The 67,585-nt window shown below is 42.2% G+C and overlaps 2 protein-coding genes and 1 non-coding gene across 4 annotated transcripts; 1 reads left to right on the top strand and 2 right to left on the bottom strand.

Moving 5' to 3' along the window:
• The first annotated feature begins 20,966 nt into the window (after window positions 1–20,966).
• Window positions 20,967–36,542, top strand: slc2a10 (solute carrier family 2 member 10). Of its 2 annotated transcripts, XM_034200138.1 has the most exons (6): window positions 20,967–21,159; window positions 24,777–24,843; window positions 33,243–34,457; window positions 34,674–34,796; window positions 35,876–36,011; window positions 36,092–36,541. In XM_034200138.1, the coding sequence occupies exons 2-6, from the start codon at window positions 24,840–24,842 to the stop codon at window positions 36,186–36,188; spliced, it is 1,575 nt and encodes a 524-aa protein (XP_034056029.1). In that variant the 5' UTR covers window positions 20,967–21,159; window positions 24,777–24,839; the 3' UTR covers window positions 36,189–36,541. The 2 variants fall into 2 exon arrangements, with proteins under 2 accessions (XP_034056029.1, XP_034056028.1); XM_034200137.1 differs by lacking the exon at window positions 20,967–21,159 and having other exon boundaries at window positions 24,618–24,843; window positions 36,092–36,542.
• A 648-nt stretch (window positions 36,543–37,190) lies between these two features.
• LOC117535610 (casein kinase II subunit alpha) lies at window positions 37,191–57,338 on the bottom strand. Its single transcript, XM_034200135.1, has 13 exons — window positions 57,161–57,338; window positions 53,867–54,165; window positions 53,662–53,773; window positions 53,474–53,575; window positions 48,937–48,987; window positions 47,209–47,268; window positions 46,869–46,952; window positions 45,563–45,680; window positions 43,134–43,228; window positions 42,557–42,657; window positions 42,258–42,406; window positions 42,086–42,175; window positions 37,191–38,634 (listed from the first exon to the last, which is right to left on the bottom strand). Exons 2-13 carry the CDS (start codon window positions 53,965–53,967, stop codon window positions 38,522–38,524), a joined length of 1,176 nt encoding a protein of 391 aa, XP_034056026.1. The 5' UTR covers window positions 53,968–54,165; window positions 57,161–57,338; the 3' UTR covers window positions 37,191–38,521.
• On the bottom strand, window positions 48,759–48,895 carry LOC117535613. The gene has a single exon (XR_004567440.1). It is a non-coding gene; the product is annotated as a small nucleolar RNA SNORA57 (small nucleolar RNA).
• Window positions 57,339–67,585: the final 10,247 nt, after the last annotated feature.

The following is a 67,585-nucleotide window of genomic DNA, read 5'->3' as shown; positions in this document are numbered from 1 at the left end:
GAGGGCTTCCCGGGGTACTGCAGCTGTAGCTGTTGTCTGGTGGCTGAGGGAACAGCAGACCCCGCCTCACCCCAGTGAAGAATCCTCAGTGTGGAAATTGTGCCCAATAAATAAAAATGTATTCTGCACTGAAATGCCTCTCGGTCAAATTGCATGTTTATCTTTTGCAGCCTGGTGCATAAACACACTAACAGTTGTTTTTGAGTAATCTAGCACCTCTTCAAAGACACATTTGATTCGATTTATTTCGAACGTGTAATACAATAAAAAATTATAATAATGAAATGAAACAAGAGAATTATGATGTTGTAGAAACATAAGCAGTATCAAATTGATAAACTAAATATTATTTACTTACAAATTATATATAAACAAATGATCTACCTAATTACACATCCGAAAAGGCGTGGGAATGAGTTTACACTCATTTAACCCCACCTCTTTTCCCAAAAACTAAATTAGCAGTTTTGTTTTAACAAAATATACATCTAAATGTATGTCTACATACAATATATATTTACAATTATAAATAGATTATATCATGATTACTACAATATATATATATTTACATTGTATGTCAAATTTGATAAGACAAATATAAAAGACTATCTTTTTACATCTGACATTCAAAATACATTTGTTATTAAAAAACTTAAAAAATATTAACAACAAATTGTAATAATTTAATTTCAGTAAAAAACATATTTTCATGCATTTTTAGATGGTTAATAACAAGCATTACAATGTTTAAAGAGACTCGCTGTGTATGAGACTCAATACTCGCTGGTTGTACTTTTGCGGTCATCCAATTCGCTGGGTGGCGATGTTGCAAAACAACTAGGGTCCCGGGAGTGCGGTCCTGAGACTGCAGCCTCCGACGCTGCAAAAAAATATGTATTGAAGTCAATGGAGAGAGAAGGATTATCTTTCGATCCCGTTTGAATTGTGCCACGAATTACACATATGATGTTTGTCAATTTAAAAGATAATTTTGCAAGTCAAAAAAATAAAAATGTGTCGTAAAACTGTGAAGTAACACATGTTTTTGTGTGAAACTCTCAATGAACTACATCTCTTGCACAACAACACACGTCACCAAGATGGCCGTCACTACTGTCTTGCTAAACAAGGGATTGACAACCCTCACTATCACCACGTCCAGAAGAATGTCATGCAAAGCTGCCTGCCTTCCTTTGATTCTCTCTGAACTGCCTGATCTTTTTAATGTTTAATGTCAACCATTTGTGCAGATAGCATGAAGTAGGATCGCCGATGCTAATGTAGCGTTAGCGTTAGCATTTCTCCCCCGGGCTTAAATTGTGTATTATATAATGATCACACCGGTGTGACAGTAGGCCTACTCTTCAAAGGGTTCACGAAATATGACTACTACTCTTACTGTTTAACATTTTGGGTTACTTAATGTTACTTCATGTTAAGGCTAATAAAAATGACAAGGCTAAGCCGACTGTAATGCTAACTAACGTGCTTGCTACTAGCTATAGCTAACTTGATCGCTCTGTGTTGCGCTGTCATTGGAGGCAGTCGCAATTTCTACAGGCTCGCACTTACCTGTTAGCATCTGTTAGCATCTAGTTCTCCTGCTTACAAACGTTTAGCCATCCCTGCTTATACAAGTAGTAGTTTTAGTTGTCTGCGATCTGCGGAGGCCTACTCGTCCCACCTGTCGAGTGCGGCTGTACTGAGGTGTTTTTCCTCCGGAGACGGAGCGGCTCAACCTGTTGCTGCATGCGATCTGCGATCTGCGATCTACGGAGGCCTGCTCCCACCTGTAGAATACGGCTGTACTGGAGAGGTTTTTACCCCGGAGTCGTCGCGGAGAGACGGAGTGGATCCACGCTTCGGGCTTGGCCTGCTTCCACCGGGCGTGTGCTGCTGTGCGGAGGAGGATTTTACCACCGCTGGGGCCTGCTTTCCACCTGTCCTGGTTCTGCTGTTGCAGAGGCCTGCTTTCACCCCGGGGATACCACGGAGGGACCGGAGCGCTTCCACGCTGCTGTTTTCGCCTGTCCTTTGCTGCTGTGCTGATTTTGCTCCAGGAACATCGCGGATACTGTGTGCTGGTCTGGGAAAATGGCCCATATCGGGATTCTGCTGTGCCTGTTAACTGTTTTGGACTATGAGAAGATCTCTAGTCATTCTGAGAAGACTACTGGATTCAGGTCTGTTCTGCCACCCGCAGTGGGCATCCCCTGCAAAGGTTCGGATGTGTTGCTCAAACTATTACCGGTTGCCTTGTCACAGACAATCTGCTCGACAAAATATGTTTGTCTTTTTTGTTTTCCTGCGATGATGGTTCTTCAGGACTGCTTCTTAAGCTCAAATCACACTCTCGCAGACTTTTCCGGTGTTTCTAAATTAGATGACAATGCAGGGTCGGCGTCATGGGGGGTCATTCGCGGGCCATGCCCCCCCAAATGAGTCACTGTGCCCCCCCAACGCAGGGTGGGCAAGCCTTGTCACTTTGCCGATTTTTTCTTTTTTTTATCATATAGGCTAAGTGAAAACGTTTCCACTAAAGGTTTTTTGTGTGAAATACATCAGAAATAAATTATACAAATATAAAACACAGCCTGAGGTGTGCTCACTGCTGCTCTCTGATTGGTGTGTTGCTTGACCAATGACCCCCGACCTTTTTTTTGTTATCATTACGTGGCTGAGTGTTTAGATGAAAGCCCAGTGGCGATCTGTTCATCTGTTATACTGATTATACAGTAAAGCCATCGAAAATAATATGATATACAGTACAGTACAAGTACATGGGTCTCTGTGTTTCATTCAAGCTCTGTGTGTGTGTGGCACGAGCGCATTTTGTGAGTGCGCGAGCGGTAACGTGGAATGTTGTGGTTAGCATCTGGTTAGCTAGCTATGCTAACGGATATAAAGGGCTGTTTCTACACCAAGGTGGAGGAGAGTCCTCTCCTGTCAGACTGAGAGGATCTTATAACGTCAGCTCAGTGAGGTAAGGACTCTCTCAGTGTTTAGATAGTTCACTTTAGTGTAAGTTATCTCAGTGGGTCTCAAACGGTTTGGTCACAATTTATGTAAGTATTTTCGAGGAATACCTTTATATGATCATTATAGTTATTAAAGAGAGAATAAATGAAAAACGGGTACGAAATACTATAGGACAGTAACACAAGAATACAGTTTAAAAGGGGAATGATTAGTGAAATATCCATAAAGAAAAAGTAAATCTGTGTACAGTTCTGTTTCATATGGATGCTGAGAGATGTAGGCTATCCATAGATCTCTTCACTTTGCTCTCAAAGTGCACCAGATTGATGCATTTAACTTCAATATTTTAAAAATAATCTTCCCGGGGGAGCATGCCCCCAGACCCTCCTAGAGGAGGTTAGGTCCACCCCCACCTAAAACATGTTCACATGGATAGGATACTAAATACATTTGCACACTTTTTATATGATGGCCTATGTCCATATCAAATCAAATCAAGTTTTATTTATATAGCACATTTTTCAACGATTTTTGGTCGAGCCAAAGTGCTGTACATATAATAAAAAATAACCTACAGTAAAGACACTTTACAGCAAATACAACAGCACAGTTTGTGCAGAATATCAGTATGAGAAAACGACACCCTCTGTCCTTATATGTTTCTGTTTTGGTGGTCGTGCCACAACCGTGCATGTATGCACAAGTCATAGGTGCACTATACAATAGCACTACACCCTGCAATGTGTGTGAAAGACAATAGACTTTACAGCATGTTTTTTTAAATTGAAGTTGCGTTGGTGTTTGTGTGTTGGTTGTTGACGGCAGTGTGTGCCCCCCCTTGGTAAATGATTGCCCCCCCATTCAAGTTGTTCTAGAGCCGACCCTGTGACAATGTATGTGTGTCGTTTAAAAGGAAAAGATGCCTGTTTTTAGTTGTTATTACTGTCAGGAAATGTACAACCTAACCGTGGTCCGCCCAGTAGTAGTAGTCAGATCGCTACTCCTGCTGATTTTAAAGCTAGGTCTGGGTTGGGTTTCATCCTCTTGAATGTGCGCAGTCTGTTAGGTAAACTAGATTTTGTCCGTATCTGGGCGAGCTCGACTGACGCTGACATCATTGTTTTATCAGAAACATGGCTAAACAAATCTATTTTGGCCTCTGACATTGTGTGGGGTATCTCTATATTACTTTGTAAGAGTAAACCCCAGCTCGGTTCAAATATACCAAAACCCAGTGAACAAAGATAACAGTACTCATGTTTCAAGTTTACTTGCTGCAAGGAGAGTCAGCGAGTGACATGCCATGTCAACTCCATAACCAACTCCCAGCTAGGAGAATCGGCGAGTGACATATGCCATGTCCACTCCTTAACCAACTCTCAGCTAGGAGAACCAACTCTCAGCTAGGAGAGCCAACTCTCAGCAACTCCCACCCGCCTTCTCTCAGTGCAGTCTTTTTATTTCAACAAACAGTAACATGAGACAATCATGTGGTCTTGACCAACGCCTTATTTGTTAGTGTGGATCTTGTGACTCTCAGTCATGTGAATCTGTGTGTGTGTGTGTGTGTGTGTGTGTGTGTGCCATTTTAAACAGACTCTTCTTTGTTCCTCCATTAACACTCCTTGTAACACAGCAATGAGAAATACATTATGAAAACACAGTTTATGAAAACACTTTTATCCTTCAATAAACTCTAACATTCCCTCCTGTTTTTCATAATTACTAGCTGGTTACAGTGTCTTTATAGTCATTAGCGTCAGACCCAGCAGGGTCACTACACACAACACCTTTCCCAACATAGTCTAGTTGTGATAGTGGTTCTGTTGTTTTCTTCACCGGGGTTGAGACCAGTATTTCCTAATGAAACACCGCCCTTTGTAGCCGGACTTCCACCACTTATCCGTCGTTAAGTTGGAGAGGTATTATCTTTTTGCAGTGGCTCTGATGTATCCACGTAGTTCTTTCGGCGATTTTTAGTGCAGTCGGTGTTGTCAGCAGTACCGTGTAGGGACCGTCCCACCGTGGACAGTGCCAATGCTTCCTCTTAATCACCTTCACGAGGACCTGGTCACCAGTCTGCACTCGAGTATCCTGTAAGGGAGTAGAAATGTCTGGCAGGTTATTTGTTCGAGCTATCTCATTACTTCTGAAGAGTCTGCTCATCCATTCAGCTAATGTAGTCTCTGCCTCAGCATCATCCTCCTCCCTCACCTCGTCTGTGATTGGTAGTCTGAATTGCCTTCCTGTTATGATCTCAAAGGGAGACAACCCTTTTGCCGTGGGTGTGATTCTCATGCATGTTTCTACTTTCCTCTCTGTGGTCGCTCATTGCCTTGAGCATTGTCTGCAACATACTACACAGGCTCTACAAAAGTTTTTAGAAAATGTAATATAGTTGTATGTATGGAAGTGTTCATTTATTATTGTCACCATCCCTTCCTGTTGAGACATGGCACAGCCCATGACTCAAATGAGCTGCTGTTTAATAGAGACTAACAGGGAGTACTATCTTGTTGTTTATTCTGAATACTTCAGAAAGGTCAATGTGATGTGTGTGGACGTCCTCTTCTTCCTTTTCTACGTCTAGTCAGTTGTCATAACTATGTAGGTTATGTGAAGGGGGGGGGCCATGTCTTTCGTCTTTGTACTGTCCCTTTTGTCCCCCTTCTTTGTTCTGTGGTCTCTGTTCCTCACAGTCTCTCGCCATGTGCCCCTCCTTTCCGCACCTGTAGCAGAGAAATTTGCCTTCTGCGTTTCTGCCTCCTCCTCTGCCTCTGCCTGCTCCTCTACCATTCCCTCGTCCTCTGTTAAACCCGCCTGTCCCCGGTCCTGGTCCCACAAAGAAAATCTGATTTTCTTCCCCATCTTCTCCTATGAAGAAAGCTGATGCTGACGCTTTCTTATGTCTTTTTTCTTTGATCTGGGTTGCTGCATGTTCTGCATAATTTAGGCACTCTTGTAAGTCGCATGTCCTATGGTTAACATTATGCTTGCGGATAAAGTCAGCAATACCTGGGTGGAACCCATTCATCAGGCTTTGTTTCAGCTGCTGCACATATGGGGAGTCAACAGCATTGCTGGGTGGAATTCCGCTATGGATACGGAAACAATCTTCCATTCTGATTCTGAAATCTTGTACTGACTCTTTTTCTCCCTGTCTACACCCTGAGACTTTAGTAAAGTCTCGTCTCAGTGCAAAAACCCTCTCGATTGAGATATTTACGGGAGCGAGTGCATTTATGAGGTCCTGCTGACCTGGTTCCAGGGGGTTTCCATTGGGTGAGGACCCGGTGAAATCTCCCTTTACCCTGGCCCATTCGTGGCCAAAAATTGTCATAAGGGTTCTTAAAACTTCATGTCCATTTAAACCATATGACGCTATTAATGCAGTATGGTCAAGGACAAACTGCGCCGGGTCCTGTTTGTATGGAGTCAGTCCCTCACAAGCCTTTTTACACTCATCCATTGTCCATGGGCGGAACACTTTTAACATTCTTTCTAGGTCACCGTCAACTCCATAGTGCGGGTTGGCCACTTGTACTAATGGATAAGCGTCACCCTGATATGCTGTTCCATCGAAGGATTGTTCTGCTTCTCTTAATTCTTCAACAGGATATAACTTGGTTTCCCCCTTATTTTTTCTGGTGTGCAGTGGGCTGCATCTGCCATTTCTATGTCGATGCGTTTTTGTGTCTCTCTTTCCCTGTCTTTTCTCTCTTTCTCTTGCTTTCTTTTTATTCTTTGTTCCTGCGCTTTGTGTTCTTCCACTATCGCTCTCTCTTTCTCGCGGCGTACAGCGTCAACTGACCCTGAACGCCCTGTCTCCTTGTCTGCTTTCACTGAAACAGCCGCTGCTATCATACCTTCTTCTGCTTCACCAGTCCTTTTATGGGCTTGTTCAGCCCATAAAGCTGCAACTCGCAGTTGAGCTTCTAACTTCTTTCTTGTCTTGCCTTGTGTTGTTCCAGCTGTTGCTGCTCTCAATTTGTCGCTTAATTCTCTTACTGCTGTTTTCTCCAACTTTCCTCGGAAGCCGTACAGTTTATACCATTTGCTACAATAACTGGTGCTGCCATGACTATATATTTCCATATATCTCATGTCCCCTGTAGCGGCAGGCTTACTCCCATTGGACCCCATGATTCTAGCTTGGTGTTCCTACTGGACAACGTGCCGGTCAGAACCTAATTCCTAATTCACCACTACGTGTACTTCAACAGACCACAGAGTTTTTGTTATCACCGTTAGGTTTCCACTCTGTGCGCTGATTCCACTTGGTGACACTTTTACACACTGCTTTCACTCAATCACTCATAAGTGTACCCAAAGGCACGTCAATCCTCCTCCTAGGCGGAGTAGCCTTTCTCTATCAACGTTTTATCAACCTCCTTAACGGCGGAGTAGCCTTTATCTATCAACGTTTTATCAACCTCCTTAACGGCGGAGAAACCTTTCTCAACCTCCTTAAATGGCGGAGAAACCATGTATATCAACTTTTTATCTTACCCGTTATCTGTGGTCACTGGTCCGGTTGGATTCCGTCAATCGTGCCGAGGATGAGGGAGGTTGGACATATAAGCACCGGCCCGGCCACAAATTCTGCGTCCCGGGTCTTTCTCGGGGTCGGCTGATGATCCCGGCTGTCGACAGACTTGCGGCGTGTCTTTTCCCTCCTCCTTCCCGTCACGATGTGTTGGAATCCGGCTCGAAGGACCCATTAATGTGGGGTATCTATATTACTTTGTAAGGGTAAACCCCAGCTCGGTTCAATAACCAGAACCCATTGAACAAAGATAACAGGACTCATGTTTCAAGTTTACTTGCTGCAAGGAGAGTCAGCGAGTGACATGCCATGTCAACTCCATAACCAACTCCCAGCTAGGAGAATCGGCGAGTGACATATGCCATGTCCACTCCTTAACCAACTCTCAGCTAGGAGAACCAACTCTCAGCTAGGAGAGCCAACTCTCAGCAACTCCCACCCGCCTTCTCTCAGTGCAGTCTTTTTATTTCAACAAACAGTAACATGAGACAATCATGTGGTCTTGACCAACGCCTTATTTGTTAGTGTGGATCTTGTGACTCTCAGTCATGTGAATCTGTGTGTGTGTGTATGTGTGCCATTTTAAACAGACTCTTCTTTGTTCCTCCATTAACACTCCTTGTAACACAGCAATGAGAAATACATTATGAAAACACAGTTTATGAAAACACTTTTATCCTTCAATAAACTCTAACACATTGCCTTAAATGGTTTTAATGTGTATCGTACCGACCGGCCTAATAAAGGCGGTGACGTTGCCATTTATGTTAAGAATAAGTTTAGTGTAACCACATTAGTTTCCAAATCGATCAGTAAGCAATTTGAATTTTTAGCCATAAATATAGAAGTGGCAAAGGGGCAACAGGTCATGGTAGTGAGTTGTTACAGACCCCCCTCAGCTGTCAAAGACTCCTTGTCTTCACTAGCAAATCTTTTATCACAACTAGACTACAAGGAAATAGTGCTACTTGGAGATTTTAACTGGGACTGGTTAACTGCAGTGGCAGAGGATTTTAAAAACCTTTGTATCTCTTTAAATGTTACTCAGATTGTTGACAGTCCTACTCGCCCTAACATTAAGTCCCCTAATAAATCCTCCCTAATTGATCTCATTTTAACTAATGTTCCCCATAAATATTCATCTGTGGGAGTATTTGCAAATGATCTGAGTGATCACTGTGTTGTAGCCACAATTAGGGACACTAAGGTCCAAAAGGTTAAACCTCACATTATCATTAAGAGAGACAAAAAACATTTTGTGGAGCAGGGTTTTGTGCATGATCTGTTTGATTTTGATTGGGGTAAAATCGATCTGTGTGCTGATGTAGAAACCGCATGGTCTTATTTTTATCTTGGTTTTATGGAGATCATTGATAGACATGCACCCCTGCGTAAATTTAGAGTAAAGGGACGAGACAATCCTTGGTTTTCTGCTAATCTGTCCAGTCTCCTTCATGAGAGAAACAAGGCCTGGGCAAAGGCTAGGAAATCAGGCTAAGAGGTAGAATGGCTGCGTTTTAGGCAGCTAAGAAATAGCTTCACTTCACATATCAAAAGTGCTAAATCAAAGTACTATCTGTTAGTAACCACAAAGAATCTGAATAATCCTGGAAAATGTTGGAAAGCCATTAAATCGTTATCCACCGGCGATATCCGTAATGAGCTACCTCCGTGCATTACCACAGCATCTGGCTCTATATCGGATAGGGCTACTATGCTAAATTGCTTTAATGAGCATTTTGTGTCCTGTGGTTCTCTATTTGATTCTGTCACTAACTCTGCTTCTGTGAACACTACAGTATGTGACTCTGAAAAACGTGTGTTGGAAAACCCTTTTAGTTTTACCCCTTTTACTGTTGATGTTGTTCGTGAAGCTTTAACCAAGTTAGATCCTAAGAAACCGGCTGGCCCGGACAACGTAGAACCTTTCTTTTTAAAGATAGCTGCAGATTGTATTGCTCCACCTCTCACTACTCTTTTTAACCCTCCCTCAGCTCAAACACAATTCCAAAATTGTGGAAGTCAGCTTATGTCCTGCCTTTGCTAAAAGGAGGGGAGGCCACCTTATTAAATAACTATAGGCCAATCTCTAAGTTGTCAGTTCTGGCTAAAGTTCTTGAACGCTTAGTGAGTGAACAGGTAAAGGTGTTTTTATGTACAAATGACATCCTGTCTAAACATCAGTCAGGCTTCAGAAAGCAACACAGCACCATCACTGCCACAATGAAAGTGGTGAATGATGTGGTGAATATTTTAGATAATAAGCAGAGTTGTGCAGCTCTATTTATTGACCTGTCCAAAGCGTTTGACACCGTCGATCATCACATTTTAAAGCAGAGGCTAGCCAGTATAGGCATGTCCAGCCATGCAGTAGGGTGGTTTGTAAACTACCTCTCTGAAAGGTCCCAATGTGTTCATTTTGATGGGCTGTCTTCTGAGTGGTTGAACATTGCAAATGGTGTTCCCAAAGGTTCTGTTTTAGGTCCACTTTTATTCTCCATCTACACTGAACAAAAATATAAATGCAACACTTTTGTTTTTGCTCCCATTTTTCATGAGATGAACTCAAAGATCTAAAACATTTTTTATATACACAAAATAACCATTTATCTCAAATATTGTTCACAAATCTGAAAAAATCTGTGATAGTGAGCACTTCTCCTTTGCCGAGATAATCCATCCCACCTCACAGGTGGGGCATATCAAGATGCTGATTAGACAGCATGATTATTGCACAGGTGTGCCTTAGGCTGGCCACAATAAAAGGCCACTCTGAAACGTGCAGTTTTGCTTTATTGGGGGGGTCTGGGGGGGGTCCGAAAACCAGGCAGTATCTGGTGTGAGGGGTAGGGTTAGGGTAATGTTGTGAATCGAGTGGCCCATGGTGGTGGTGGGGTTATGGTATGGGCAGGCGTATGTAATGGACGACGAACACAGGCCACTCGATTCACAACATTACCCTAACCCTAACCCTACCCCTACCCCTCACATCAGATACTGCCTGGTTTTCGGACCCCCCCAGACCCCCCCAATAAAGCAAAAATGGGATGGATTATCTCGGCAAAGGAGAAGTGCTCACTATCACAGATGTTTTCATATTTGTGAACAATATTTGAGAGAAATGGTTATTTTGTGTATATAGAAAATGTGTTAGATCTTTGAGTTCATCTCATAAAAAATGGGAGCAAAAACAAAAGTGTTGCGTTTATATTTTTGTTCAGTGTACATCAACAGTTTAGGTGAAAATGTGGATGAAGCTACTTTACATTTTTATGCGGATGATACCGTGATGTACTGTGCAAGTCCCTCCATTAAGGAGGCTGGCATTAAATTACAGGCTGTTTTTAACATTATTCAGACTCAGCTCTCTGAACTAAAGCTTCTTTTAAATGTTGAGAAAACCAAGGTAATGCTCTTTTCTAAAGCTAAAAAGACACCAGAGCCTGTTTTAGATATTGTAACTACGCAAGGAATACAACTTGAAGTGGTTACCTGTTACAAATACCTTGGTATCTGGCTTGATGATTGTCTCACTTCATGTCAATAGCCTGCTTAAAAAGCTTGAGGGTTAGGCTAGGTTTCTTCTACAGGAACAAGTCCTGTTTCTCGCTTGAGGCCAGGAAAAGGCTAGTCACTGTGACCTTTTTACCTGTGCTGGACTATGGTGATTTGATGAATGCAGCCAATTGCCTGGTCAAGTTAGATGCTGCGTATCACAGTGCACTGAGATTTGTGACAAACTGTAAAGCATTAACCCATCACTGTACCCTGTATGCAAGGGCTGGTTTGCTTTCACTAACTGTACGGAGGCTCAGTCACTGGTACATTTTTATATACAAAGCCATGTTAGGGAAACTTCCATCTTATATCTGCTCCCTGATCTCACGGAAAATTGTAAGTGGCTACTGCCTGAGATCGAATGCTGTGGTTTTATTAAATGTGCCAACTGCTAGGACTGTCTTAGGGAAGACAGCTTTTAGATGCGCAGCTCCGCTGTCTTGGAATAGTCTGCAATTTAAATGGAAACTGAACAATCTGGTGCCACTACATGTTTTTAAAGCTCGGTTGGATGCTACTCAATCGGAAGCTATTGGTACCTGTTTATGTGGATAATTATGTAAATGATGCTGTATGATGTCCTTTTGTTGTTCTGTTTATGTTTTTATGTTTCATGTGGAACTACTAGAGCAGGTCTCCCTTGAAAAAGAGATCAATGATCTCAATGGGATTTATCTGTATAAATAAAGGTTTGAAATTAAATGAAATGATCCAGCCACTCCTGGTCCTTTCATCAGACAGGAAGCGAAAGAGCGAGCAAGACCCATTGCTGGTATGATAACAACCTGGTACTAAGCACACAGGCATCTTGTTAAAGTTATCTTATCTTAGCTATCTCTTATATTTAGCGGAGGAAAACAATTGTGACATCAGTTATGACATCACTTACGCGACTCTGGGATTTGTAGTCTTTCTAGTTGCATATTTTTCATAGTCTTACAGTATATTTCAACAGTTTTACAACAAACTGTGACTTTTTTAACATGGAAATTATTTTTTAAGATTGACAAACATCATATGTGTAATTCGTGGCACAATTCAAACGGGATTGAAAGATAAGTTTTCTCTCTCCATTGACTTCAATACATAATTTTCCGAAATAAGGTCCCATGGACCGGAAGTAGATGGGCGTGACTTCGCCACTCTATAGAGAGTGGGACCTTATTTCGGCTATCATACTGAATAAATATTTACTGTGAATGTATGCAAAAATGTATGGCATATAGCTGTCTAAGAGAAGTTAAATCCATTTCTCACTTATTCTGACAATGTACTTAACACCAAATAAAAGAACCCAATAAAAAGAGTTGTTAAATAATAGTGAAGTCACGTTGTAATAACAATAACTCATCTCTCTCGAGTTTTCTTTTTGAGCTTTGCCAAAAGCCACTGTGTCAAGTGTCCTACTTGGGTTGCCGTACGGAGTTGTCCAATATGGCGGACCATCTCGCACATGCGCACTGCAGATCGGGCAGGGCTGCAGATCGGGTAGTGACACCCATAGATATATATAAACGTGTTTATATATATCTATGGTGACACCCACCATGGATGTATAATAAGAACTGGATACAGCGTGGGAGGCGGGGCCTCATTCATTCCTATGAGAGCTGCTCATTGGCTCATGAAGATAAAATGGCCCAACTTTTGAGAGAGAGAAACATCACAGATTACCGTCATGCCTAAGAAGTACCCGTTTGTGCGCTCATAGAGCATGCGCAACTTTAACCACGCCCCCCAAAATGCTCGTTCACATTAAGCACGTCAATTTGTACACGTAACAGCACCGCGCGTTCATGACAGCATGGTACTGGATTGCTATATGATGGAGTTTGATATTAACGAGGCGGCAGCTAGCGGCTAGCTAGTAATTATGCTAATTTACACATCGATCGTTATGTACTTACAGTATATATTACGCTGTAACAGGATCTAGTGATATCCAAGCAACAGAGCTTCATTTAGCATGATAGGCTACTTGTGTGGGTTGTACATGAAACCACTTGGTAATATATAAAAATATATGTATATATATATGTATATATATATATATACGTATGTATATGTATATATTAGGGCTGTCAAGTTAACGCGTTAATAACCCGTTAACGCATGTGTATTTTTTTTCCTCGGCCGCCCCGTAGTTTCAGAGCGCATCGAGTTTAAAATACCATCCCGCTTGTGGCAGACCACACTTCCACGCTCACCGGCAGGCACCGACTGGCTATTGGGAGGACCGGGAGGGTGTGTGTATGTGTGTCCCGAGCGAGCGAGAGAGAGACCTTGCGTGCATTGTTGTTGTTAGCATCTGGTGCTAGCTAGCTGCGCTAACGGATCTAAGGAGCTGTTTAAATGAAAACAGAGGAGCGACATTTCGCCACAACTGCGCCGAGCACTTGACTTTATGCAGGAAGCCAGACAGTGGGACATTGTACGAAAAGTCAACACACTCAGCACGGATAGTGCGCGCAACATGATTGCAGCATCCAGGCAGCTCCCGTTCGAGCATATGCCTTGAGTTGCACATTGCTCCAACGCACGCGCGCGCGCACACACACACACACACACACAGTATTGTATTATTGTATGAGAGAGGTTCCAGGTTGAATTGAGGCGAATATTTGTAATGTTCAGAGGTTGTTGTGTTTAATATTCATGAGAATATTTGTCATGGTTCAAATGATAATAAACATTAGCATAAAGCATATTTGTTGATAAGAGTATTAAAAACTTGAAAAATATTCCTCTAAGGTACATTTAGAACAGATCAAAAATGTGCGAATAATTTGCGATTAATCGCGATTAACTATTTTAATCGACTGACAGCCGTATATATATACAGTGCAATAAGCTTATTAGTGCAATAACAAGCTACAGGGACGTTAATCTACGTCGGTAATATTAACTTTATTTAATACAACATTTACGGTACAAGATTGAATCATACAGCCCATGAAGTATATTTGACAAATTATGAATTCCAACAAACGTGCAATATATCCATTATTACAGCTCCGTGGGCTGGCAAGGCGATATGAGTCCGTTCTTATTGTGCATCCATGGGTAAAGATAAACGCATGTAGTACTGAACACGTAACATGAACGTGCCGGGCAGCGCGGTCCCGTGGGTTAGATGCGCGTTCATAATGCAGAGGGAAATAACTCTCAGAATAACGTTATTAGCACATTTTACAACTTAAGGACCGAATGTTTTTAATAAGGGCTATACAAACGTTCATACTGGGTAGTTTATTTAGTTTAAAAAAAATTATCCAACGATTTACAGACCACTTTTTCACAATGTAAGTCAATGGGAAAAAGTTTTCCGGGCCCAGCAACCTAACGGAAGTGTAGTACCGCCGTTTGGCCACAACGAATATTTTCCTCAGATACCTCGTTAGGCGCATTCACACCGCAGTACTTTTCCCACAAAGGTTCATGAGAACTCTTTAGTTCTCATGAACTAAGTACAGATCGTGTTCACACCGGAATAAGTCCCTGGGGGAGGATTAGGCAAATGAAGCCGCTGACGTCACTTCTTCTTCTTCTGCTTTGGGTTTACTGGCAGGCCGCAAACCACTTCACGGCGTATACTGCCGCCCAAAGTCCCCGGCCGGAAGTCCCCGGAGTTGGGGACTGGCTTCAGTAGAAGCTGCTGGGACTCCCAGCAGCTTCTACTGAAGCCTTCCGAGTAAATCACCAGAACGCCGACACCTCCTCATCTCCACCGCTCCCATGTTTTATTTTGTGTTGCCATAAGTTAGTCTCTCTGCGTTTCTGCGCTGGGCTAATGCTAATGCTAATAATGCTAATGCGAGGATAATAAAATGGCGGCTTCACAAAACTTTTTGGGAGTTTTACGGGGCGTGGTTTGCAATCCGCCCAGCCAATCAGACATAGGAACCTTTTTCTCCCACGAAAGTCCCTGCTCTCTAGCAGGGACGGAAAAGGGGGTAAAAAGGTTCTCATGAACTCATTTTAGTTCCGGCTCTTTTTGGTATGAACGCAACATTTCGGAACTATATCGGAACTAAAGTGGGAAACATACTGCGGTGTGAACGCGCCTATTCACACCAACGCAACTCCGGTTCAAGTTCCGTGCTAGAGCTTTTCAGGTTCAGAACCGGTTCTGTTTTTTTTTTTTTTTTTTTGTTTTCACACCGCCCAGAGTCCGACTGGTGCTGCGTCATTGCGTCATCGTTTGCGTCATGACGTAACCGTTTGCGTGCCTGCTTCATAAAGCCAAACCGTGCGGATGAAATCAGTTGCATTAATTTCTTATGGCTCTATCTGCAGCTTTTCCGGAGTCATTTCTGTGGTTTAGACCAGTGGTTCTCAAACTTTTTTCAATAATGTACCCCCTTTGAAAAAAAAATTCAGCCAAGTACCCCCTGATCAGCGCAAACACAATTTGTTAAGGATAAAATGCCTATTTAAAGAGGTACAGTACAGCGCTGCACCTTCAGTGTCTGATTTATTAAAACAATAACATTGTAACTGAGAAACACTTAAAGCTACATTTCAAATGTTTACAATCCATCACTAAATTCATGGCAAACCAATTTCAACATCATGCAATAACACTAAGACGACATTAGTTGCATTGAACTGATCTTTTTAATAAGTTGTACTTACAATTTAGTGAGAAACGTGTGCTTCACTGAGGATCTTTGTTATTCTGACAGGAAGGCAAACTGCAGTTATTACACTTTGCGTTTTGAAATATGTGTAACTCTGTTAATATAAAACCCACACTGCTCAAACTTCGTTACTTTTCCTAAAATTGGTATATTTATTTATTTTGGGGCGTGGGGAATGAAGAGAAACAAATATATGAGCATTTTATGAGCATGGGATTTTGACCCCTCATATAAACAAATGCATAATGCTGCGCTATACTTTGCGGCCACACGCCGTTGCCAAGCAACGCTTATTGTGTAGGTGTCCTTTGATAAGCAGGCAGTCATATCATTAACTAGAACTAGCTAGATCTGATAGATTTGGACATAAACGTGAGTGAAGTCTAACCAGACGCGAGAGAGAGATCAAAGATCAGATCAGCTGCTGCTGACGGAGAACACGCAGCTCTGCATGATCACAGCTCCGCCACTGTGACGGACCGGCGAGTGGAGCAAAATTAAATACACTAAGAGTTAGACCTAACACACTTAGCTAGTTTATCTACTCTGGAACTAGCTAAACTAGTTATAAATATATGTATTCTTTACTGTCGGTTCACTTATTACAGGTTCAGCGAGCTGCACGAGCCTGACGGGCTGTCAGGAGAGGGAGAGGAAAAGAGAGCACTCCGTTTATTTTTCCCATTTTATTATCCAGAGTTACTGTAAAACTTTGAATAAAGTAGTTCATCTACTATTAGTAGTTTGTTTAAATGCATTACTTATGTTGTTTTTTTCATTAACATAAAATCAATCTCACGTACCCCCTGCAGTACTCCAACGTACCCATAGGGGTCCGCGTACCCCCATTTGAGAACCACTGGTTTAGACTATATTCTTATAAAAAAAGTGTACTCGTGTCAATAAAGGTTTTTTTAAAACACAACTGCTTCCGAGGTCGGTCTTATTTCTTAAGGTGGACTGAACCATGAGTGTGGAGTTACGTTGTATCTTTCATTTAAATGAACTGTAACCTTCACCCAGGTATGTAACAGCTGTTCTCAAATGAACAAGTGAAGTAAAGTTTAATATTTATAGTTTTATAGATTTATAATGAGTTATAATGAGAGGTGATCAATGTGAATGTTCAGGTTCCACCTTAACACGCAGACACGTTGCTTCACCATGAGCAGGAACCTGGCAGAAACCTTTATACAGTCTATGGCAGAAACACTGAAACTCTTGTTAAGTTTCTCCATCGTTCTCCAAACTGGATAAAACGCGGGCTTTTTGTTGTTGTTCAGGAGTTGATCCTGTCTCGGCCCCCACTTCGACGTAAGCGTGACGTATGCTTTTGCTCTGGCCGGACAATTTTTTGGTGCTTGAAACGAACCGGATTCTGGAGCTAATACCTCATTCACACCAACGGTGTTTCAGGGCCGATTCGGAGCTGGAGCTTGAAAAGCACCGGGTTTTCCTGTTCACACCGCAGCGGAGCAGCCTCTTAGCTCCGGAATCCGGTTAGTTTTAGGGTGCATTCACACCTAATAGTCCGCTTCTCTGGTGCACACCAGACCACAGTTTGTCACATTGTTTCATTTCTCAGAAGGTTCGGTTTCCGTTCACACGGGCAAAACTCAAACGGACTATAAACTTTAAACACAAGTCATGTGCACGGAAATGCTGTTCAACCATTGGTCAGACATTAAGGGGGTCAAAACACAAATCCCGGCAATTTCTACCGGAGCCTCCGCCATGGAGCATCGGCACTCTCGGCAGGTTATTCTCATGCTGCTGTTAATCTGGAGATCAACAGACGCTAGCGGCCCGCGCATATGATTATATAAATCAGACAACGTCCGTTAAAAAACATTATAGCAAATACACAATGAGAGACGTTCTGCAGTAAGGAGGGGCGTTTCACCGACGACAGGTGTTCTTACTGACACATGCATTTCCAAACATTTGGACTACCTATGTTGCAAATGTATTATCTTTTCAATTTACACAAGGCATCTATTGCACGTCTGTCCGTCCTGGGAGAGGGATCCCTCCTCTGTTGCTCTCCCTGAGGTTTCTCCCATTTCCCCTTTAAACTGTGGGTTTTCTTCGGAAGTTTTTCCTTGTACGACGTGAGGGTCTAAGGACAGAGGGTGTCGTATTGTCATACTGATATTCTGTACAAACTGTGAAGTCCACTGAGACAAGTGTAACATTTGTGATATTGGGCTATATAAATAAACATTCATTCATTACTTTTATGTAGGCCTAGTTGACGGAGAATTTTTACTTAACTAAACAACCGTGGATGTCTTGAAAGAGTCTTTCGCTAAAGATTTTGAAGATACTACGCTTCCTATGTTTTGGTACGGACTGCGTTCACACCAGCAATGAACCGCTCCAGAGTTCACTAGCAAGCGCTCCGAGACCACCTATTTTAGCGGACCAGAGTCCGGTTGTTTAGTTCACTTAAGAAGTCTCAGATTGTGTTCACACCGACCCAAATGAACCGCACCAAGCGGCTAAACGCACCAGGGTTCGATTCAACCGGACTATACAAGGCAGGTGTGAACGCACCCTCAAGCACCAAAAGATTGTCCAGCCAGAGCAAAAGCACCGCATACGTCACGCTTACGTCGAGGCGGGGGCAGAGACAGGATCAACTCCTGAACAACAACAAAAAGCCCGCGTTTTATCCAGTTTGGAGAACGATGGAGAAACTTAACAAGAGTTTCAGAGTTTCAGTGTTTCTGCCATAGACTGTATATATAAAGGTTTCTGCTCATGGTGAAGCAACGTGTCTGCGTGTTAAGGTGCCTGAACATTCACGTTGATCACCTCTCATTATAACTCATTATAAATCTATAAAACTATAAATATTACATTTTACTTCACTTGTTCATTTGAGAACAGCTGTTACATACCTGGGTGAAGGTTACAGTTCATTTAAATGAAAGATACAACGTAACTCCACACTCATGGTTCAGTCCACCTTAAGAAATAAGACCGACCTCGGAAGCAGTTGTGTTTTAAAAAAACCTTTATTGACACGGGTACACTTTTTTATAAGAATATAGTCTAAACCACAGAAATGACTCCGGAAAAGCTGCAGATAGAGCCATAAGGAATTAATGCAACTGATTTCATCCGCACGGAAGCAGGCACTCAAACGGTTACGTCATGACGCAAACGATGATGCAATGACGCAGAACAAGTTGGACTCTGGGCCGTGTGAAAAGAGCCAGAGCTAAACCGAAGAACCGGTTCTGAACCTGAAAAGCTCTAGCACGGAGCTTGAACCGGAGTTGCGTTGGTGTGAATGAGGTATAAGAGGCTGCTCCGCTGCGGTGTGAAGAGGAAAACCCGGTGCTTTTCAAGCTCCAGCTCCGAACCGGCCCTGAAACACCGTTGGTGTGAATGAGGTAAGAGTCCGGCTCTATGCCATACGTTTTTGCATTCTTTCACACACACATACGGGTTTTGGGCCGAGGGCGACACCGTACTTCCGGTATCCACCATTTCACGCGAGGTGCAAGCCGAATATCATAGTCTATTGCCTTAATCAATATCTAGTCAACTCTAAAATACCACATATATGCATTGGCATGATAATATTATTGTGACAAGTGGGGTATTCACCTGGTGTTTGCAGAAGATAGACGTAGATGCTGCCAAAATCGACCGAAGGCCACTTTCGAGAGTCGTTTTTCCATACATCTGCAGGCAGTCTGTCAAGGCAATCGGACAACCCACACAGCTCTAGTTTACGCTGGTAACGACCTAGAGCACACCCCTCAAGTCCAGAGATGTAATCCGAAGACATGCAGCGATTTCTTCGGTCGTTAATTCAGAAAAAAAACCTAGTGCGCTCTGCCTGGCTACGTTACCTAGCTGTTTATATTAGCACCTCCAGGATATTAGCACCTCCAGGAAAATGGCACTCCGCTCCTCTGCTCCCTTCACCGGGAGAATCCACTTTCACTGCTAGAATCCACTTCAAGACACTGGTACTTGCGTACCATGCTGCGAATGGATCTGGCCCTTCGTACATCCAGGACATGGTTAAACTGTACACCCGAGCGTGTGCACTACGCTCTGCATCAACCAAACGGCTCGCTGCTCCCGCACTGCGAGGGTGACCCAAGTTCCCATCAGCAAAAACACGTGGGTTTGCTATCCTGGCTCCAAGATGGTGGAATGAGCTCCCCTTTGACATCAGGACAGCAGATAGCTTGCACATCTTCCGGGGGAGACTGAAAACTCATCTCTTTCGACTCCACTTCGAGCAATAGAATTATTAACAAAGCACTTATATACTAATAAAGGACTGGCTTATCTAAAGCCAGTTGAGTAGCACTTGAAATGTTTGGCTCTATGAAACCTGATGTACTTATATGATTCTGTTTTCTTCAAGGTTGTGTCTTCCTGGTCGAATGCACTTATTGTAAGTCGCTTTGGATAAAAGCGTCAGCTAAATGCAATGTAATGTAATGTATTTATATATATATATATGGCGCGCGTTGCATTGTGGGTAGCTCGTGACGTCACTGTGTGTGAAAGAATACATTACATATTTATTCAGTATGATAGCTGTCTAACAGAAGTTAAATTAATTTCTCACTTATTCTGACAATGTACTTAACCCCAAATAAAAGAACCCAATAAAAATAATAAAAATATTTAGCGTATTTGCAGATCCGTTTTACATTTGCACATTTATTTGTGAGTTTGCAAATCTTTTAAATGCATTTGTGGATGGTGTTTTACATTTACAAATCACATACACAAATCACACACAAATTAATTGTATGTTCACAAAAATAATCACGCGACAAATCTATGCCCATAACTTTTCCTTCACTACATTTACCTTCAGTTACTTTCCAGATTTGGATGAATGATGTGAAATATAATCAATTCTCAAATCAGACTTTTAGAGTAAATTCACAAGCTATACCCTGCAGTAAGTCATTATACTAGCTGCACCATACCAGCTTTGATAACACTTTTATGATCAATAATTATAATCGAATTCTCAGGTAGCCTAGTTATTTTAACTTTTAAGAAGCCTGCTTGCATGCTGAAATGAATGAGAATGTAAATATCCGAGCTCGAAGCCGCGGACCGGTCCTTCAACCCGCTCTCTGGGCCCTCTCTCCCGGGAGAGTTGTCGACCTCTGGCGTCAGGACTGCGCCAGAAGTTCTCCTGTTGCAATCCGACACTGCTGCCACGTAGATCTCACATTTCCCCAGCCGCTCTCCTCACCGTGGTCCGCTTCTTTTCCGGATGTCTCAGAGCCGAAAGCATAGACCCCGCAGCGGACTCCCGAGCCCCAGAGTTCAGAGCAGCAGCCCGCAGTCAAGTGTTGTGAGTTAGGCCTGCAGGAACCACAGTGTTATCATGGGACAGCTGTATGGAGGACAGATGAGCTGCTGAGACAGAGCCGGGACAGCCGTGTAAGAAGTACTCACACTTTCACTTCAGTAAAAGTAACATTCTGCAAAAGTAGGCTACTTTTGGGGTTAACCTTAAATGTTTCCATCTTAAGCTTTGTTAGTTAGTTTCGTAACGAACGTAATGTATGTAACAGTTGTAACGGTTGTAACTTTTTCTTAGATGCGGAGGGATACTGACTTGTGAAAAGTAATTACAATTCTACACGTGATATACGCTCATTGTCCGTTTTATAATTTATAATGATTGATCATTAAAGTGTTCTCAAAGCTGGTAAAGGTTTAGCTAGTTTGAATGACTTTGTATACTGCAGGGTAGCAGCTTGTGGATTTACTCCAGGTGGAACTAAAGTCTGATTTAACACTTGATTATATTTCACATCATTCATCCACATCTGTAAAGTAACTAAAGGTATGAAATACATGTAGTGGAGGAAAAGTACAACATTAACCTCTGAATTGTAGTGGAGTAGAAGTACAAAGTAGCAAAAAATTGAAATACTCAAGTAAAGTAAAGGTCTCTCAAAATTGTACTTAAGTACAGTACTTGAGTAAATGTAGTTATTTTTACACCACTTGTTATTAGCTAGTGTAGAGTCATCTGTATTAAATGACTGCATGTAAAAGTGGAGCCAATTTCAATGCCTTTGTATACTAGTGCTGGATATTGTATTTTTTTGTTATATTTATTTTTGAGCCATAATCTGAATCAGGAAAGTATAGTAACTACATGTAAAGCTGTAAAATAAATGTAATGTAGTAAAAACAGCAATTGTGTCTTCTAAAACATACAAGTAGAAATATAAAGTATACAGCATAACATGGAATTACTCAAAAAGTACCACCAACCCAAAATTGTACTTAAGTACAGTACATGAGTAAATGTACTTTATGATATTACATGAATGCCCTGGGTGGAATGTAACTAAGTACATTCCGAGTGTTCAGTTTAAAAATATGTATTTTACTTCTAATCTGTAACTGTTTACAAGAATACCTTACCTTTTATCTGACAACTGTTACTACCTATACTTTGCAGATTATGTCCATACAAAACATGTCCATGCTCATGAAGTGTGGAGTATTGCTGTATCAATATATATATAATAATATAGCAGTAATAATATGTTTCCGTATGTAATACTGACTGGGTCAGATCTGCAGCATGAGAACTTTTACTTTGATACTTTAAGTATATTTTGCTGCTAAGACTTCAGGACATTTACTTAATAATACTAATATATGCTCTCCCTCCCCCCCTGATAATTCAGTTTGCACTGACTTACCTTAGCAGGGCAGCTTCTGTGTTAGCACTATGCTAATATTTTTCTGTCAGCTATTAAGTACTTCTAAATGTAATAGATGGATGATGGATAAAAACAATCATATCAAGCAGATGTCAAACAGATCTGAGTGAGTGCATTTTCTGAAATTCTGTTTTGTTACTATATTTCCATGCTGTTGGTTGCAGTACAGGTCATTAAAAAAAACATCCATTCAGGCTCTGGGAAATACAATGTGTGTCTTTCACTATTTTCTGAGAATGTGTAGATCAATCTGAAAAATGATATTGACAGAATATTCTATAATGAAAGTAATCACTTATTGCAGCCTAATGCAAACAGGCCATATGGTTGGGATTACTTTCATAAAGGATGCTTTATATCAATGTAAATAATCAGAAAACATTAAACACTCATATTTATTAGGACCTGTATTAACGATACAGCTTGTCAGAGAACATTCTGATGAAATAACTTTGTATTTAAAGAGTTGAATAAACTACATGGCTCATTTCAAAGCACTCCCAACTTATCATGAAATCATTGGGTGTTGACAGCTTGTCAATATTACCCGATCAATGGCTGGATCAATATCTAATACTGAAGCACAAGTCCTCTAAAGCAGGGGTTCCCAACCTTTATTGTGCCAAGGACCGGCAGATACATTAAAAAAAAAAATCGCGGACCGGTTGTCAATTTTAACTGATTTTAATATTTACTCACCACCAGCAGGTAGAAACAGAGGCTAATTGTATGTAACAGCCTGAACAAATACTAGAACAATATGCATCCAAAACATATTAACAACGTTTAAAAAAGAACCGGTGTCGTTTTTTGGTTTTTCTGAAAAACGGAAAACCAAAAAACCGACGTTATTCAGTTTTTAAACCAAAACGGGAAAACAGATAAATCAACGTTTTGGTTTTGTTTGTAGGATTTACGGATAATCCAGTGATGGGAAAACGAGGATAGTGACGTTCGTTCCGGTGCACGTCCGACAGCATTCAGCACTACATCGAGATTAAGATTAAACTAACTTCTTATGGGAACACCCGCATATACCTATGGAGTTAGCCAGATGTGTGTAAATTACTGTTCATGGTCATTTGAAAACAAATGCCGGTGTCGGACAGACACAAACACACTGAGCAGAGCACACACACATCATGCGCCTTGGTGACTGGACATCTCCTTCATAAAACAAATAAAAGGGGGAGTAATCGGGCAGTTCGATGTGTGTAGAGGTGTGTGTGGTTAACACGTAGCAGCCTGCAGTCACTCTTAAACTGTTCTGATGAAGGTAAACACAGCGAAGGCGGTGCGTAAAAAGGCACATCTTTACCCGCTGGGGCTTTACTTCTCAGAGGCGGAGTTACACGTCCCGCTGCCTCCTGATGCTGCCTGCAGCCATTTCATGAAGTGAAGGAGGTTTTCCTTCTATAAAACAGCTGTCTTAGCAGATACCGCGAGAGTCCCGGACATGAATTCATAGATCAAGGCAGACTGGTTTACTCTCCTGTTTTGCCAATCCGGTGCTTAAACAAATAGCTCTACACCCCTGGCCGACATGTCCTTAAAATGAAGTCCGAGTTTGAAATATATCTGAAATAATGTATGCACTGCATTTCCCCACATAAACATAACAGTCTGCAATTAAACGGTTGTCTCCTGCGCTCCTCTTCCTACTTGGCGCACCGGTAACTTTCTCGTGCACACGAGAGGCTGATCCGCCGAATCCCTCGCAACATCATAAAAGCCATGGCATTTTTAACAGTTTTCTAGTGAAAGATTAACTAGGCTACTGGATGAAATAATATGACTGGTATAGGTGCAACAATTAAACACTTTTTGAAAAAAATATTATGATAAAATATTTTTATATATTTATAATTCTGCAAATATTACGATAAACTCACAGATATTTTGCGGCCCGGCAGTAACACCTCCACGGCCCGGTACCGGTCCGCGGACCGGGGGTTGGGAACCCCTGCTCTAAAGCGTCCCTGCATGTGTCCAGTTCCTGTCCTCGTGGAGCTTTTCCCCACTGTTGTTGCTCTATCGTTATCAGCTGACAGATATTTGGTGTACACAGAAAACTAAAGAAGCTAACTGATGGCCACAGAGCCGTGTATTTTGTTGAGTCCATCTCAAGTGGACTCCCTAATGATATCACGGCAATCAACAGAAGGGTTGTCATGACGACAGGGCAGCAGCAGCAGGCTCTTGTGGGCTCCCTTGTCTTTTCAATGATTAGGACACAAGACTCCCACTGTGGGGCCAGAGCTGGAGATTGTCTGGGTTATAATTACTCTGTTATGCTTTGCTCATATTTCACAGAGGATGTCTCAGGAAAAATTAATCAAGACCTGACAGATATGTGACTGTGAGAGGACAGAAGCAATGGGTAAGTTCTTCGTAAATGACTTTCCGTTCAAAAGCAGATTTGTAAGGATTGTGGTTTTACTTTAGCAAAGCGAGGTTATTAACAGCTGTAGCATGTTCCTCTGACAGAGACTCATACTGTAGTGTCGCGGCTGATGGCTCCTGTTTGTGCTGAACCCTCAAAAGCTACCTTTAGACCATTGGACCAAAATCATACATCTTTTAAACTCCATCAATCTAATGAGCAATGGACTGTATCTGCAGTCAGTACAAGGAACTGTTCTCATCTGTATGTGTTATAAGACGATCTTCTTTACCCAGCTTTGAGATCCAGCAGCTTTCACTTAGATTTGGGTCTGCCTCATTTGCATTTCTGTCAATAGCTTCTGAACATGAAAGACTCACAGGTGAATGTGAGGAGCCGCTGAATGTATCATTTATTAAATAACTCAAATATGATACACACTGTAATCTGATGTAAAAACATTCTGACATTGGATGTACTTCGCATTAAAGTTTCATTTTGACAGAAAACATTAAAGCACAGTAAACATAAAGACTACATCAACTTTTTTTAAAAGGACTTCGATCAATATAAGTCACAAGGCTTGCACTTTGATGCATTGCGTAAAGCTCATTTATATCTGTGCAAATCATTACACTTGTGTTGCTTACTGTGTCATCGAAAGGGGCTCTGCTGTTCTTATCTCAGCAGCAAGATACGTTTAAAGGGGTTCAGTCTGTAGGGGATTGGACTTTGGACCGAAGGGTTGCCGGTTCTCGTCCCGATCAGACCAAACAATACGGAGTGTGGACTGGTACTGGAGAGGAGCCAGTTCACCTCCTGGGCCACTGCCAAAGTGCCCTTGAGCATGGCACCTAACCCCCAACTGCTCACTGGTGCCGGCTAGACTGGCTGCCCCCGCTCTGACCTCTCAATTGCATGTGCATGTGTGCATATACCTGTGTGTGTATATGTATGTGCATGATGTAAAAAGTGTTTACTGTGTGTAAAAACGCATGTGTGTGTGTACGACGGAGTGGAAACTAAATCTCCCCCTCGGGGAATTAATAAAGATTCTTCTTCTTCTTCTTCTTCTTCTTGTTTTCTCTACCTATTCCCCTGCCGTTGCAGCGCTCAAAACGCACCATCACTTTCAGGAACATCAAGTCAGTGAGTGCACTTGCCCTACACACCATGGTAGCATCCCCCTAATACCCCTGTTGATGACCTGGTAGCCTGTTACAACACTGCCCTTGCGCTCACACTCAATGCTCTGGCCCCTCTCAAAACCCGTACCGTCTCCTACACCTGCCCTGCCCCATGGTTCACTGCCGAACTCCGCTCCATGAAGGCTGCTTGTCGCCGGCTTGAAAGACTCATTAGAGCAGTGTTTCTCAAACTTTTTCATACCAAGGACCACTTAACCAATAAAAAAACAGTCGCGGACCACCTAACTCCACAAATATCCAAAAACACATCATTTTTTACAAATCGCCTGAAAATGGTACAAACAAGTGGCAACATGTGTGATGAAGGTGTTTATCTGGGCTATATCATGCAATCAAAAGTGAAACTTAAGCTCGCTCCATTGCAGAGATATTCCCGCGAGAGTGCGGAAAACTTACATTTATTTATTTCAAATGTGAAATTGTACCAATATACTCACGGACCACTAGGGGGCGCTGACCACACTTTGAGAAGCACTGCATTAGAGGAACTGGTCTCACTGTCCACCGTGAGGCATACAAGGACCATGTAAGGGCCTACAAGGAGGCGCTCACATGGACCAAAGCTCAATACTATTCAACCATAATCCACGACCAACAACATCAACCAAGAAAACTGTTTTCACCAATAAATAGTTTACTCCGCCCCATTGCTGCCCCACACCCTCCTGGTGCTCGTGACCTCTGCTCGGACTTCCTGGATTTCTTCCAGGCCAAAGTGAATTCCATGCACCTGCCCCCCCTGCTCCTCACACAGCTCGTACTCCAAGCGCAGCTGCTCCAACTGCACGCTCCTCATACTGCCACCTCTCTGCTTTCGCCCCTGTGGATGCTGTCCAGGTGGCTAAGCTGGTCTCTAAGGCCAAGCCCTCCACCTGCTCTCTGGACCCCATGCCCACTGTCCTAGTAAAGGCAACATTACACACTGTTCTGCCCACCATCGTGGACATCATTAACTCCTCCCTGCTAACTGGCATCTATCTGACATCCTTCAAAACCGCCTCAGTCACCCCCATTCTGAAGAAACCCGGACTTGACCCAACTGACCTCAACAACTACCGGCCAATCTCCAACCTTCCCTTCCTTAGTAAAATCTTGGAAAGAGAAGTCGCCGACCAACTCCACCATCACATGTCCAACCATGAGCTTTATGAACCCTTTCAATCTGCCTACCGGACCCACCACAGCACCGAGACTGCCCTGATCAAAATCACCAATGACCTCCTCATTGCAGCTGACTCAGGCTCCATCACTACACTAATTCTCCTTGACCTCTCTGCAGCCTTTGACACCATCTCCCATAATATCCTTCTCACCCGCCTGTCTGAACTCCTTGGCCTCACTGACTCCGCCCTCTCCTTCTTCTACTCATACCTCTCGGACCGGACACAGTTTGTCACACACGCTAGCTGCAGCTCCCCCTGTACCTCTGTCAACCATGGAGTCCCCCAAGGCTCGGTGCTCGGTCCCCTTCTATTCACAATATACATCCTTCCGATTGGGGATATCATCCGCAGGCTGCGGATGATATCACCAAGCAGCCATGGTCTCTGTTTCCACTCCTATGCCGACGACACCCAACTGTACATCAGCACAAAACCTTCTGCCCATCTCCCCCCTCAGTCACTAATCAACTGCCTACACGAAATTAAAACCTGGATGACCACCAACAGTGTTGGGTGTAACGCGTTACAAAGGTAACGGAGTTACAGTAATATATTATTTTTTGCTGTAACGAAGTAATATAACGCATTACTTATGAAATATGGGTAATATATTACCCGTTATAATGCTCAGTAACGCAGTTACAACACATTTTAACCCGAAATAAAATGGTGTTTTGTTTTTTAAGAATGTACTAACATCGCGAGACATTCGGACATCAGATAAATTGTGCGGGTAGATTAGTAAACCTGGTGTTTACCCTTCAGGCTTCGCGTCGGGATCTTCGGGGCACTTGAATGTTATGCACCCTCTATTCGAAAAAGAGAACGGAGCGAAAAATACAAACAACAAATTGTGTCAGGTGCGCGTGACCTGCTCCGCTGCACATGCATCATTTCCAAAGTGCTTCCACAGCAGTGACACACATAATAATAATAATAATAATAAATGATATTTATATAGCGCCTTTCAAGGGACCCAAGGTCGCTGTACATGGTGGACAAACAAAACAAACAGACAATCAACGGGCAAACCAAAGAAATAAATAAAGGAAGCCAGGGGACCAGAAAAGGGCTAGGGCCGAAGGCCAGGGTGAACAGGTGTGTTTTTAGTGAAAATTTGAAGATGTCCAGGGAGGCAGCATTACGGATCTCGGCAGGAAGTGCATTCCAGAGGGTGGGGGCTGCAACACTGAATGCCCTGTCACCAACAGTACGGAGGCGAGAGCGGGGGATGGAGAGCAGGCCCGTGTCTGAGGACCGCAGACTCCGAGAAGGGGTGTAGGGATGGAGGAGGTCCGATAAGTACTGGGGGGCGAGGGAATGGAGGGACTTGTACGTGAGGATGAGTGTTTTGTATTGAATCCGGGACTTGACCGGCAGCCAATGAGGGTGGATGAGGGTGGGGGTGATATGGTGCCATGGCTTGGTGTGGGTGAGAAGCCTGGCGGCAGAGTTCTGGACATATTGGAGCCTATCCAGGGTTTTGCTGGGAACCCCGGACAAGACTCCATTGCAATAGTCCAGACGGGATGTAATGAAGGCGTGTACCAGGGTTTCTGCCAGAGAGTCAGAGAGAGAAGGCCGGATTCTGGCAATGTTTTTTAGGTGGTAGAAGGCGGATTTGGTGACAGCTTTGACATGCGCCTGGAAAGAGAGGGTGGTGTCCAGGATGACTCCCAGGTTGCGGACTTCAGTGGACGGGGAGATAGAGCAGCCGTCAATGGAGAGAAGCAGGTCTCCAACCTTCTGGAGCTGCGTCTTGGGAGCCACAATCATGAGCTCTGTTTTATTGCTGTTGATTTTGAGCAGGTTTGATGACATCCAGTTTTTTATGTCCTGTAGGTAGTTGACAAGGGATTGAGGGGGGAGCTGAGTGGACGGTTTGGTGGAGAGATAGAGCTGTGTGTCATCAGCATAAGAGTGAAAGCTGAGACCATGTTGGCGGATGATTTGACCAAGTGGGAGCATGTAGATATTGAATAGGAGGGGTCCAAGCACAGAGCCTTGAGGTAAACCTTGGTTGACTGGGGCGGGAGGGGAGCTGCAGTCACTGATGGTGACAAAGTTTTTCCTGTTAGACAGGTAGGACACGAACCAGATCTGTGGAAAATAATTTATACGAAAATGGTTAAAGCAACCATCACTAAACGCCAGCAACACTGCATCTACTGCAGACAGTAGCAACGGGTCAGATGGGGACATCACGTGACCCTCCGTTGTGGACACTAGTTTACTCCCGCCTGACTCGCCGCCCTCGCCCCCAGAGCAGCAGTCTTCGTCGCCCGAAACTACGGCGCCCCTCTGCGGCCCGCAGGTGCCAGGATACCACGGCAAAACAGAGCCTGCCCAGGTATATCTAAACAAGTACCCGCCTGTACAGTGGGGTTAGCCGGTCATTTTGCAGCTCGTCGTGGTATAAAAATAAACAATGGCTAGAATATTCATGTGGAAATAGTGTCATATTCTGCCATGCCTGTAGAAATGTTGGGTCAAAAATAATGCATACAATAGCACAGAGCCTTCACCACGAATGCCTACAAAACTATCTCATATCCCAAGCTTATCAACAAGCTAATGTTGCAGCTGAAATGTTCTCCAGGTCACAAAGTCAACCTCACATATGATGTGATACCAGTTTTCAAGCACAGTAAATATTCTCTTCCCAGAGTATATGATGGGACCAAGGTGATGATGTAGTACATGGTTTTAATAATACTTTTGCTTTTCAATGTTTGCCATTTCAAACCATGAGCTGGTTCAAATCATATGTGCCTTGATATACAATATGTTCTCATTTGTTTTATCAGTACAGTTTTGAAGCTTTTGTGCTTTTCCTTGCCATAGTCCACTTTGGACTATATGAGATATTTCAGGATTGCACTTTTAACTCACTTGAAATGTTCTCACTTGCTTGGTTTCAAAACATAACAAATGCCATAATCTGTTCATTGGGACCATCAATGCTATTTTTCATTGCTGTTGCCGGCCACTATTGCTCATGTAAACCTACTCCTGCGCCCCCTGTAACCTCAGAGGCACCCTGAGTAATTTTGTTCTGGAGCCGGGCCTGTACACGGCCATATACTAAACACACTACAGAGCCCATTCCGTGTCCTGTTATTGTTTACTTTCTGTCTGCCTTCTTCTGGTGATTTATCTGACGTCCAGCGCTCCGTCTTTTAACCTCTTTTCCTTTCTCTTTCTTGACCCTCCTTAGCAACCTTCATTATAGTTCTTGACAGTGGTCTGTACTGCTGTATTAACTACGTGTCACATGTTAAGAAGTTACAATCAGAATCGAGTGTTCAACTAAGCCGTGTAATACAAGTCGTTAGTAGCCTTAAGGGCCTACACAGTTGTTATGCTATACCACATTGCCCTTCACTGGATGTATAATGAGCTGCACTAAACCACATTTCAGCATTTAAAATACCTAGCCATTCTTTTGCGGTTATTTTTGTGAAAGTAACTAAAAAGTAACTAAAGTAGTGTAACTTATTACATTTCAGAGACAGTAATATTGTAATGTAACTTATTACTTTCAAAAGAGAGTAATAAGTAATATGTAATATATTACATTTTGGAAGTAACTTGCCCAACACTGACCACCAACCTACTCAAACTAAACAGTGATAAAACAGAGCTCATGATGGCCCCCAAGGCACTGCTCGGGAAGGTTGGAGATCTGCTCCTCAACATCGACGGTTACATCATCTCCCCATCCCCTCAGGTCCGCAACCTTGGTGTTGTCTTGGATTCAACCCTCTCATTTCAAAACCACATCAAATCCATTTTAAAATCAGCCTTCTTCCACCTCAGAAATATTTCAAGACTCCAGCCATCACTGTCCGACTCTGTTGCTGAGAAGCTGATACATTGTTTCATTACCTCACGCCTGGACTATTGTAACGGACTCCTGTCCGGGGTTCCCAGCAAAACCCCGAACAGGCTCCAGTACATACAGAACTCAGCTGCCAGGGTTCTCACACGCACCAAGCCCTGGGAGCACATCACCCCCACTCTATTCAAGCTCCACTGGCTCCCGGTCAAGTCCCGCATCACCTACAAACTCCTCCTCCTCACCTACAAATCCCTCCATGCCCTCTCCCCGCAGTACCTCACAGATCTCCTCCACCCACACATCCCGTCCCGCACCCTTCGATCCTCAGACTCCGGCCTGCTCTACATTCCCCATTCACGCCTCCGCACCTTCGGGGACCGTGCCTTCAGTGTCGCTGCCCCCACCCTCTGGAACTCCCTCCCTGCAGAAATCCGCAACACCCCTTCTCTCAACATTTTCAAATCAACCCTTAAAACTCATCTGTTCAACATCGCCTTCCAACAATAACTCACTCCCCCACCCCCACTTACACTTCCATTTCTGCCCCCTGTTTTATGTTTATGTTTTATGTCTTGTCCTTGTATGTTTCTTTGTAAAGCGACCTTGAGGTTATGAAAGGCGCTATATAAATTCAAGTTATTATTATTTATTATTATTATCTCCCGTCAAGCCATAATTACATCAGGCAATTCCATTTTGATCCACTTCCATTTCTTATTTTGATTGGTATTTATGGAGTTGCTTTTTATTTTGAATGTGTGGGTCTCTACTTTAAAGTGTCCTCTCCTGCTGATGTTCAGGTGTATATCAGTATGTAGTGTCTCTACTTTAAAGAGTCCTCTCCTGCTGATGTTCAGGTGTATATCAGTATGTAGTGTCTCTACTTTAAAGAGTCCTCTCCTGCTGATGTTCAGGTGTATATCAGTATGTAGTGTCTCTACTTTAAAGAGTCCTCTCCTGCTCATGCTCATATCAGTATTTAGTGTCTCTATGTCTCTTTGCTTTAATGTACAAAAAGCTCTTTATTTTTCTCATACTGCCTCAGATCTGGTGAAAACCCTATTTAGTTTCAACATTTAATTCCCATGTTCATCATAGTTCATTTTGGTGTGTTTATGTATATACAGTGTTGGGACTAACGCGGTGCAAGTAACGCGTTACTGTAACGCCGTTATTTTTGACAGTAACTAGTAGCCTACTGGAAATTCAGTAACTCAGTTACCATTACTACATGGTGCGTTACTCCGTTCGTTTTTTTTATATAGTCAACAGCCAGGTGAACAGAGATGAGAACTGTACTTAAGTACAGTACTTGAGTAAATGTACTTAGATACTTCCTGTGTCACATGCGGAGACGGGCTGTGGGCGTGTTTGTGTTGTTTACTAACAAGACTATCATGGCGGCGGCGGAGCTCAAGTCTAGTTTCTCCACCTGGAGATATTCTCACTATTTCACTTTTGTCGAGCACAAAGAAAAGAAAGTTTCTGTTAAATGTAAGTTGTGTCCTGGCGGGTCAAAGATCCTATCTACTGCCCAAACCAGTAATTCAAATCTCTTAAAACATCTGCAAAAACAACATGCTGGGACGAAGCTAGTAGCTAAGACCACAGAGACTCAGCCGACGCCACTCCACCTCCACCTAAGCAACAGCGGCTGGATTTTAACCAAGGGACTGCTAGCCAGGGAAAAGTCGATAAAGCCATTGCACGGTATGTTGTAGAACACATGCAGGCTATTGCTACAGTGGAGTCACCCGCTTTCAGGGAGCTAGTTAGCATGATAGCATGTCCGGGCGGCACACGGCATATGGGCCGGAACACTTTTTCCAACTACCTGGAGAAAGAATAATACAAAAATGGAAAGCCAGCTAATATCGATGCAATCCAGATTGCATATAATGCATGTCAAGTTGATCAACAGATTGTATTATTCTCCAATGCAATAACAGTACTGAAATGAAGGCTATAAGGGCATTAATGGGACAATTTTTGCAAGCAGCTAAAACGTTACTTTTCACAGTAACGCATTACTTTTGGGTGTAAGTAACTGAGTTACTTTTGAAATGAAGTAACTAGTAATGGTAACTAGTTACTGGTTTTCAGTAACTAGCACAACACTGTGTATATGTTGTCAGTGTGCTCCACTCAAAGAGTAACCCATGTGAATGTGTTCCTCCCTCGCAGGGATCTCCACCCTCCTGTTGGCCAGTGTGGTGTCCAGTCTTGGCGGCCTGGTTTATGGTTATGAGTTGGGCATCATCTCTGGGGCTCTGCTGCAGCTCAAGGCAGAGTTCAGCCTCTCGTGTGTCCAGCAGGAGGCCGCGGTCAGCTCCCTATTGGTCGGAGCTCTGCTGGCCTCCATCGTGGGCGGATGCCTGATCGACCACCGGGGCCGCAGGAACTCCATCCTCCTCAGCAACGTGTTGATCCTGGCCGGCAGCCTGGTCCTGCTCATCGGCTCCTTCTCTGCTCTGCTGGTGGGCCGGATGACGGTGGGCTTCGCCATGTGCATATCCTCCATGTCCTGCTGCATCTTTGTGTCTGAGCTGGTCCCCCCGAAGCGCCGGGGATTCCTGGTGACGCTGTATGAAGCTGGGATCACTGTGGGCATCCTGGCAGCATACACCATGAACTACTTCCTGTCTGACTGCAACAGAGGGTGGAAGTGGATGTTTGGATTAGCCGTAGTGCCGACTATGATTCAGCTCGTCTCCATCTGCTTTCTTCCATCCAGCACTCAGGAGTCTTTAAGCCAAAGCTCTCAAAGTGAAACAGACCTGATGAGTTCTGATGGTGTGGAAAACAAGAAGGTTCAGTACAGCAGCATGTTCCTGTTCCAGCGTAAAGACAACATGAGGACCCGGACCGTGCTCGGCCTCGGGCTGGTGCTCTTCCAGCAGTTCACAGGCCAGCCCAATGTTCTCTTCTACGCCTCCACCATCTTCCACTCAGTGGGCTTTCAGAGCAACTCCTCGGCAGTGCTGGCGTCTGTGGGCCTGGGGTCGGTCAAAGTGATCGCCACTCTGACCTCGATGCTGTTCTCAGACAGGGTGGGCAGGAGGCCTCTGCTCATTAGCGGATGCTCTGTGATGGCTCTGGGTCTGATCACCATCGGACTCCTCAGTGGATATTCAGAGATGAATGCTGAGAGGCCTTGTAACTCTGACAGCTTTAATATTAACACAACACTTCTACCTCATTTAGCTGTTAGTAATCAGACACTTTTTGATAGGCCTTTAGAGGAGAGCCAAAGTCTTTTTAATAACCACGCACAAGATGGAGATGAGGTTCTTGACACTCTGGCCTCTTCTCCTGGCGCCCATGGCACCGCTGTGAACTGGATCATCCTCGTGTGCATGATGGCTGTCGTCAGTGCTTACTCCGTTGGATTTGGACCAAGTTTGTACATTTACTCAAAATGTTGTTTTTTTGTACTAATTTTGGATCTAACTATTCAGAATTGTACGGATAATGCTAGACAAGACCAGATTGATCACAATACACCCGTAACACTTTCAGTCTACATTAATAAGCATTGTGGAGATGCTAGCATTCAATGACACTTATGGAGTTGTTGGAGCTGTGACATTAAGAAGTGTTTTTGTCTTTGAACAGTGACCTGGCTGCTCCTGAGTGAAATATTTCCAGCTGCCATCAGAGGAAGAGCATTCGCTTTCATCAACTGCTTCAACTGGGCTGCCAACCTGTTGGTCACCTTCACGTTCCTGAATTGTATCGGTGAGTTCCCAAACACCTCTCTTTTCAAGAGGATATTGTGTCTAGTCACAGTGGTAAAAAGGCAGGGGGTCAATCATGGTTGTGTACCATTAACATTTCCAAGTGAGTCAGCAAAAATACTAACGTGGCCTGAACTGCAAAAAGCCACAAATGGTTAATTACACGTGCCTCATTTATCAACTACTAAATGTGATCTAAAATGATAGATCCATAGTATCTGTGTAGCAACTAATTATCACCACATATGAGCCAGATATAACGAACATGCTAGAAAACAGTGTCTCATCCTCATCCAGCAGACATGTCAGCATAGTCATGTTTGTGCCCACCTGTTCTCTCTCTTGGTCTGCACTAACTCCTGAGAAAAGATAGCTCTTTAGCCGCTAAATGCTATTAAACTTTGACTAGCTAGTGGTGCCATGCCGCCAGCATCGCAGCCATTTCCCCCACCAATCATTGAGGTCATACATTAATAACAGATAAACTGCATAGCTTTATGCGTATGTCTTTATTTTAGAAGCAAATAAAAACACCAAATGAATAGTGACATTGGATGTCATAAGCCGACACAGTAATAGGGGAAAAAAACACACTTTTTAAATGTGTACATTTTTTATTCAGTATTACTGAAAGTCATTTGTTTAAAGGAATTAAAGTGATCTAATTGTAGTGACCCTAGTACTGTGCATGTTGACTCATTGGCATGGCTTACCGAGATCATTTAATAAGTAATACAAGTCCAAATATCTGCTGCATAACAAGGTTCTACATGACGAACAAAGGACAGGCACTGTGGATGGACCAGACCGCTGTGAAGGGCTTTAATATGAAGAACATAATCATAATGCAGCTTGAAAATAATATTCAGATCAGTACTCTATCTGAACAATGTTATGAACATTTGATTTACTTGAGGCCGTAAGAAAACGCCTCCAGATCGCTCTGTCGGGCCAGAATTCATCGATAAATTAATTTCCGTTCTTACATAAAATCCTATAAATGTCATATTCTTAAGAGTTTTTCCCTGACTTCCAATAAAATGTTGGCCCTACAGACTGAGCTGTGTTTTAAATCCACAGATGTGGTGGGTCTGTCGGGGATATTTCTCCTGTACGGCGTGACGGCTGTGGCTGCTGCAGTTTTCCTCTACTTCATGCTACCAGAGACCAAAGGGAAGACTCTGGAGGAGATAGACAAGGAGCTGCGTTTGAACAAGTAGGATCTTTGTCTGATGAAATACACAAAATCATGTCAGACGGCATCCTGACACTGATGTGTGTGTCCTTGTGTTCCAGGTTTTACCACAGCGAGGATTGCTGTAGCATCATCAGCAGGAGAAGCTTTTCTCGACAGTACCAGAGCGTGCACAGCCAGGTTGTCACCTCAGGGTGATGCATTGTATGATGTTGTCATACCATGACACTTAGACTGATGCTAATCTCTTCTCTGTGGCAAAGCATGTGTTGTCTCTTTGTAAAACATGCAAACAGCTTGTTGTGTGATCATGTGTTGTTCTTGAACACACATGATTCAGTAACTACGTCACCGTTGCAGCTTTACCAGCTGCTGTAGTTTCACAGAGCAGAACACTTTTGTAAAGGGCCTTTTTGCTTAAAAATAATTCAGTTTCAACAATAATCTGCAGATTTGTTTACTGGCCGTCTGATCATTTAACACTGTGTTCCCTTTGGACAAATAATTGGGAAGTAACATTGCTGACGGGAAAAATAAAATACTTGAAATGATCCGAGTCTTGAGTCCTAGATGTGTTTTGGTATTGCTTCTTCTCAGCATGGCCATCCTGAGCAGTTGGGGGCAGTGGGTAATTATTTGCTGTCGATTCCCAGGTCCCATGATGTACTTTTCACACAGCAATACAAACCTATTGTTAGCATTTCATTCATGTTTTTGTCACCAAAATCCATCAGCGGATTTCAATACAAACTAAAGTATATTGCTCAAACAAGATTTTAACATCTTTGAAAGCACTAATATATATATATATATATATATATATATATATATATATACACACACACAAACAATGTTTGAATTTTCCACACAAGGGCTGCACATTAAGACATAATGCAGGACAGTCGATGGTGTGCTTTACTGGTGTTTTGTCTAACTCAAGACTGTTGAAGGCTTAGATTACCTAATAACTCTAACTCCACTTAACCCTTTTAGCTCCACATAGGAGAGGATTACTTACACCATCATGGACAGCAGGAATACTTATAGCAACTAATAAGTGCTCTCAAAGTACATTCAAAATTATTCAGACTCCAAAAAACTGAACCGTTTCAAAAAAGATATCATTTGGAAACGGCAACCCTGATGCCAGGCTGATGTGAGAGGTCTGTATGAACATGACAGACATAAATCAGTCAGATGTACCTGATAAATAAAACACGTTTATTTACACAAATATTTCCAAATTCTAGTCTTCTACATAGGGACATACAAATATATACAGTGATGTAGGGACTCAAACCGCTCCATTCTCAGGTCAATGTACACATGTTCGGATTTATTTGCATTTACAGGTTTTGAAATGAGAAAAAAAAATGCTTATGTACAGCAGGGTCTAAAACGTACAGATCTGGCACTAAAACACTAGGAACACTTCAAGTGCTATTCAACTCCAATAACTCTCTTTACATGTCGATGAAAGCCAGTAAACGCTCTGAGTCCTGTCACTACATAACACAGGTGACCTTTCCTCAACACTAACCGCACTTCAGTCACCTGCAGAGGATTATTGGATCATGTTGTCATTCTATTTACTAGAACCCACATTTCAGTGTCTCCATGAGGAGCTCCCACACAACTAGGTTTGGCCAGTCTCTCCTTCCAACCAACTGAGTAAACTTTGGTTATGTCTTGAAGTAATTCAAGGAACTGGAAAGCAGCACATTTGAGAAACCATTTATTTGAGAACCTGAATGAACTTTACCTGGCTCCTTAAAAGACCCTAGTACAAAACTAGAGCCGATCAAACCACTTGATGGTGATAAACCTTAACCAGCTATACAAAACTAATTATTAACAGATGACTTGACGGAGAGTCGCATATCAAAAGAAGACTTGTGATCTGGTTTGGTAAGAAAGGCAAGACAAAACTACTCAGGCAGATAAAGTGTCATTGTGTTCACAAACACCTAGAGCACTGAACAGCACCAAAAACGTCCAAAATGCTGTGACCTGGAGGGCGGTACACTCATCGGGAGAGGATTACAGCGCATCAGGTCTTGTTCTGTTGCTGACGCTGCAGCAGTAAACTATACAGGATGTGCTCCTTTTGGTCCTGATAGCCAACACGTCTTTGCCTTCTGATGCAGTACTTATTGACCACTTCCTTCACAATCCAAACTAAATCACACAGGAGTCAGCTGAGCATGACAGCGCTCTCAGACTCAGCACACACAAACACACCCCTTTGTATTTACTACGGCTTGTGGGAAAATCAAAGGAATACCTGTATATTTCAATTACACAGAACATTCATTTCAGATGTCAGGGTAACAAGTTCAGGAGGGGAACGAAAAAACATCGTTCTTTTCTGAGGCGACGGCGTCCTGCAGCTGGGAGGTTGGTGAGCGTGGTCACAGTCACGTTGGATGTGGGGGGGTGGGGCTGGCCGAGTGGCACCTGTCGGGTTCCCCCCCAGCCGTGGTGGTGGAGGACTTGGGAGAGCCGAAGGGAGGGTTGTTTTGGGTGAGATGTCACTGCGGGGCCGCGGCGGGCACCGGGGGGCTCAGGACGGTGGTGGCAGCAGAGCTCACCGGGGAGCCGGTGAGGGGACCCAGGGCAGTGGAGACTGGCAAGGCAGAGATACCTGAGGGAAGAGAGGGGGCCACAAGGGGGGTTAGATACTTAACTGTGTATTCCGTCACGTGGGCAGAGAGGGTGGGTTGGACTACCCTATCAAAAGAAAATGAACCAAAACCCACACTTAGGATGAGCAGGTGCCACGTGTGGCGCCGAGTGGGTTTGTACGGGACAATGAGGGACATGTTACTGCGATGATGTATTTTAGATTTCAATATCATGTCCATCTAGTTCTTCAAAAATAAAAATGTCTATTGAAACTATTAGCCTATAAATATGAATGACAACGCTTTACTACAGCTGATTTGTTTGCACAAACTATGTAACTTTATACGTATCTCTCACCACCACAGACTCTCAGAACAACGCCTAATCTGTTTCAGAAACTGCAGCTGGGCCCCTATTCAGGCATCTATTACTAATGTGTTCGCTAATACTAATGAAACATTCTAATCACACCTTTAACCTGTTAAGCCCCAAGCCTGTTTTTCAGGTTTCAGGCTTGAAAATGACCATATCTTCACTTCTAAAAGGGTTAAATTAATAATATTTTTTCTCAAAGTAATGATAAACCTGTGAGTTGGATGTAGAAAAGTCAGAATCAATATAGATGTTTCTATTTTAAAGTAAATTCAGATTGAACATAGTAAAAAATATATAAATTATAGTGTCCGTCCAAAAAATATGTTGTACTTATAGTGAAAACTAACCTTGGATGATGGGTTAGTAGACTAAAAGCTTTAGGAATCCAAAGTACAACATATAATAATTACCCTGTATCAAGATTGATGCAAAACAAGTGATATTTGACCTTTTTAAGACAGATTTAGCAAAAAAAACTCTTCTGGGGCCATTTGGGTGGATTTTCCTTATTTCTGGCCCCCCTTGCTCGATTTTGACATGTGACATCTCTTCCTGACCGTTAGAGCCAATAGAATCCAAGGGAAATCGTCCCGCACACACCATGGATGTATAATAAGAACTGGATACAGCGTGAGAGGCGGGGCCTCATTCATTCCTATGAGAGTTGCTCATTAGCACGATGATAAAATGGCCCAACTTTTGAGAGAGTGAAACGTCACAGATTACCCAGCATGCCTGAGAAGTACCCGTATATGCGCTCATAGCGCATGCGCAACTTTAACCAAAATGCTCGTTCACATCAAGCACGTCAATTTGCGTACACGTAACAGCACCGCGTGTTCATGACAGCATGGTAATGGATTGTTATTATGATGGATTTGATATGAACGAGGCGGCAGTTAGCAGCTAGCGGCTAGCTAGTCATTATGCTAATGTAGACAATCGTTATGTACTTATATTACGCTGTAACAGGATCTAGTGATATCCAACAGAGCTTCATTTAGCATGAAAGAATGATTGCACTATATATATATATATATATATATATATATATATATATATATATAAATAATAATAAGTAATATTAACTTTATTTAATACAACATTTACGGTACAAGATTTAATCATACAGCCCATGTAGTATGAAAATGAATTACAGCACACATGTGCAATATATCCATTATTACAGCTCCGTGGGATGGCAGTAAGACGATATGGGTCCGTTCTTATTGTGCATCCATGGGTAAAGATAAACGCAACTCACATTGGTTTTTCAAACAGCATCTCTGTAAACTACGTGTATTGTATTCAACTAAATTTCACTCTCTGCCTTTAACGGCTTGTTGTAGCTCCAATAGCTCCAGCCCCCACCCTTCCTGTGAGCACAGTGTGCTCTGATTGGTCGGGACACGTAACATGAACATGCCGGGCGGCGCGGTCCCGTGGGTTAGATGCGCGTTCATAATGCAGAGGGAAATAACTCTCAGAATAACGTTATTAGCACATTATTACAACTTGAGGAACGAACTGGATAGTTTATTTAGTTTAAAAAAAATTATCCAACGATTTACAGACCACTCTTTCCCCATGTAAGTCAATGGGAAAAAGTGTTTCCGGGCCTGGCAACCAAACGGAAGTGTAGTATCGCCGTCTGGCCAGCACGAATATTTTCATCTGAGTCCGGCGCAATTCCTGGGGGCTTGGCACACACTCATGTAAAAAAAAGTTGCGTCTTAGCGCATGCAAGCTTGCAGCAGAGGGGAGAAATATCCCTGCTCTGATATCTGGAAACGGAAAAGCAGTTTTATTGCTTATGGATTATCAGAACATTTCAAAGGGGACACAGACACGTTGGATTAACCTATGGATTAACTACACCATCGTTTTTATCGTTTTAATGCCATTGAAGACCAGTTTTGAACAGACAAAGACCAAGGTAAGCCATGTTAGCGTTTTTGGCTACCTAGCGCCACATGTTTTGATGTACATTTTTGTAGATAACGTCGCGAGTTTGTATCTTTCAGTGTTGAGGTGGGCACCGTTAGATTCTGTGTCTCCTTACGATCATAAACGATGTGTTGGATGTACAGCTAGGATAAGTAATAAGGGAGCTAGGAGTGATTTTCAGTGAAGTAATAGGTTAGCATTTTTCGCTCTGGGCTAATTCAGAATTGTTAGCATTGTGTGTTTTTTTTGGGGGGAAAAATGAAAAAGATCAGTTAAATTAGTTTTTTCCCGTTATATGGATATAAAATATTCATAGTTTATTAAATATTAAGGTTCCTTAGACGTTGTTTCCTGCAAATGACGCGATTTCGGCACCGGAACCGGGTCCGTGGGGCTTAAGAGGTTAAGATGCACACATTTTCAAAAGCTATTTTATTTATAAATGCAGCCCAAGAGGAACATTACACATATCTACAGTATTTACTGTATATCTGTAGAGTTCAATGTTAATAGACAATAAATATTGTTGTTTATGAATTGTACTTTCTTTATTTGATTGGCAGTTAGTTGTTGATTACATTACGTGGAAACGCAACCAAAAACGGGCCCCGCACGGCTCGGCACGCTTAAAGCAAGCTACCCGCTGCAGTGGAAACGCGCCATTATATACCTCTAGAATCTGTGGAATCTCAGCTTTAATCTGATATCTTGCAGATCCGATAAGTAATAAAGTATTTCTACCGTGAGTTGTGTGCTAAGTGCGTTAGCATTTTTTTGCTGTTTTGTTGAGTTTCTTCCCGATAGGTGGGTATGACACATTCATAGTTTATTAAATGTTAATAAGCCCTCAGACGCTGTATCTTGCAAGATGTTGCGTCATGCCCCCGCCAGTGGGGGCATGGGGCTTAACAGGTTAAAAAGTATTTGTAGTTTTGCTCCAATAACAAACACTTGCTATACTTTGTTAAACTCTAATCCAAGATCTCAGTAAATTGGTAGAGGTAAGTATTGACATGTTTACAACATGAGGAACAATCTTATTTCAGCAATAGAAACACATTTGTGTGTGTGTGTGTGTGTGTGTGTGTGTGTGTGTGTGTGTGTGTGTGTGTGTGTGTGTGTGTGTGTGTGTGTGTGTGCGCACTCACCAGTGATCATGCTGGATGAGCTAACAGCTGTGTTCCCACTGGCCAGGTTGGCTGACGAGGCCCCACGAGACTGATCCTTCACAATGGGGACTGCAGGAACAACAGAAATAAAGAAATCACTTATTTTGTCATTACTGTTACTGATTGTTTTTTCATTTTTATGAACACCCACAGAAGTAGGGGTGGTCCATGGCCTCACGGGCCGTCAGCCGGGCCTGGTGGTCGTAGCGCAGCAGCTTGTCCAGGAAGTCCAGAGCCTCAGGGCTGACCAGGTGCTGGTTCTCACTGTGGACAAAGCGCTCCCATCGCTTACGAGAATGCCTGAAGGAAAAAGCAGGGATGAACCCAACTGTTACTTTATAATTTGGACTTGCTCAAAATGTGTAAATATGGAGTTAACATAGGGGTTGATGGAAAGAAAGCAATAGGTTGTCCAAGACACCGTCCTGAGTCAGCAGTAACAGCCCTTACCTCCCCAGAATGTCGTTGAATCGCGGTTCCAGCTCAATGTTGTACTTGTCGATGTAGTCGTACAGGTCTTCAGTCCCCAGAACCTTGGCTATTCTCACCAACTACAGGAGCCCAAACAAGGATACATCAGTCTGTCAGCTCTGTATGAGACTATGTAACCCTCAAGCACAATAATCTACATTGACCCCAGTCGGCGACTGAAAATATTGAGTTCATGGAAAAATTGCACGGTTCATATATTGCTGTAGCCGTCTATTAAATACATTTGTTTGTGGCTTTACAGAAATGGGGGAATTGCTCTGCATGCATTCATCACACAGACAGAAGTGCTTCTTCCAGCTTAAATTGACTAGATTAAGAGGTTTCATTTCATTGAACAAGTTCAACTGAAAAATATTAAGTAAGTGAGCCACAAGTAAAGAAGATAAAAAAAAGTGCATACAGCGACATGTACACCGGAATGAAAGCAAGAGGTTTCACAGCTGAGCACTATGGCCCAGTGATTAGCGGGTACAGATTTTTGTTTGTTTTCTTAAATCAAATGTTGCCCCATCAGCCAACCCCGCTTTGTGTTTACCTGGTCATAGTTGTCATGGCCATGGAAGAAGGGCTCCTTCCTGAAGATCATGCTAGCCAACATACAACCCAAGCTCCACATAGCCAGACGGGAGTGCAGACAGCTGAAAACCACACAAGGACAGGTATGAGACCGCTGACACACACACCACACACACACACACACACACACACCACACACACACACACACACACACACACACCACAACACACACACACACACACACACACACACACACACACACACACACACACACACAACACACACACACACACACACCCACACACACACACACACACACACACAACACACCCACACACACACACAACACACACCCACACACACACACACACACACACCACACACACACACACACACACACACACACACACCACACAACAACACACACACACACAACACACACACACACAACACACCACCGGGTTCGTCTGCACCGCGTTACGGCCGCGCACAGCGATCGCGGACACTCTAGTCAATGCGTGTGTTTCCAACAGACGCGCCGCGTTGCGGCTCAGAAGCGTCTCGGCACTGGGCTCCGCTAAAAATAGGATGCAAGTCTATTTTTTACACGAGACGCGAGGCGTTGCATAGCGCCGGGCAGGAAGTGGAACGGTCAGAGCAGGGGTAGACATTAAGGGTAAAAAGCCACTGGCCCTCCGGGCCGGTGGAATTGTATTGTCACTGGCCCCACCATTGTACCCACTGGCCCGGAGCATTCGTCCAAAAAAAAAAATCGACTAATAATGAAGAACATTAACACATTTGTTGCAATAGTAATTTATGCACCAACTACATTACTACTTGTACTACAACATTTGAACAATCAGTTCTTCCTCCTTTTCCTCAATTGTTCATATTTGGTTTATTAAAATAATGATATTGTGGTCATTGTTAAAAAATGTCTGCTATTATTATGAGTATTATTATTTGTATAATGCACTTTCTGCCTTCCTGTCATCAGGAGTTAGACATATGGCTATGTAATTGATTTGATTAGATCCTTCATTATCCTAAACTGCTGGGACATTTCCCTATAGCCAATACCTTTATATTGTCTACTCTTCACTTACTTGTCAGCATAGGTCGGCATTGATGTACAGAGCCGACAGAAGACCTTGTTTATATTGGCATCATATTGAGAGGTGCAGCCAGTGACGCGTCCTAAAACCAGGAAGTAAGCGGCTGGTTCCCTCGACAAAAAGCAATGGGATTTCTCCACAGGGTTTTGGAAAATAGCTGGAAATAAGGTCTGTGGAAAACAAACCTGTTTGATAAATGCACGTTTTGTTCAGCTGGATAATCTCCACATGTCTACCCTACTTTTATAATGTTCGAATCATAAATCTAATCGATAGATTATAAAAAGGGTTTTAGGATGCGTCACTGCACCACTAGAACCATCGATCAAGCTGGCTGAAACTTTCTCTCCCTCTTCTTCTCATGCCCCTGTCACTCTCCTTTAACTCCTCCGGTGACTTTCTTTTATTTGAAGATAGTTTTTTGCCCGGCTACTGCTGGTATTAAAAACATTTTGGCGAATGGTTAGGTGGCGCGATAGTCTGTAGTGAAGGAGCGCGCTCCCGCTCACGGGAGCCTGCTCGCGCTGTGCTCCGCAGCAAACAGCTGTTTGCTTTTCACCCAACAACGACAAGCGCCTCACGAAATGCTATGTTGTAGCGTTAATAAACGAAACAATTGAACAAAATTGCTAGTCAAAATACCAATACCACAGGAAACCATTTTTTTTAAACAATATTTTTGTGGCCCGAGCGGGCAAGTGGAAAGTACGTTATGCTGGCCCGGGGTGTCTAAATAGTGCTTCCGGGCCAGCGGGCCATTTATAATGTCGAGCCCTGCAGAGCATCCAGTCAATCCCCCAAATAAACTAATTTACAGACCCTATCCCTCCGTAGTCTTTGAAGTAGGAGGAGAAATGCCAGCGTTCTCCTCCGGTTTACAGGCACTGTGTAAATTATATAAATAATTATGATGATGAATGCATTTTTTTACCACTAAAATACAGCAACGCATCTTTTCATTTATAACTGGACTATTACAATTATTATTAACTTTGTCTGTACAATGTAGCCTGTCCAGGAAATATGCCCAAATCAACCAAAACTGCGAGCCGGCACGCAAGACGGTCCGCTTCTGAAACGCGCCCGGTGGGGTTTGGCGCTGGAGGAGGTCGGCACAAAACCGGGGCGCAGCCGGACCCGGTACGTGTGTGTAGATATAAAATATCAAAAAATGCAAGGTCAGTAGGTTTGGAGAAAAACACTGAAAAGTGAAGAGCAATGTCTCAGATTACATGTGTAACAGATAATTAAGACACCGCTTGGATACCTACAGATGTAAATGATATGTAATGTAACCATGTCAGCTCAAACTAAAGTGTGCCCGCCCCCCATGTACCTGATAGTCCACCAGGAGCTCGGGGCCTTTAAAGTAGCGGGAGGCCACTCGGACGTTGTACTCCTGTCCTGGGTGGTAAAACTCGGCCAGCCCCCAGTCGATAAGGCGCAACTATAGACAGATATGAAGCAGTTAGTTGTTGTCCAATGCAAGATACAAAAAAAATGGACATTTAATTATTTCTCATGCATTACTTAAAGTGGACCTATCATGCTATGTTTGAAACATATATTGTAGGGCCATACCTATATAAAACATGTCTGTGAAGGTTTTTTTTTCAAAATACCAAACAGATCCTGTATTTTAGCCATGCCTCATTTCGCTCTTTGTTCTTTTCCAGCCCTGTTTTTGCAAGGGCTGATTCTGCTTTTGTGGCAGACTACAGCACCACCTACAGGCCTGGCATATATGTACTACAGCGTCTCCAGCGCTTTCCAGCGGTCTCTCATTCCCCTGATAGGTGGAGAGTTGCCCATATAGGCGGAGCACCCCTTTTCTGACGTCAGAAAAATTCAAATAATAATCAGCTCCGTTGCAGCCCCGTTTTTAGAGATTTGGGTATGGAGGAAAAGAGAGAGGGTTGTGTTTCTGACACTTGGTGAGTTCCCTGACACACCGGGGACACATATTCATGTATAAAAGACGTACAAAAGTGCATTTTGCATGATAGGTCCCCTTTAAAACAATGAGTGCAACTAGTCAATGGGGGAAAAAAAGAAAACATAGACAAAAAGCTTCAGGACAAAAATAATCATCATCTTTTAGAGCAGTGCAGAGATTACATATTGTGTAGGCCTACCCAGAAATTAGCATCACATTGGCTCCCTCAATTAAAGGCAATGGGACTTTTGGTTTGGATTGAGGCAGAAAATGAGATATGTTGCCAGAAACGTTTATGATATTCTCCACATATTTTTGAAGTGCAAATCCAATCACCAAAAGTAAAAATGTCCGGCCATCAACACACAAAATCACATGACTTCACATAGCCACCTATAAGCTAAAGGTGTTCAGCGTGACGACATTAAGTCACTTATTAGCAACCGCTGTTTTATGACACATAGCAGCTTTAGACATTGTGTGGTAGGGTTTTGGGTTTAAAACAAAACATGATCATTTCAGCTTATGTTAACCAAAGACCTAATTTCAGGCTTCTAACCAAAAACATGTTCAAAAAAACCGGTCACTTTTAGATGAGGGAACCAGAAGTGTTAAAATGTTAAGTCTAGGTTTTAGGACTCATTCCTGAATCACTCTTTTGCTAAGGTAAGAGAGACATTGTTTGACTTCATCACTTACCTTGCGGTGTTCATGATCAATCATCACGTTATGTGGCTTCACGTCTCTATGCATGATTCCCATGCTGTGGCAGTAGTCTAGGGCCTACAGACAAACAAACTCTGTTATTCGTTGGTCACAGGTTTCATTAGAAAGATTCCAAGAAGATGATGCCTACAAGACAAAACCCACAATCTTGATTGCCTTAACAATGGATTGTTTCTGCCAAAATACCCAAGCTTGTACAAACCCCCAGAATAACAATGACAAACAGTCTTGATTAAGGACTTAATGCTTCACATCCTCCGGACATTTAGAGGTTAAAGATGATGAGCACAAAGATGGCTGAAACATTACTCACCTTTAGGATCTCGTACATGTAGAACCGAATGTCATAGTCTGCCAGAGTCTGGTACAGTTGCTGGAGACCAAAACAATGTTATTAGTAATGTCTTAAACACACAGCAAACGTTCATGTGACTGTCATACATAGGGATGGGTACCGAGCCCCGGTATTAAACGGGCCCCAGGGCTGAATTATTAAAGTACCGTTAAGCTCCGACGTTATCGGTCTTTTTATCGGTACTGGAGACATGTAACAAATATGTCATGTATTATTGCTACACAAACATTACATTGCAGTTTTAGTGTCGCCAACTCCGTTTCTAATACGCAAAAAGACTGCAAAATGCGTCTATGATTATTTTTTGTATTTTCGATCTTTCCGATCCAGACGAGAGATCTCTCTCTCCCGTCTGTGTGCGAGGAGGCGGGGCAGTTTACACACACGCAGCTGCTACATGCAGCAACACACACACACGGAGGAGATGGCGGAGAGAACGCGCTCCGAGGTGTGGTTAAACTTTACCCGTCTCGATGTGGACAATCCTCGTTACCAAAAGCACAATAAGAGTTTAGCATGTGAGGGCGGTAACACGAGCAATTTGTCTAAACATTTATCAAAAGTGCTCCACATTCACACGGAGGAATGCACCGGGTTCCACTGTCTTTCTAGCAGCTCTGTAGCCCCATCCACGAGTAACGTTTCCACGTCAGGTGTTATGTATGCTAGCAGCACCACACGGAGTTAACTCCATGATACAAACATGGGTTAATGATTACAGGTAACTGAGTTATTTAGTTTGTTAAAGTTTCAGCTATTCTGTTTACAGTTCTGTCACCAGATTATTTAATACGATTTGTTAAAACGTTGTTGTTTCTTTTGAGGTGAAATATTATTTATTTAATTTAAAGGTGGGGTAGGTAAGTTTCAGAAACCGGCTCGAGATACACTTTTTGTTATATTCCATGGAATGCTCTTAACATCCCGATAGCAATGAATATCTGAAGTGCTTTGACAACAAATCCATAAAAAAACGTCATCTGTGGAAGCCGTGGTACTGTAAAAAGCACGACCAATCCGTTTAGCCGGGTAGGATTGCCGCCCTGTCTGTCAGCCTTCCATCTCGTGCACGCACAAATGTATCTCGTGCCCTCATTGGGCGTGTCGTCATTGGGCGTGCATTGCAGCAGTACTTCAATGACTCGCCAGCAACAGGCGGCCACTTTCAGCAGTCTGCTGACGTCATGTGCGCGTTCATGTGTGTTGGAGGAGGTGCTCTGTTAGGAAGTCTGAAGGAAGGGGCGGATTCTTTTCGGCTGTGTACTTTCAAATGTTAGTGCACCCGAGCCGGTTTCTGAAACTTACCTACCCCACCTTTAAATAAAAAAGCAATGCTAATTTTGTTCACAATTTGTTAGTTAGTTTACCAAATTTGTTTCTCTCCAAAAGAACCGATAAGAGTACCGTTAAAGGACCGGACCGATAAGCGGTATCGATAAAAGTAGTAGTACCGTTAAAACCTTAACGATACCCATCCCTAGTCATACATGACTCACAGGCAGCTGTGGAAGTGTACCAGTTATTGAGGATAGAACCAGAAGATGGTGGACTTTCTGGCACCGAAGACATAGAACTGGACTTTCATATTCCTCCATCACAAACACACACGTGTACAGAAAAACTATGAGCATGCCAAGAAAGGAGGTGTCCACATTTGAGAGCATAAAGGGAAGGTTTAGCTCTTACCTTGAAGTCTGTGTTGTTAACATGCTCAAATACCAAGGCGGGCGTCCGGGACTGAAATAAACATTTAAATATCAATATTTGTCTTTTTAATGCGTTGCAGTCTTAGCCAACCATTTCTACAATTGATTACATATTTCTATTGGACATAAAACACTGTATTAGCTATTGTTCTAATGCAAACCTAAACTAACCAGGAAGCCACAATGTGAGCAACACTATGACCAAGTCTCCAAATGTACATTTATATTCTGTACACGAGTATGCAAGGAAACTTAGCCAGCATGTGGACGGTCAACATCCCACCACTGTCACTGGCCAATCCAAACAAATCTATTGTTGGGTTGATGCAAGTGCTTATGTAAGTGTTTAGTTTGTTTATTTAACACGCTAATATCATTAGTGACACTAGAATCAAAAATACAGTCTGTTGACCATAACCACATGTGTTGCTTAAAGTATGAACTAGAGCTGCGATCAACCAATCCACTTTCACTATGTATTGATGGTTTTATTTTCTATTAACCAGCCTCTTAAGTTGCCAGAGTCCACGTGATGTCCCCAAACTGCTTTGTCTGTCTAAGCTGCAGATTACATTACATTTAGCTGACACTTTTATCCAAAGCGACTTACAATAAGTGATTTCGACCAAGAAGATACAACCTTGAAGAAAACAGAATCATATAAGTACATCAGGTTTCATAGAGCCAAACTATTTTAAGTGCTACTCAACTGGCTTTAGATAAGCCAGTCCTTTGTTAGTATATGAGTGCTTAGTTTACATTGAAAAGGTAAATACAAATAAAGAAAAGTGTATTTATTTTCCAGTAATGATAACAGAAAGGGGTACCAGGTGAAGGAAGAACTATCAGGACAGTCAGTTAATCAACATGTTTTAGCACTATTTTAAATTGTCTGAGAAAGGTTGCTTCCTCAACTGTGGATTAGGGTGGTCCTTAACATTGAAAGTCGGAAAATCTAGACTCCAACCCCCAGATTTCATTCTATAAAAAGGCCCGGACACACCAAGCCGATTTTGGCCGTCGGTGGGCGTCAGGCCGACGATGAGCGTCGACACGCACTATTCAGATTGGTGTGTCCCGCACCGTCATGAGCTCCTCGCTGTAGAGTGAAAATGGAACGCACACGCTATTTGTTGTTTGTTTATATCACGCAGTCTGTTCTTCTTCTCTCGGTTATCACGCAGTCTGTCTTCCAGTTGTTGCCTCTTTTGAATGACGAATACAAACTACCGCCGCCTGCTGGTAAGGAGAGTTATTGCCACTCACGCATGCGCAGTTCGTACGTGCTTCTTGGCCGTCGGCTGAAGTCTTTGCGGTATGTTCCAGTGTGACACATGGCCGAGACGCAGGAGACGTGAGGCGACACAACAGTCGGGGTCCGTCTGTGCCAGTTCTTTGGTGTCAGCTTGGTGTGTCCGGGCCTTTAGTCAAGAAAACTCTCCTGGTGAATTTTTTTCCTCAATCTGACAACATGTACCCCTCCCTCATCAACCTTGAAGTTTCGCCTCAGTTGCAGCACCGTGCTGCTGGTGTGGCAGCCCAGGTTGATGAGGGAGGGGTACATGTTGTCAGATTCAGGAAAAAAAAAATTCACCAGGAGAGTTTTCTTGACTATCATAACGAATTCCGGTGGTTGGAGCTTCAAATAAATGAATTTGAAAATGTTCATGGCACTAATGACCACCCTACTGTGGATACGTTTTCATAATCTGGAAATCAGTCTTTTGACTTTACAATTAAATCCCAGAATTAATTTAGAAAAAAGGCATAGTCTTCAACAAGTTCAACTTCATATCCTCGCCAGGCCAGTCCCAAAGACTACAAGAACATTTATACATTACAGTAATAAACAAAATGAAGCTGAAACAAGAAAATGTAATGCCTGTTATATCAAATTAGTAAATAGCTTTTCTGTTAATTGAGTTATTGTGTCGACTCTGGGCACAATGAATTGAGGGAGATACATTAGCCCATAGTTTCACTGCAGTTTCATTGTAAAGAATACAATATGCTATGGGGCACAGGTGTTCTTTTCCTATTTCCACCTCTGCATTTCTCCTTATCTTTATTTCAATAATCCATTCAAACGTCGGTCATCAGTAAAGGATGAGGATGTTATCATCCCCTGAGGTCTGACCGTTGTTTTTGAAATGCGACAGTTGTTTTTTATCTGTCATCTATCTAAATTTGACTAATCCTTGCGCTACATGAAACGCAAACTGTAAAGCACAAAAGGCACTTTAAGTTGCTACATTATTTGACTTCCCCTGCTTTGTTCCTGAGACTTGTTAACTATAAAAGGAATAATAAACCTTTGAGCATCCTCCAACTTTGAAAGAAATCCGTTGTCCCTCTAAAGGTGACATGCTTTGCTTAATCAACATAAGGCTAATATATGATAATTGTCAGGGGTGCACATAACTTTTTTGCCCTGGTTCTCAAAGGAGCACCTGGAGATGTTGCTTGGTGCTCATCCTTAAAGTGAAATAAACCGTAACTTTTGAGGGGGTCTTGACTTTATTTGCCAGACACACGGCACTGAACACACATGCAGAGGTGAACACAGAACACACATGCAGAGGTGAACACAGAACACACATGCAGAGGTGAACACAGAACACACATGCAGAGGTGAACACAGAACACACGTGCAGAGGTGAACACAGAACACACATGCAGAGGTGAACACAGAACACACATGCAGAGGTGAACACAGCACACACATGCAGAGGTGAACACAGAACACACATGCAGAGGTGAACACAGAACACACATGCAGAGGTGAACACAGAACACACATGCAGAGGTGAACACAGAACATGCAGAGGTGAACACAGAACACACATGCAGAGGTGAACACAGAACACACATGCAGAGGTGAACACAGAACACACATGCAGAGGTGAACACAGAACACACATGCAGAGGTGAACACAGCACACACATGCAGAGGTGAACACAAGACAACATTAGCACGACCAGTAATCCTACAAGCTGTCATCACTACCCTCCTGACTGTTCTCCTCACTGTCTTCCTCTCTGTCAGACATGGTAACTGATGATGTAGGCCTACTACTTCCTCTCTGGTTGAGTCTGTGATTAGCTGCTTGCATCCACAAGTCAACAGCTGGGTTTGGGTCCAAAGTCTCTGTTGTCATCTTAGAAAAGTGGATGTAATCAAATAAGTATGTGAACATAACCAATAACAAATTAATGTAACTTATTTGATTTGTGTTGTTCATTCATATCTTATTTTACCTTAACATTTATTTATGCATTTTTTTTTATCTCTCCAGTTTTAAAGGATATGTTTGGTTACTGTCCTATAGTATACATTGGAATGATTTAAAACCTGTTTATCCCAATAATTATAAAGGAGTGCCTTGGAAATATGTGTTTACATAAATTGTGACCAAACCGTTTGAACTTAGACTCAGAGTCCTTTACCTCACTGAGCTGTAGTATCAGCCTCTCAGTCTGACTGGAGAGGACTCTCCCTCCACATTATTGTAGAAACATCTTCTTCTAATATCCGTTAGAGCAGCTAGCACCAGATTCTAATAACAACAGCGCTGGTACCGGTGCACCCTCCCTCGCATTTTGGCTGTGAGCTGCGGGCGCCAGATAAGCCAACATCCCCAATTTTCATCACTTACAGCGCCCATCGTACAGGGCAAATGAAAAGTGTAACCGGGGTGAAAAGGTGTTACATTTACTTAATTATGAATGTTGTTACATCAAGGCTGAAAATTAGGATGAGCCCCAACGGTCAAAATGTTTGTTTCCCTCCCAGAACTGCCAGCGCAGCGCTTCCACAGATCTGGCGCCCTAGGCGAACATCTAGCCAGTGCTACGGGCCGGCCCTGAGTTCATATCATGGTTCATATGCAACTCCCAAATATCTTTCTCTCTCTCTCTTCTCTCTCTCTCTCTCTTCTCTCTCTCCTCTATTTTCTCTTCTCCCTTCTCTCTCAATGTTGGTACGCAAATGCGCTTTGTTTCAAATTACCCGGTGCTCTTTTTTTGGCGGAGGTGCGCATGCGCACCTGCGCACCAGTTATGTGCAGCCCTGATAATTGTAACGTATGTGATGATCAAACTATCATTGGTTGTACTGAGGTTAATAGATTTTGATGGCGTTTCATAGTTGTTTTAGGTTAAAGTGAATACAATAGTCTCATTTTTGCAGTGTGAAAGACCTGTGAACTCCTGCATCTTATAAAGCAATATACTAACAGTACATTATTTGGGGAGAGTCGTGACACAACATAGGAAGGGTGTTAAACTGCTTAGACACATTCATCTAACTTACAGCCAGAGCTGGCTCAGTACTTACAGACACATACTTCCCAAGCAAAAGGGTTAACCTTGCACAGGTGGCGGGCTCGCCTCGCTATTGGTACAGTGACGATATTTCAGAACCCCCAACATACACAACATAAGTTTGTTGAAAACAAACATATCAATTAAATATGGCCTTTGTTGCAGTTATGACCAAAGTGTGAAGTGTTACTTACTACAGGGTCTTTCACAATATCGATGAGGGAGATGATGTTAGGACCTCCACGTAGGTTCTCCAAAATCTTGATCTCACGCTTGATTTTCTTTTTCTTCACAGGCTAAAAGGGAAAAGAGGAGGCAGAGTTAGGCAGATTGAATTAAAGCATGTGATCATAAATCAGAGCTTCTTTCTGTAAGGATTTACCTTGAGTATCTTCACCACCACCTTCTCATTGTTGGTGATGTTGATTGCTTCAAAGACTTCGCTGTACTTGCCACGTCCGAGCTTACGCACCAATTGAAAGTCATCCTGATTCCTGTGAAGGAAAAAGAACAACCAACCATTAGCTGGATTGAAGAGTTGTCGAGCCGCATACTGCAAAGTTGTTTAATGTCTGCAAGGTGATTACCCCCATTCCACCACATGGGACTCATAGTCCCAGTACTCCCTTGGCCGGTGAGTGTTGACCTCAGTGTACACTCGGGCCCGGCTCGGCACGGGTCCTGACATGTCCGACAGCTTGGCAGAGATGGTCGGGAACTCTCACTGCAGCGGAAGACTGTTGGAGTACAGGGAGGATGGGTGGGAGGGAGGGAGGAAGAGGAGGGAAAGTAGGGGGTGAAGGGGTTGCTCCCTACAGGGCAAAGGGTTTGGGGGGGGCTTTGCCTGAGGACGGGGGAAGGGGCCACCAGGGGCACGGTGGGATAGCTGAAAACGAGGGTGAGAGAGGAAATGATGGATTAGAACATTTGAATGTTTCTATTTCACTGATAAAGGTGTCAGCAGTGTTTCAACAGAGAATCCACAAATAATAACACCAGTGCATGACGGCCATAAACACACAAACAATAAATCATTTCACTTGTCATCTGATTTTCTCTGCCCCTTTATTGGTGAAACAATTTGATGACAGCACAAGGAAAACACTGAGCTGGCTGATGATAGACAAGCTCAAGCTGATTGGAAGAGATAAACTAAAGTGGCAAAGTGACTTGGAGACAGTCAATGATTACTTTAGATCAGGGGTCGGCAACCATAGGCACGCGTGCCACCATTGGCACGCGGCACCGAAACCAGTGGCACACTAGGAATAAGTGGAATAAGTGTGCAAAATATTTATTTTCGGATCCTGAACGAGACCGCCGCCAGAGCGCGTCTCTCCGTTACCTGCAGAAGGAAGCCATGCACGCAACGCAGCACAACGCAGAAGGAAACAAAAAATGAAAGCAATCTAGACCGCAACAGAATTAAACAAGCTGTTTTTCCTGGCCAAGGACAGGTTCCATGAACACAACACGAGCGTAACATGTCATCACGTGGTGTAGTTTTTTTTGTTTTTTTTCCATGTCCCAAATAATGTTTTATGTTCCAACATTTTTTCTCACTTAATAAACTTCACTTCATATAAACTTTATTTTATTACATGTACAATGGAGTTCATTAGCTAATAAAACATATATATTGCTCAGATTTAGAAATATTAAACTGCTTAAATTCTCATGACTTACGTCAGCCGTCAATGTTTATGGTGTGCAGAGCAGCTTTTTATCCTTGCGCCAAATAATTGGCTGCCAATTCCCCCGTCATTGCTGCCTCAATGACGGGGAGGGTGAAAGGCTTTGTAAATAAAGTGAGACAGGAAAATCCCAATATACAGATAACCCACTGCATGTTACAGAGAAACCCTTGTCGCCAAAGCTATGCCACCAGACCTCACTGCAGTATTAGAACAAGCTGTGAAAATAGTGAACTACATCAAGTACCTTCCGCTGAAGTCTGAACGGTCTGAGAAACGTTTATGTTTGGATGTTAATTTGTGTGCCTTTTTTATAAATTTATGATTTATGATTTTGTCAATCACAGGGTATATGCAGGAATCCTGAAGTCAAATGTAAAACCTTTTAAGACCTTTTTTAAGACCCTTTCCATACATTTTAAGACCTCATCGCCACTTTGAGTTTGAACCGGTTACACACTTTACCTCACATTCACTATATGCAGTATTGATTGTCCCTCCTCCGTATCTTCCAACCATTTGGAACCACTTGCATTTCCCCATAACGATGTTGTTTAACAACCGGCGTAAACGGAACTTCACGCTATCAAGCAGTGAGCGCGCGATGTCCTGTTCAGATGACGTCAAACCCAACGGGATGCCATCAATAAACTACACAGAATCACACTACACACCTACGCAATGATTACATTCAGGCAGACTGTAGAATACAACCTCTTTGGACCATTTAGATACTTATTGGAAACAAGCTACAAAATGTAATACCTTGGGAAATGTGTTTTTACACAGGTAGGCCTACTATTTTCAGCCAAAACAAAAGAGCCGACTTAGTAGGCCTGTTTATAATATTGAATTCATCATAGGGTGTTGACGTTTTTAGTCTGGTTCTTGTTATAATGTGTGAACACATTATTGGTTATATAAAATCTTCCATTCAATTAAATACACCAATGTATGGTGTATTTATTGTTTTTAGTTTAAGCTCTGAAGTGGTTTTTAAATCTAAGAAAAGTTGGTGTGCCTTGGGGTCGAGAAATATTTTCAGGGGTGCCTTGGTAAAAAAAAAGAAGGTTGGGAACCACTGAGCTAGGGGGCTCCGCAGTATGCTGAGTTGATGTTCATGAGAAGGGTAGAAGGAGCATCAGTCCAACAGTCGGATGGTTGCAGCATACAGGCATTGTGCCAGGCGTTTGCTGTGAGGAGGAACTGGGCCTGAGGCTAGCCTTCACCTGGGTCATGCGCCTGGGTTGTGTCTTGAGCTGGACAATATGCCGATATTGAATCGGTATTGTGATTAGATATCATGTCAGATTTTGGATCCAATTTGCGCAATGTGTATCGTCCTATAGGTCGATTGCGTAGTAGCTACTATAACGTTACACATTTACAGTCAACTCAAACCTACCGTTAGCTAGTTATGTTTAGCAGTTTTTTATATTTCATCTATTGTCTTCTAATACAGCATTGGCTCATGTAGGTATTTTGCTAATGAATACGCCGGTAAAAGACAGATTTATGGCAGAGATGTATTTTTTCCTCAAGTGACAAACGAGAAGGTTTTACCCGTGATAGGTTAAGTTAATAAAGGAGTAGAATATATGGAATCATATTAAATAACTGCTTTAAAGACAAGCTCGTGTTACCTGAATGAATTCCTTTTCCGGATTCAATCCTCATTCGGCACTCATCTAATCATGCGAGCGTTAGAGAAACCATCGCTAGAGTCAATTAAATCTTAACTTTTACAAAAGCTCCCTCGGTCGTCTTGCATCGAGTGTCACAATGCTGAATGATTAATTTAGCCTTATTCAAACAGTTTGGCTAAGGTTAAATCAAACGTAATCGTTTCAGTTATTGATTCGGAATTATGCGACAGCCACAACGTTAAAGTTATGTCGACATTCGAACAACTGTAACGGTACATTCATACCTAACGTTGGGTGTGTGCCAATGTTTTCATACAGTGGTGAAACTATATTTATTTGACAGTGAATAACGTTACAGCAGGGCTACAACCGGCTGTGTTAGCTTTGCTGTGAGCAGAAGGTGTTGGCAACTTGTCGGCTCTAGGCGGGCCCAAGCTGCTAGCCGCTAACATTAGCATGGCTAACGTGCTCCCCTGCTAGCTTCCAGAGAGAACTGGAGTCTGCATTATCTACAGTAGAAGAACATGGAGTGGATATTTACCCCCTTGATCAATTCGATGACTGAAAGGCTTCCCAGTTAGCTGATGTTGTTTAAGCCAAAGGTCCTCGCCTCCCTCCGACTCCGGTGTGTCTGCAAGTGTGTGATTTCTGCTGTATCAGAGACAATATTGCTGACTGCCGCCGCCACCTACGTCCTCGAGTAATGCAACGGAGGCCGTGGAGGGACAAGCTACAGGAGGAGTAACTGTCAAAACAGCAGCAACTGTCATGTTTATTTTCAGAAACCCCCAACACACTTTTTAGGTCAAAGGTTGGAATATTCTTTAATAACCAGGTTAATCACAAACTGTTTCACATCCGAAGATCAGCCCAAAGGCCCAAAATAATAATTTAACAATTAGATAGATATATACAGTAGATAGGTAGATACTTTATTCATCCCAAATTGGGAAATTATTTTGTTACAGCAGCAATGTGTTCAGCCATTCAAATATTGAAAAGGTGGAAAACAGTAGAAAAGACATAAATCCCATAGAACACAAAATATAAAATATTCTGGATGATTTAGAATGTTATATAAAATACCAATATACTACAGCAACATAAATGTAGATATTCAGTATCCAATATTGTATTTATTGACTCTGTGAGATATATAAGAGGTGTATGAGTATTCTACAAAGCCTACTCCAACGGCACATCAGCAGGGCAGACATCTCAACCGGATGTTAAATACACTAACTTTATTCAAGTGTAGTTTTTAATTCAGGTATTATAAAATGGCTATAATTCATATGTTGTAGGTTACATCCTATGTGGATGAAAATACACATCAAAACTAAATGTTAAAGGTCCCATATCATGGCCATTTCTACTGATCATAATTCCATTGTTGAGGTCTACTAAAATATATGTATATTGTGCAATTTTCCAAACTCACATTGGATTCTCATACAGCATCTCTGTATTCACTCTCTGTCCTAAATGGCTTGTTGGAGCTCCTGCCCCCCCCCCTCCCTCCCAATGAGCCCAGTGTGCTCTGATTGGTCAGCTCGCCCACTCTGTCAGTGATTATGTGTTACAATGGCGTTTGATAGCAACCAGAAAATGACACCAGCAATGACAAACAGCTGCTGGAGCGGACAGTGTGAGCTGGCTTACTGGTGTCGTTTCCTGGTTGCTGCGGGGGATCTGCGAGACACAGCTGAACCACACACACACACACACACACACACACACACACACACACACACACACACACACACACACACACACACACACACACACACACACACACACACACACACACACACACACACACACACACACACACACACACACACCACACAACACACACCTCCCGATTTTCGCGGGAGACTCCCGATTTAATTGTCCTCTCCCGGTTTCCTCCCGGGGTCATATTTCTCCCGCATTTCTACCGATTTCTGAAAAAAACAGATTTACTCACGACTGTTTCCACTCGGACTTTAATACAGCTACACCATTGTTTGGTTTCCATGGTAGCGTGTCTCTTTAGTAGCGCGCGCAACTCAAAGTCTGAGAGGGTGAGGAAGATAGTCACAGAAAACAGAACAAGAATCGACAACTCTGCTCACTCCTTTCCTGCCCACACATATGCTCCATCAAGACAGTGCACTTACAACTAATGTTAATCTAATACAGCTCCGGCGATCCACTAGCACCCCCCCCCCCGCCCCCCCGCCCCGCGGTGGTTTTGAAATCCTCCCGATTTCTGAGGTCTCAAGGTTGGCAAGTATGACACACACACACACACACACACACACACACACACACACACACACACACACACACACACACACACACACACACACGTTCTCACTCCCACCCCGTCACATATTGACGGACGGTCAGGGCCCCTCCCCGTCGCTATATTACGTACAGGGTACCCCTTGCCCGTCAGGCTTCTACGGGCAGGGCGTCCCATAGACCTTCATAGACCACGTGATCAACAACAATGGCCGACCTTCGTGTTATTCTCGGTGGAAAATGCCTATTTTAAGGTTCATTTGGCCATTAAAATGCGTGTTGATGTCATTTTATGCGAGTAATGAGTTTTTATTTCTGATTATGTGTGCAGTACATGTACATGATGTTTAGTTTGCTAGTTATGACGAAGATTACTTCATGAATGTGTACACATTCATGGTTGCTAAGGTGGTTGCTATGGACGCTGCAACAGCTCCCAGACCACGTGATCAACAACAATGGCCGACCTTCGTGTTATTCTCGGTGGAAAATGCCTATTTTAAGGTTCATTTGGCCATTAAAATGCGTTTTGATGTCATTTTATGCGAGTAATGAGTTTTTATTTCTGATTATTTGTGCAGTACATGTACATGATGTTTAGTTTGCTAGTTATGACGAAGATTACTTCATCAATGTGTACACATTCATGGTTGCTAACGTTTTTTTGGTGGAAATGTGTTTTTTCACAGCAAAGTCACCCTCTGTACTTGGACTTATTAGGAGAATCTAAAGGTAAGAACATCCCAAATATTCATTTAGGTCTTTATTTTAGACCGTTATTGTTGCCGTCTGTGAGGAAAATAAATGGGGCTCAGAGCCTCGTATTTTTAAAATCTTTTTTTCCTTCTAATTTGTTATTCTTTTCAAAATAACACACTGTTATTTACTCACCAATAACACACAATTATCCTTGCTTTTATTTTTTGGTTTAATTCCATAATCTCGGGCTTTTTTGGCGTTCGTCAGGAACTGAATTTCAAAATAAAAATAACCGGAAACAGACGTAGGCCTATAAGGGACATTTTGAGCATTATTGCGATTGTCAACATTTTTTAGTTTAGGATGGCCGAAGACACTAGACCACCCATAATCCCCAGCTATCGTTTAGGACTACAGTCCCCGTGATTAATCTTCAAGCTCTGGGATTGGATGTTGGAGTGGCAGTGCGCCAAGGTTACGCCGAGCGTCAAACAGCTGTTTGAAATGGAACGAAACCACGCCAGACTATCCAAAACTGGAATCGAACGCCCCCCCAGAATTACACACTACACTATTGTGTTTCGCAAAATGTACTATGGGACGTCTCTACTGAACGTTTTCGTTTTTCCCACAATTAGAAGTTGCCAGTATTAAACACATTGGTGCTATCAAATGTAAAACATATAATTAATAAATGGGTGAAAATCGCTGTCCATAAAGCGCAGCATTAATATATAGCATTAATATATACCCACATGACAGCTCATTGATACTTTGTAATTCTACTCCACTACAATTCAGAGGTTAACCTGGTATTTTTACTCCACTGCATTTATTTGAGTTACTTTGCAGATTCTGATTAATGATGTGAAATATAAACAACCCTTAAATCAGACTTTAGTTACACCTGAGTAAAATTCAGGGAAGGTGATTGTCAAGTGCCAACAATCAGGAGAGATATTTGATAGTTGGTGCTTGAGAAGACTAAACAATTGCAATTGACATGAATGGAAACGAGTAATAAAGTATATTAATTACTCGTTATTCTCTACTAATAGTTAATTAAAGACTGTATATTATGGCTATTTTGCACATCCCTTTCAAGATTTCAAGATTTTCAAAGGTTTATTGACATATCATATACACAACTACGGTGTAGTTATGCAATGAATGACAAACTTGGGTCACAGGTTCCTCAACAGTGCATTACAAGACATCTATCAATATGTGTGTACCTCCACCATTAAACTGTCATATTCTGCACATTTCTTATTCTATCTACATACATAAGAGTATAATTCATATGTATAATATCAGTTAAAATAAGTGCTTCAACATAGTTAACATTGCAGGAAAGCAATATATTAGACGTTAAGTACTTTGTCAGGATTAATATTTATCTGTAGATAGATACCCCCAACGTTTTTTTATTATTTAAAAGAAGACCTTAATCTGTTATTTAATGTTTAAATAAAGGTTAATTCGTTTTTCTGTTTTGCACCTCCTCCTATATCTTTGTACATCCTGCACTACACTGTTTTATTGTAGAGATCACTTATAGTATCTTTTTGATTTTTTATATTCTATATTTCTATCACAGACCTTCTACTTTCCCCCTATGAAAGTATGTACTCTTAATATTTTTGTAATCAAATATAACACATAAAAACTCATATATAATAATTCAATAACGTGCTTTAACCACTAGGTGGTGTACACAAGGTACACACAGCCATAATAACTTTGTATTATTAGTGTAGGACACTTGTATGTACAACATCTGAAGATGTGTAGTTTTATTCATGCTTTCACATAATTTTACAGCATATTGCTATACTATTTCAGACTCAGTATTTACATTCTTACATTCAAAATTCAAATCAGTAATATCTTTAAAAACTACAAGTCCTTTTATATCAGCTGTGCACCGTTATGGTGTAAATATAACCTATCTATGAATTATATCAAATGTAAAAGTCAGCCGAATTAGTGTTGATACTGCAAGGAGACGTATTGTGTGAAGAGAAATTGAAGATGTTCTTTAATTGTTGAGATATTTATGATCCACGTCAAGTATTCAGTTTCGGCGGCATTTATTCAGTTTTTCCAAAGGTCTTCTCATCAGGGCTCTATAAATAAAGAACTACGGCAGATCTGTAATATTTAATGCAGCCGAACCGTGTATTACAATGCCGTTATGTGATGACTTTCAAAGAGAAAAGCAAGAGCGCTCGGAATTAAGTAATATTTTATTCTTTTAAAATGTTTTCCGGATTTCATATAATATAAACACCAAATCCCAGCATGCATTGCGGCTAAAACATCCAATCAGCGTAGCTGAGGATCTTGGGTAATCGCTCGAAATGCCTACATCTGTTTCCGGTTATTTTTATTTTTAAATTCAGTTCCTGACGAACGCCAAAAAAGCCAGAGATTATGGAATTAAACCAATAAATAAAAGCAAGGATAATTGTGTGTTATTGGTGAGTGAAAAACAGTGTGTTATTTTGAAAAGAATAACAAATTAGAAGGAAAAAAAGATTTTAAAAATACGAGGCTCTGAGCCCCATTTATTTTCCTCACAGACGGCAACAATAAAGGTCTAAAATAAAGACCTAAATGAATATTTGGGATGTTCTTGCCTTTAAATTCTCCCAATAAGTCCAAGTAAAGAGGGTGACTTTGCTGTGAAAAAACACATTTCCACCAAAAAAACGTTAGCAACCATGAATGTGTACACATTCATGAAGTAATCTTCGTCATAACTAGCAAACTAAACATCATGTACATGTACTGCACAAATAATCAGAAATAAAAACTCATTACTCGCATAAAATGACATCAAAACGCATTTTAATGGCCAAATGAACCTTAAATAGGCCTTTTCCACCGAGAATAACACGAAGGTCGGCCATTGTTGTTGATCACGTGGTCTGGGAGCTGTTGCAGCGTCCATAGCAACCACCTTAGCAACCATGAATGTGTACACATTCATGAAGTAATCTTCGTCATAACTAGCAAACTAAACATCATGTACATGTACTGCACAAATAATCAGAAATAAAAACTCATTACTCACATAAAATGACATCAACACGCATTTTAATGGCCAAATGAACCTTAAAATAGGCATTTTCCACCGAGAATCACACGAAGGTCGGCCATTGTTGTTGATCGCGTGGTATATGAAGGTCTATGGGACGCCATGCCCGTAGAAGCCTGACGGTCAAGGGGTTCCCTGTACGTAATGTAGCGACGGGGAGGGGCCCTGACCGTTCGTCAATATGTGACGGGATGGGAGTGAGAACGTGTGGCACACACACACACACACACACACACACACACACACACACACACACACACACACACACACACACACACACACACACACACACGTGCAGCCTGGCTGTGAGTCTGCATGTGTGCTCAGAACGAGCCCAGGCCGAGCCCCGTCGCATCTCGCTGTCTCAGGCCTACATAACACAAGGGGACGGTTAATAACCGGAAAAGCATGACATGGGACCTTTAACACTTTGACCTTGTGCATTCATTCGAAATCCAATGATATGGACAGAACTGTCCAAATATATTTTGACTGCAGTGCATATGACATGGCAAGCACGATCCACCTCTGTCCTCTGCAGCCTGTGTTGGATCGTTTGAAGGTAATTGTAGGGAACATGACACATGCAATTTATAAAGCTACCATTCAAATTATCCAACTTTATTTAATTTTATTTATGTTTTTCTCTTTTTGACTAGGCTATTTGGAGGCTTTAGTTGAAGTGTAACATTTTCTAAAAGTCTTCTGAATAAGTGGTCTGATATTTATCAAATGATATACTTGTTACAGCCTGGCAAAAGGGATTGCTGCAACATTCATGGGTGAAAATATATTATGCATCTTCACTGATTATGTCTTTATAGCTGTAAAAAATAACATTGTCTGCATTGTTTAAATGTGTAAAAATCTATATTTGTAAATGAAAGTAGGCTTTAAATAATTCTTACTTTGTCCAAGAGGGGGAGCCTCAACATTAAAAAGGACATGCATGTTATTTTTCACTCTGCTCATCTTCAAACCACCCTCTTAAGTTAAATGGAAACATGCATTCACAATACTAAAACACATAACACTTACAGTACAACACCGAACATACAGGGATAATGTTAGCACAATGTGGCTCTGCCAATCAGGTTCTGAGAGTTCTTAAACTTGACTTAAGAGCTCAAATGTACAGTACTTGCCATTCAAATTGTTTTTTCTCAAGACTTGTTTGTAGACATTGAAATAATGTTTTTTATTATCTTTTACTTACCTTGTACACTTCTTTGTCTTACTTCCCCTTATTAAGGTCTTTTGCACCTGTCATTGGGTATTTTTGGGTTCAGATTACATTTGATAAATTTCAAATATCTTTAGTAAATAATTCATAATGCTGGGGCCCTGTTTATAAATGTATTCTTACATTTGGAATTATTTTTACTTTATAATATTATCCCAGGGTGCATATTCCTAAATAAAGTAGATTTAAAAAAGAAATAAATCATATTAATTGAAACAAAGAAAATCTGGCAGCAGATACCAGCCATGCTTTTCAGTTTGTTTTTGGGATGTCTGAGCAAGAAGCTGGTCTGTGTAGTCTGCAGTGTGCACTACACTGAATGACCATGGGTTTATGGTTTATATACAAAAATAATGGTTTCTTGTGGGTATATGGTCTGGGTATATGAATACAGAAATGGCAAAAATTGAGTAAAGCCCAAACCAAGTTTTATTGTCAGCACTCCCTACGACACCATCAGAAGAAGAGTGACTAGTTTAAATTGGCAGAAGACTCCCATTGGCGAAATTCAATGAGAAACAAAGTTCACATCACTGTGTTGTTGTGCTTGGAGCAGGCACTCATTCTTCTCCAGAGCACAGCCGGCAGGTGAAGGAGGTTGTTGGGGGCAGCAGGTTTCTGTCAGCCAGACTATTCATTGTGCTCTTGATGAGGATATCCTCTAAACAATTGCTGTGAGTGTTGAAACTGGTTAAAAGTTTACAAACGTATATTCTTCCTCCAATCCATGTCCCAGTTACAAGCTGTAAACACTTGCATTTATTGGCCCCAAGATAATTTGTTATGTCTTGTTAAAATGCAGATCCACAGGCGAACTTATACCATGTGAGTTTACCCATGCATGTGTGTATTTCTGGATTGAGGGGACAGTTCTTTACTGTGAATCTCTGCCAACCAAAGGCAGAGCTGTGATTTTTCAACAGCAAACCCTGAGGGTTGAACGGAAGTGCGCAGTTCGGTTTAATTATAGGAAAAACCAGGATGTGAATGTATTCGCCCTCTCGAAAAAGGAGATTTATTCTTGGTAAAAATTTCAAGTTGGTAAGATTGATCTCAAATGAAAGAGAGATAAAGAACCTGTATTCTTCAGAAGTAGGCCTTAAGTATTTAATATGGTCAAGATGCGATGTAGGCTAAGATGTTACGGACGTCAAGCTGCTGCGGAAGTCTGCCTCTTTCCTCCTTTAAAGAACTCTGGCAAAGATATTGTAGTATTATTATGACAGGAGGAGATATCAGGCATTAGATTTGTCCCCTTTCACCTCTGCATAAAGGACCGCCGCCCTAGGTCTGAGGTAGCAGGAGAGCAATCAGAGCCCTGACCTGGTGATCTGATATTGTCTGTACTAATGTTTCAGGTCATTACACAACTTCCTCCCAACAGGCGCAAAATAGTCCAGAGATTGTTTTTTTGCTGAGAGGAGAGTGTGTCAACCCATACAGAGAACAATCCCACACACTCATCTGTTCTGCTGGACACATTTCACGATATTGGCCTTGCTTGAAATCAGTAAACAGGGATCGCCAATCTCTACAGATATAGACCACAATAGAAGTATGAAATACTTTCTTTGGCGAAATGGGAACTGAGCCATGTGTTCACACTTTCCCATGTTCCTCTGTGGTGGTGAATGATGTGAAAACCCATAACCACCTACTGTGTCTACAATTTGAAGTGCCCTGACCTCTGCCTGAGGTCATTAATGTACAGTCGCAGCTGACCGCTGCAATGGCCTGCTGGGAGCACGTCCCTCCAGCCCGACAAATCGAACTCTGTGTTCTTTTACCGGTACGAACTTAAGCATTTGCCTGAAAGAGCTCCAGTCAGCAACAGATGGCTACACTTTACAATAGGAGCAACAAGCAGTTAGCAAGGAGCAAACTGAAGTCTGTAAGATGAAAAACAGAGCGACCCTTCTCTTTCCGATTTGAACAGCTAACCGACCTGTTACTGCACAACAACACAAACACGAAAATTCACCATCTAAGCTTAAAGTTAATTTAGCTAAGAAGTAGGCTATTTGCTCATTGTTTGGTTTTCATCTCTGAGCTTCATTGTGGGATCTGTTGTATTGAGATAATGGGTAACATGAAATTGAGTTTAGGGTTTCCCATTACAGTTTTTCTCGATTGCTAACACACTAAAATTATACATGAAGCACAATTATTTTAACTGGCACTCAAAGAGCAAAACATCGGCTCAAATCTCCAAAACTCTAAACACGTTTTCAGCTTTTCACACAATTTTCAAATCAACATGGCACTTTGTGCAAACCACTGCACACGTTTCTCCACGTGAGACACAGGAATCTGACTTAAAGTCACGTGTTAGCTGGTTTAAAACACTGATATTCAAAATGCCTCACACATGGACCAATGATCAAGAAACACGTTCCACCTGACCAAACACCTGAATGCATAATTGTTGGCTCATCAATCAGGATGTTAGCACTATAAAAAGACCACAGGTGAGAACTTTCTTACAGCAACAATGGAAGCCAACATGGAAGCAAGAGGAAGAGGAAGAGCTGGGTGAGAGTGAGAGGAGGGAGAATGAGAGGTAGAGGTAGAGCTGGAGGGAGAGGACGTGGACAAAGAAGAATACTCTCTAATGAAATGAAATGTTATCAACCATGGTGTGACGATGAGAGAGGCTGGACAGAGGGTTCAGCCTAATCTAAGCCGATGTACTGTTGCCTCTGTAATCCGGACACTTAGACTTGAAAACAGGTTAGTTACCAGTTTGTAGCTCTGCATAACTCATGATATATCAGTGCTTATATCTGTTGTGTGAAACGTATTTACTTCATTACTGTCATTGAATTGTTGGCATGTTGCATATAAACATCCTGCTCAATGTACTGTGGTAGACTTACTTTGATGCAACACAGACACTGACCAACCACTATATCTTTGTTGTTTATCTGAAGGACTGAGAAACAAAGAGGTGCAGGTGGAAGGCTAAGGATTTTCAATGAGGCAAACTGGGTTTTGGCAAACAATGCATCGCACTTGGAGATCCGAAGCATATGTGCTGAGATGCATGTTGCACAATGTTATCTTTGAATAAAATGTGATTTTTTTTCAACAACTCATTTGTATTTCTTCATTTACTGTATTTCTGTAAACTCCAGCAATCTTTCTCTGCAGAACCCTCTATGTACAGAGCATAGCCCATAGAAGATGAAAGTGCTTTAGATTATGCTCAGCAGTGTGTAGTTGGGTGGTGTTAGAAATTAAAATCAATGTTTTGATGGCATAATGTACCTTAAATGTACCTTCAGTTTAAATGCTGTTTTATACTGAAAAACCAGAAAATTATTGTGCACAACCAGTTAAGCTTTTATTCTGAAAATCCTTCATCTCCGGTTAGCATGTGGCTAGTTTACCATTTCTTATAGAGGTTAATTTAGTAGCGAAATGACATGGAGTGATGCACACCGAAACCTACTGATTTTAACACTGCAACTATAGACGTATTATTATTGCTGAATATTAAATGAAGGTATAGTTTATTTGAATAAAGTTATTGTTTACAGATGTGGGTAAGATGTGACAACATCCGGAATGACCAGAAACCAAACCAGCCGTGAAGTATTTTCTGTATTTTTTAGAATATGAACTACAACGTT

Source organism: Gymnodraco acuticeps, unplaced genomic scaffold (genome assembly GCF_902827175.1).
Source record: "Gymnodraco acuticeps unplaced genomic scaffold, fGymAcu1.1, whole genome shotgun sequence".
Classification (NCBI taxonomy): domain Eukaryota; kingdom Metazoa; phylum Chordata; class Actinopteri; order Perciformes; family Bathydraconidae; genus Gymnodraco; species Gymnodraco acuticeps.
The sequence above is the reverse complement of the archived record's forward strand: the minus strand, read 5'-3'. Positions and strand labels throughout refer to the sequence as shown.

What these genes read in the sequence shown, in the direction of transcription:
- slc2a10 (XM_034200137.1), top strand. An exon ending in CACGTTCCTGAATTGTATCG is followed by an intron (nt 34,797 to 35,875) that starts GTGAGTTCCCAA and finishes TTAAATCCACAG; the next exon opens with ATGTGGTGGGTCTGTCGGGG. An exon ending in AAGGAGCTGCGTTTGAACAA is followed by an intron (nt 36,012 to 36,091) that starts GTAGGATCTTTG and finishes CTTGTGTTCCAG; the next exon opens with GTTTTACCACAGCGAGGATT.
- LOC117535610 (XM_034200135.1), bottom strand. Translation starts at nt 53,967, where the DNA reads ATGTCAGGACCCGTGCCGAGCCGGGCCCGAGTGTACACTGAGGTCAAC. An exon ending in ATATTGTGAAAGACCCTGTA is followed by an intron (nt 48,988 to 53,473) that starts GTAAGTAACACT and finishes TGTTTATTTCAG; the next exon opens with TCCCGGACGCCCGCCTTGGT. An exon ending in CATGGACCACCCCTACTTCT is followed by an intron (nt 42,176 to 42,257) that starts GTGGGTGTTCAT and finishes TTGTTCCTGCAG; the next exon opens with TCCCCATTGTGAAGGATCAG.